The sequence below is a fragment of the Triticum aestivum genome, chromosome 2A (genome assembly GCF_018294505.1).
Source record: "Triticum aestivum cultivar Chinese Spring chromosome 2A, IWGSC CS RefSeq v2.1, whole genome shotgun sequence".
NCBI classification, from domain to species: domain Eukaryota; kingdom Viridiplantae; phylum Streptophyta; class Magnoliopsida; order Poales; family Poaceae; genus Triticum; species Triticum aestivum.
Window position 1 is genome coordinate 749,004,064 of NC_057797.1, and position 68,752 is coordinate 749,072,815.

General features: G+C 45.7%; 7 protein-coding genes across 9 annotated transcripts; 3 read left to right on the forward strand and 4 right to left on the reverse strand.

Annotated features, from left to right (window-relative positions):
- Positions 1-7,009: 7,009 nt before the first annotated feature.
- LOC123190837 (programmed cell death protein 2-like) lies at positions 7,010-9,869 on the reverse strand. The gene is made up of 7 exons (XM_044603567.1): positions 9,601-9,869; positions 9,276-9,359; positions 8,950-9,041; positions 8,518-8,837; positions 8,209-8,437; positions 7,893-8,097; positions 7,010-7,296 (listed from the first exon to the last, which is right to left on the reverse strand). The coding sequence occupies exons 1-7, from the start codon at positions 9,694-9,696 to the stop codon at positions 7,195-7,197; spliced, it is 1,128 nt and encodes a 375-aa protein (XP_044459502.1). The 5' UTR covers positions 9,697-9,869; the 3' UTR covers positions 7,010-7,194.
- An 8,515-nt stretch (positions 9,870-18,384) lies between these two features.
- Positions 18,385-24,739, forward strand: LOC123190838 (beta-D-xylosidase 4). Its single transcript, XM_044603568.1, has 7 exons — positions 18,385-18,983; positions 20,279-20,572; positions 21,865-22,034; positions 22,156-22,253; positions 22,871-23,218; positions 23,314-23,730; positions 23,845-24,739. The coding sequence occupies exons 1-7, from the start codon at positions 18,555-18,557 to the stop codon at positions 24,417-24,419; spliced, it is 2,331 nt and encodes a 776-aa protein (XP_044459503.1). The 5' UTR covers positions 18,385-18,554; the 3' UTR covers positions 24,420-24,739.
- Positions 24,740-29,478: 4,739 nt separating this feature from the next.
- On the forward strand, positions 29,479-32,914 carry LOC123190842 (shikimate kinase 3, chloroplastic). The gene is made up of 10 exons (XM_044603573.1): positions 29,479-29,709; positions 30,982-31,028; positions 31,144-31,198; positions 31,290-31,362; positions 31,478-31,565; positions 31,808-31,890; positions 31,966-32,095; positions 32,183-32,261; positions 32,427-32,491; positions 32,571-32,914. Exons 1-10 carry the CDS (start codon positions 29,517-29,519, stop codon positions 32,622-32,624), a joined length of 867 nt encoding a protein of 288 aa, XP_044459508.1. The 5' UTR covers positions 29,479-29,516; the 3' UTR covers positions 32,625-32,914.
- On the reverse strand, positions 29,707-41,506 carry LOC123190839 (uncharacterized aarF domain-containing protein kinase At1g71810, chloroplastic). Of its 3 annotated transcripts, none has more exons than XM_044603571.1 (22): positions 41,056-41,506; positions 40,884-40,928; positions 40,755-40,793; positions 40,354-40,524; positions 39,713-39,865; positions 39,492-39,527; positions 38,976-39,019; positions 38,132-38,222; positions 37,996-38,037; positions 37,788-37,896; positions 37,527-37,641; positions 37,337-37,386; positions 37,155-37,233; positions 37,019-37,069; positions 36,691-36,832; positions 36,481-36,525; positions 34,756-34,863; positions 34,635-34,676; positions 34,026-34,205; positions 33,429-33,548; positions 33,196-33,315; positions 29,707-30,004 (listed from the first exon to the last, which is right to left on the reverse strand). In XM_044603571.1, the coding sequence occupies exons 1-21, from the start codon at positions 41,395-41,397 to the stop codon at positions 33,211-33,213; spliced, it is 2,109 nt and encodes a 702-aa protein (XP_044459506.1). In that variant the 5' UTR covers positions 41,398-41,506; the 3' UTR covers positions 29,707-30,004; positions 33,196-33,210. The 3 variants fall into 3 exon arrangements, with proteins under 3 accessions (XP_044459506.1, XP_044459505.1, XP_044459504.1); XM_044603570.1 differs by having other exon boundaries at positions 33,190-33,315; XM_044603569.1 differs by lacking the exon at positions 29,707-30,004 and having other exon boundaries at positions 32,921-33,315; positions 41,056-41,505.
- A 109-nt stretch (positions 41,507-41,615) lies between these two features.
- LOC123190841 (uncharacterized) lies at positions 41,616-44,375 on the forward strand. The gene is made up of 10 exons (XM_044603572.1): positions 41,616-41,891; positions 41,989-42,084; positions 42,225-42,299; positions 42,405-42,473; positions 42,614-42,690; positions 42,797-42,885; positions 42,970-43,099; positions 43,663-43,753; positions 43,872-43,937; positions 44,054-44,375. The coding sequence occupies exons 1-10, from the start codon at positions 41,742-41,744 to the stop codon at positions 44,171-44,173; spliced, it is 963 nt and encodes a 320-aa protein (XP_044459507.1). The 5' UTR covers positions 41,616-41,741; the 3' UTR covers positions 44,174-44,375.
- Positions 44,376-44,550: 175 nt separating this feature from the next.
- LOC123190843 (stress enhanced protein 2, chloroplastic) lies at positions 44,551-45,726 on the reverse strand. The gene is made up of 2 exons (XM_044603574.1): positions 45,303-45,726; positions 44,551-45,226 (listed from the first exon to the last, which is right to left on the reverse strand). Exons 1-2 carry the CDS (start codon positions 45,609-45,611, stop codon positions 44,957-44,959), a joined length of 579 nt encoding a protein of 192 aa, XP_044459509.1. The 5' UTR covers positions 45,612-45,726; the 3' UTR covers positions 44,551-44,956.
- A 2,216-nt stretch (positions 45,727-47,942) lies between these two features.
- On the reverse strand, positions 47,943-49,199 carry LOC123186400 (MADS-box transcription factor 57). The gene is made up of 2 exons (XM_044598174.1): positions 48,420-49,199; positions 47,943-48,332 (listed from the first exon to the last, which is right to left on the reverse strand). Exons 1-2 carry the CDS (start codon positions 49,197-49,199, stop codon positions 47,943-47,945), a joined length of 1,170 nt encoding a protein of 389 aa, XP_044454109.1.
- Positions 49,200-68,752: the final 19,553 nt, after the last annotated feature.

Below are 68,752 nucleotides of genomic sequence, written 5' to 3' on the forward strand. Positions count from 1 at the left end.
CCGATTTCATCACATTCTAATATTCCCTCCAAAGAAAATTTCCAAATCGCAGTACAACTAAAGAAGAAGCCGGTGACCAAGTCGGACTCAAACCAAATCGTGGTGATATATAATGCAACGTATCGTGGTGAGCAACCGGGAGAAAGAGAGAAGTAACAAGGGAAAATAGATTGCACCCATGGCCATGGACGGCGCGGGGCGCTTGGAGTTGCCCACGGACGTTCTGGTCGAGATCCTCCTGCGGCTGCCGCCGAGCTCCCGCCGCCGGGTCCGCCTCGTCTGCAGGCTCTGGTGCAGCATCATCGACGAGCACACCACGGAGATGCAGAGCCGCGCCACGGCCCTCCTCTGGCATACCTGGTATGGCATCGCCTACGTCGTCGACGACCTGTCCAAGTCTTCGACGGGGCGCTACACACAGCTGTGGCCTCGGGACACAGCGGGACCGTACTTCCTCGACCGCGGTAGCCTGCAGCTGATCGGCACGTGCAATGGTCTTCTCTGCCTGTGCGACAACGAGGAGGCACCCGGCGGCGCCGTCACCCTGGTCAACCCGGCCACCGACGAGGAGCTGCCCGTCCCGCCGCTGCCTTGCGCATGCCCGTTTGTCCCGTCTTTGGAGAGATGCACCTACTGGGAGAACTGGCACAAGGCGTACCACCCTACGTCCGGGCAGTACAAGGTGGTGCACATCCCATGTAGCATCAGCGAGGAATACAAGTTCGACGCCTGCACGTGCTCACGCTAGGGGAGGCGTCGTGGCGGGAGGTTCCGGCCGGCCCTGCGGAGGGAGTGAGGTGTAACCTCGGCGCCGGCATAGTCAGCGTCGACGGCACGACTTATTGGGTCGTAGAGAATGCCGGAGCGAGCTGGGTCGTGTCATTTGACCTCGACAACGAGGCGGTCGCCCGTGTCAAGGGGCTGCCCGGGCATCCCGCTGGGCCTGAAAACTACCACCTGACGGAGGTGCACGGGAGGCTGGGCATTGTTGTCCATGGCCTTTCGAGAATGACAGAAGTGTGGGTTCTGGACAAGGGGCAGCGAAAGTGGAGCTGTCGGTACAACCTTACGCGGCATGAGGTCACGCGGCCATACTTCGTGTATGGCGAGTGCATCTTGACATTGGAGGAGAGCTTGATACGTGGGCACTACAGACATAAAGGCATGTGGGCATCCAACAAGGCGGTGCCTGTGCGGGTCAGTCACCGGGCTCATGGGACGCGGCTCGCGGTGATAGATGACGAATGGTGCCAGACATTGCCCTACGTCAAGACGATGGAGCCACTTAGCATTTATATGCTGCCAATTGATAACGCCTAATGAGGATGTTCTGTCTTTCCTTGACAAATTAGTTCTTCTAAGACGGAGGAGAGGAGCCGCCCCTTGCCGTGTTGTTTTCTTTTTAGAATTTGCTATCTTTAGGAGAATGATTTTCATTTTGGCTTCCATCATTTTTTTTTGACTCTTCTATTTTTCTTCTCTATTGTCCATGTTTGTTGTTAGGTTTCTACTTATTTTTATATTCTGGTCAACGGAAATCCTAGATTTACGGGCAGGTTCTACTCAGCTGCTTTGGTTAAGTCTATTTGGTCCATAGAGAATCAAATTGATTTACCAATAAGTGTCAAATGCTATGGTTCTTCCATATGACTTCTGAATTCATTCAGAAGTAATTCGTCGAGATCGTGCACTCTTTTCTTATTTATCTAAAGGACAGTGCTAAATTCCACACGTACTGAAATTAAGCAACAGATCCGCACGATTCCTCCCTAGCTTGCATGCATGCATTAGCTTCATCTTATTTTCTTTCTTTTTTCTGTGCATGTCCACTATCCATTAGCAGTTAATTAGCAACTACTAATCATATACATGCAGGAAAAACGAAATTGATGATGTCATCAAAGATTTTTTTCCAATGCAAAAATTTAAAATATTTTGTAGCTCAAACCGTTGGTCTGATTAAAAAATTGTTTTCCCATAAAAGATTCGTCTCGACGAGACCTTCGAAACTAGATCCCATGTTGGTATATTTCGATGATATTTTTTTCGGGTCAAAAGTTATCACGCGTGTGCTACACAAGTTATCATGCGGCTGTATATAAGTTATCATGTTATTTATACGATAGTTCTTGTATTTTTCTCTTCACATGCACATGGATGCATGCATTAGAAGGGGGAAAATGGATGCATCCTTGATTCTACATATTTCAAAACTTTAAAAATGTGATATAGATCAAAGCGTCGGTCTGATCAAAAAAATGTTTTCACATAAAAAATCAGTTGCGACGAGACTTACCAAACTAGATCCCATGTTGATATGTCCTGGCGATTTTTTTTCCGTGCAAATAGTTACCAAGCCTGGGCTAAGTAAGTTATCAGCTTAGATGTGTGTCTACTATCATGTTATTTACACATGAGTTACAGTGGTACATTTTCAACAACTATTTTTTTCAGGACAAATTTACCGCGGTGTTTGTGCGCGAGGTACCGTGTCTGTGGTTCATATATTACCATGCTATTTATGCATAAGTTATCGAGGTTATGTTTTCAAACAACTTCCTCCCCCAAGGTCAAAGTTATCATGGTGTTTGTACATGAGTTATCAAGTCTATGGTACGTATATTATCTTGACATTTGTACGGAAGTTATCGGGAGGGGTATGTTTTCAAAATACTTTCTCCCCTCCCACCACCCCGGAATCAAAGTTGCAGTGGTATTTATGCACAAGTTATCACGTATAAGGTGCGTACAGTACCAAGCTATTTACACCAAAGTTCCCAGGTGTTTTTAAACACCTTCCCACATCCCACACCCGTCACCAAAGTTACTAAGATTAGGGTACAAAAGTTGTCAGATTTGTGGTGTGTGAGTTACCGGGGGGTATATTTCATCAACCCCTCCCCCCACCCCCCACCCCCCCACCCCCGATCGCCAAAGTTATCAGGACTGGGTTACATAAGTTATCATATCTGCAACGTGTGAGTTACCGTGGGTATATTTCATCACCCCCTTCCTCCCCCACCCCCTAAAGCTACCAGGACCGAGGCACATAAGTTATATCATGCTATTCACACAAAAGTTACCAGGAGGGTATATTTCATCAACCCACTCCCCCTCCCCTGGTCGCCAAAGTTACCAGGACTGGGGTCATAAGTTATCATGTCTGCGACGTGTGAGTGCACATAAGTTATCATGTCTGCCACGTGTAAGTTATCATGCTATTCACACAAAAGTTGTTGTGGGGATATTTAATCAACCCCCACTCCCCATGCCAAAGTTATCAGGACCGCGATACATAAGTTATTAGGTTTGTGATGTGTGAGTCACCAACTTAACATGCTATTCACATAAAAGTTACCACGGTGATCAGCCCCCCCCCCCCGGTGCCAAAGTTACCAGGACTGGGGTATATAAGTTATTAGGTATGCAATGTGTGAGTTACCATAATGTTCACACAAAAGTTATCGGGGCGTGAAAATTTCCACGATGTGATCAACTCGATACGAGTTGGTAAAACAATCCAAGAAAAGAACTATATTTTTTGCATTTTTTTCTCATATTGCAGGAAAAAGGTTCAAATACCTTGTTACCATTTTTTTAGATAAGTAACAGTTGGTTAGATGGCAAGAGTGATGTGTATAAGCACAACACGTGCTAGGTTCGATTCCCACACCCACCAGTTATATTTTTCGCATGCAGATTTTTTGAGCGAGAGAGAAAAGAAGGGGACGCTGGGCCTGGCGTGCGATTTCATCGGGAGAGCGGCGGTTAAGTCAGGAAAGTGCAACGCAAAATCATCGCAAGATCGCCAGCCCTGTCCGATCGAGAAATGGACGAGATCCACATCATTCGGATCTGTTGCGAGTTTTTAATAGGTCAAATTTTAGCTTTGTCGTATCAAAATACGAGCGATGTGGTCTAGAAAGATAACAACAACGAAAAAAATGTGATACAGAAAAATGAATAAAATTCCGAAGAGAATGAATTGGGCAACGCTGATGAGAAAAACACTAAGAGGCAATCCTAGTAAAAAATATTTTTACACTAATACAAATGGTTTGAATGGTAAAAAAGTCAAATAGCTTACTAGTCTTCATTTTGTTTACAGTAACTACAGTTTGAATCTCGATATGGGAATAAAATATTTTTCTCCCTCCCGCAAGTACTTGAATTCGAGTGTTACAGTTTATTTTTTCAGAAAAAAAACTCGAGTTTTACCAATTTTTTCTTGAGAAAAATTGCGAGTGATATCTGCACCAGAGTAATGGACTACTTGAATGAATACAGAACACCTAGCGTAGTTAAAACACAAAGGGCAGTGCAGTTGGTCAGTGGGGATGGCACATTCGTCAATGTAGACGTTCAGGTTTTGATTTCGAGCGCTTTTGTTGCCTTTTTTTTTATAAACAGAAACTAAAGTATGGAGATAGACATCGTACGTGCCTATTGCTAATGTCCAGTCGGCAGGGACTTAACTTTCCCGTTATCTAAAAAGAAATATAAAGTGCAACTTGATAGATCCAATCTATTCTTGGAATAGACAACTGACACACACTCCCTTAAGAAACAAAAATCGAGACACCAACCACCACAGTTAGTTTTTTTTTAAGATTTGTAAACCGATTTATTGGATTTGTTGGTAAAAATATTGGTATTAAACCCGAAACTGTCAGCGGATGGCCAGTGAGCTAAAACATGAAAATGGACTGTTTTTTTTCTTCTCTGTTGCACATGTTAGTTGTTAGGTTTCTACTTATTACTAAACAGTATAACTCAACCACCTATGAGCCACCACAGCGTTTTGGCGTCGTCAGCCGTCAGATCAACCTACAGTAACGAATCAGATCGAGTCGTCGTCCCACCCAGCGCAACAGGTCATTTTCACCATGTCGCAATCCATTCAGCACACATGTAGTCGGGCTGCTGCTCCACAGGCCGAGGTAGGGATCACCTCGTTTGATGGGCCGATCAGCGGCCAAAAGCCCATGTAGCCAGTTACGGGATTCTTCCATGTGTTTGGTGCGTACTCCACCATCGAAAGAAAACCCTCAAAAGAAAAAAGATGGCACAATTCAGCTCAGCACCGGCGGCGGATGCTATCTCCGCTCCTCCCGGCCGCATCGTTGGTCCATCATCCACCGGTAGATCTCTTATGCCCTACAAGTTGATCCCTTCTTTCCCTCAAAAAAAAAAACAAGTTGATCCCTTCATCTTGCCGAAAAAAGATTGATCACTTCCTCCACCGGTTGTTGTGTCTCTTAGACGACATTATGATCCTGAGACAAGTTTTTGTAAACCTGCGTTTTGATTGCCCCTTTTACTACTTCCAGTTCGTGTGTACAAATATCTTCTATTGATATTCCTTCCGCTTATGTCAGCCGGGCTAATATGGGATTCTCGGCACAGCTGGCAGTCCGTTCTTGAGCCTCTCGCTTCCAGATTTTCCCATTGCTCTTGTTAGATAGGGTTTGGATAAATCCCAGTTTCAGAATGTCTATACTTGTGGTTCAAATTATGTTAGCAAAGCCGTGTGATATTGGCGTAGAATGTGCCGATAAATACTTCACTGAACCATTCCACATGAAGTACAAACAATGGCTCATTGACAAGTATTTCTAATTTGTTAGGGTCTAAGCCCTCTCGTTGCACTGTTCATGCTGCCAAACATTCAAACCTACCATAGGTTTCTCTTTTTTGATAAACGTACCATCGGCCCCTACAACGACGTGTTCTATTAGGAAATGAGATAAAAAAGGTTGGTTACATCACTACTTGTGTCATATGAAATCTTCATTTACCTCTCTAAGACTGAATCTATTGCCAAGAAATTGTTCAAACAAGTTCTGTTGTGCTTCTTCTACCTATAGTAGCGTACATCAATCCATAAACTTAAACACATCTGCTAATGGCTCTTGATTTTTGTATTCCCAGGTACATCAACCGTTTCTCCATGTTTCTAGCATATCTTTGCTTCAATAATAGAGAAGTGCATTTGCTTCTTATCATGAATAATAGTGCAGAAAACAAACATAACCATGCATATATTGTTTTGTTCACACCACCTCAAGTTATTAGTTCAACTTAATCAGTTTAATTCCATAAATTGGGTGAGTGTAAGAACTTTTAATTATGTGCATTTTAGGGGCTCAATTATTGACTATGTGTATGCATTCTAAGTGTACTGGTTGCACTATCTTTCAGGCTGCATGCACGGCAATGTGTGTTGTGTTCTATACCCTAAATTCATTCTCTTTCACTACCAATATTTTTCCTCATGACTACAATCTAACCTTCAAGATAGGCGGGCGTGGCAACGCGCGCCTTCATGTTCTAGTTTTTATACTAGTATAAACATGCCCGTGCGTTGCAACGGGAGATAAAAAGACACAAAACGAGATAACAAAAAAACAAAGTCTGTAGCCTTCCTTCCCGACCGCGCCCATGATGGCTGCGGTTGCTGCGGGTCCAGCTGATCACAAAGCATTCTTACATGGACAATCCCAAGACGATGGGCTCTAACACCACACGCCCTGCTAATCCTGCTCCTCTCCTTTATGTTGACGTCTTGAGCCCGGCGCAATCGAGCCGGCTAGATTCCGAAGCATATCAACTCTTGGAGAGACTTAGAGGGATGCACTGTTTATACCATGCGCCAACATAGAGCAGAAACAAACAGGTGCATTCAAACAGTCTCACATACCCAAATTCCTTTCCCTTTCTATAGAAGCTCATTGTGCTCTAATTATACATGAAACCAATGGCAAGCAAATAAAATACTTACATGATTTAGAATTACAGGACAAACTCATCATATATAGAATTAAAGAGGAGGACAAAGGCCTGCTCAATGATATGATGGAAGCAAGAGGAGGACAATGACATGCCTTTTGCACCTGTGAACAAGTTGAAAGCGCTGGTGTTTCGCTTAATGTATAGCTCAATGGTATATGGTTGTTTCACAGTCTCCTGGATGTGCCACTTGTGTATTATTTTAAAAAAAAACTCAACATTTAGAATTTAACTTCCAATAATGTTCACATAATCATTCCATTCTGATAGTTACACCACGAGAAATTCAAGACGAATTATTATTAACAAGTTTGGTACTTCGGTGGAGTCCTACAAAACTGACTTGTCAAATTGACAGAGTACAAGAACAATGAAAACACACAAGATTACAGATAGCTTAACACATCACGCGTTACATGCTTCATCCTCCTGCATCATTATCTCCTCCTCCACTACTCCCCAGCAGCAATTGCCCTGTTTCCCACAACAAGACGAAGGACAGCAACTCTGCGAGCGGTAGGTTATTGTTAGGAATATGATATACTCAACAAAACACAGCAAGATAAGCTGACTACAAACAAATAAAGACAGCGCACAACTTTCATTTCTCAGCCTTCTTTTCTTTTGGGCGTGCCTGTGCTGCTTCCGTCCCAGCACCTTTCGTTGGTTGTTCAGTGATGGTTGCTTTGTAATACAAAGCGGGGGGAAACCCTATTTCCGCAATAATAAACGGGGAAAACTGCTAATAGGCAACTTCTCATTATGCATGTGGAGTTTAATTAGTCTACTATCCATTCCATTCATCTGGATCGTGCTAAATAAAAAACCACTCCATAAGAGTTTGGTGTGGAGAGTGTATATTTTAGGCTGATGTATTTCCAGGAAATCTTTTACATGCCATGTATTTACTCTTATCTCTTCATTTTAGCAATGAAAAAGGAGCATCAATCTGGACATATTTATTATCCAAAAGCAGATGTACAATGGATATATTTATCAAGTTTTGAAGCGATATGACTGCTGCTAAGTATTGCACAAGCCTTGACAGATCCTTGAACTTCATCATTTAGTTAATATCAATAAATTGAAAATTAAGATCAGACCTTGGAGCAAGTGTAGATAACAAGAGTCAGCCAAGTCCAGGCATTAGGTGCACAATTTGAGGAACCATCACCAGCTTGGTCGAGAAAATATGATAATGGGGACATCAGTTGAAGTTCATATTGACGTTGTGAACCACAAAGCTTACATGTGCCAACATCCTGTGAGTTAGTTGTAGGCAACAGTGGACTACCACCACATGAATACCTGCAGGTAATTAGACACCAAAAATCGAATCAGGTTCTGAAACTAAAATAGGTGTATACTTAGAGAAAAGCATGATATAACAAATAATAACAAGGACATGATGAGTTCTACCTAAAGCATTGTTGAGGATATGCATCCAACCGTTTCTTAAATTTTAAGAAAGTTCTGTCGGCCCCAGGAGCACTATCATATTCATACTTTTCTCCTTCCCATTTTTCTTCTTCATCATTACCCATGTCCATTACCTCTTCTGCCAAAAGTTTTTCATAGCTACTAGAACCTACACTGGTTTTCCCCCTCGACTGTTCCTTGTCGTAATAGATATAGAAACAAGGAAGAACTGCAGAAAGAAAATCTCATGAGACAAAAACACTCGGACTTTACACTTATGGTAATGAGTTCTGCAGAGATTTCCCTCACCTGGTATACTCAGGTCATTTACTTTCTCCTTCACTACAGCGCATTTTCTAGGGACATTATTAGCACGCTTTGATTTACTTTTCTTCTTTGTGTTGGATGCCACCGTTGCAGCCTGCTCGAGTGCTGCAGCCAAGGCATCTAAATCAAAATCATCATCATTGGTGTTGGAACTCTTGTTTTCTTCTTCATTATTTTTCCCCACAGAACAGGAAGGAGTTGGCTCATTTGAGCAAACCTTTTCTTTACTTTGGACTGACCCGTCCCCATTATCATTTGATTGCATACCAGTATGGCACTTCTGAACCCTTAGGACCTTCCAACTTTAAGAAGCAAATAAAATTAGAAGTCAGACAAACTAACCTCAAATCAAACTGAAGATCAGAATAACATGTAATTGTACCAAACTACCAATGGTAAGTGACACATGCTTGCCTTTGGGTGTTAGGGCTGCATTTTGGCGCCGGGCAAACGAGCACATACAGTGTCCTCTCTTCAATGTTAAGCTTCGCAAGAGGAGCATAAACCTGAAGTTACTACACACATATAAGAAAAACATGGCAAAACTACTAGTGCTGAGATATAGGTGCTGGCTACCATCATAGAAACAAGCTAGTATGCGACAAGAATTTAGGGTGCTGTTAAGTCTGTAGGTCCAAAGATGATAAATTCACAGTACTCTATTCCCTTATATGGACGTCCATCAGAAGATGCTTCAGCTCTTAACATTCTTAGCTAATTCAGTAAAGTAAAAAACTCGCCTGAGCAACAAGGCAGAGCCTGGTTCCACACAATTTGCATTGGAGTGATTCAGCTTCAGTCCCCACATCCTCGGCTGGCCAATCCTACAGAAAAAGATTCAGAAAATTACTTAAACATGAGCTAGCAATAGCCTCCCCTTGGGAAAATCGTTCCACCTTTGGATAGTAGCAGAAGATAAAATTGGTACTAGAACACATTGGAGCATGTAGCATAACAGGAGGGCTTATTTCCAACTTCCCAAGAGAAGGGGCAGCATAGCTTCATCTCTGGTAACGAAATTGAAGAAGAGATGGAGAAGAAAACAACAAGTTAGCGATGGCATACAGGGACCCCGCCGATCTTGGTGGTGTAGTGGTCGGCCTTCTCCCGGTAGTCCTCCGCCCACGGCCCCGGCAGGCCCAGATGCACCTCCTCCGCCATACCTGCCGCCTATCTACTATCCCTCGAAAGATGCGAGCTTCGCGGAGCTAGCAGACGGCCGCGGGAGGCAAGGACCGCGGACTCGACGGCGGCCGGCGGCGGCTGGAGAGAGGGGTTAAGCGGTTACTCCGTGTGGTCTCTCCCTGGGGGAAAGCTATTCAGGCCTGGTTCTGCGAAAGGGCCTGGACCGCCATGGGCGGGGACGAGGCCCTGCAGTGTAAAGAAGGCCTCATGGCCCACCCTGACGGGCTGAATCAGGTAGTGCAGTGTAAACATTGTTCGCTTTCAAAATCCCGTTCACTGAAATTTTGCCAAATTCATGAATTCATAAAATATAATAATAATTTTCACCGAATTATTTTCGAATATCATTAAATAAATAAATTTTTAATTTACAAAGAATAAATCAAAAATCATTTCACTGAATAATTTTTAAATTCGCGAAGAATTTTCACAGAACAATTTTTGGAACAATTTGAATTTTTTTCAAAAGCGAAAACCGTTTTAAATTTCGGTTTTTAAAATATTTTGACCACTTTTTCAACGTGAACACTTTTGAATTTCTGAAGATTTTTGGAAAACATGAAGAAAAAAGCGTGAAAACATTTTTTGAAATCCCCATTATTATTGTAAATAGCGACATTTTAAAATTTTCTAACTTTTTTTAACATTGAGTGAAATTTATGAATATATAAACGAAATAAAAGAATAAAAAGAGAAACAAAAAAATAAATAAATAAAACAAAGAAAAAATAAAAAGAAGAGAAAATTTCGAAAAGGAAAACTTTGAACCTTCTAGAAGGTTTCCAAAACTGCTATTTCTTGTTCAATCACTTCGCGTGGGAAGGACTCCTAATGGGTCGGCCATGTACTTACGCACGTGAGCAGTCGCAGCACTAACGATTGCAAGACCTCCTCCCAGCGCCTTAAGCGCCAGGAAGGGTAACCAGTGCTCACAAGCCCCCCTCGTGAGCGTTCGATCCGGACCTCCGGTTTTCCCGGTTCTCTGATCGAGGTTGATTGGTCGCTGTTGGATCGGTCCACTGCTGATCGGTTGACCATTGACTTTTAGAAAATATTCACAAAGAACCATGAAAACAAAAAATGAAAAAATGTCATGAATTTGAAAGAAAAAATCATGACTTCAAAACAATGTTCATGAATTTCAGAAAGTTGTGAAATTTGGGAGATTTGTTTACAAATTTGAGTAAATTCACCTAGGTCGGATAAGAAGTTCATTTTTTTGGAAAAAAGGTTCATGGAATTTGAGAAAAAAAATAAGTTCACAAATTTAAGAAAAATCCTGATTTTGGAAAAAAAATCAAGACTTGTAAAATTCCGCAATTTCAAAGAAATTCGCAAAAATTAAAAAGATGCTGGGGTAACCATACATTGATGGGCTATGCAAGTGGTGCTATACGAGGCCGTGAACAACTCTAAAAGTGGCCTAACGAGGCGTATGTTATTTTCGAACCGGATTTTCCTCCTTTTCCCATTACTTTTGACATAACCCTAAACCCTATGTCCGTGGACCACCAGGGCCGGCCCTGGGTAGGGGCAAGAAGGGCAACGCCCTAGGGCCCAGCCCAATGGGGGGCCCAACCCTGTGCACATATGCTACACAACCGAACAAAATGGGCCTTAAAGCATGTAGCCCAATCAGCTAGGTTACGTTCTGCTAGAAAAAACTAGTAGGTTACGTGAATTCTGAAAGACACCGTCCCAGTTTTGATTCAATCGACCCATCTCGTAACACCAGCCACCGTCGTTTCTTCTTCCTGTCTCCTCGTTCCCCGTTCCGCTCCTACTCCCAAAGCATGCAGTATGCCTAGCAAATTAATGGATACTGCCGCTAAAGTTGATTTCTTTGATACACTTTCAGTTTGTCCATCTCACTCCCCTATGGATTTGCATATAAGTATTCTCATCTAGCGGACGGCCACAGGCAGAGCCCAACACTTCATAAGCTCATTCACTTTGCAAGTTGCAACAGGACAGTTTCTCGGGTCAAAGACCTACAAAGATCTTGTAATTGCATAGTCCTTTTCCGCTTGATCTTTGTACTGTTTTTCTTTGTTTTCTAGCGATTCCCAGACTGATCTTCTATTTATGTACATGTTGCTCATTTGAGGATATGTGGACCCTAGGAAGATCCGATATGCTTGGGATTGGATAGCTGGATTTCTTTTATTTTTTCACCGACAAATTCAGGTATTTCAACTCCTTTCTTATAAAATGTTGGCTAAAAACATGATTTTGAGAAAGAAGAAAGAAAGTGATAGCAGATAAGTTAGATCCGATATATATATATTTTTAGTAATAATAAAAAGGGAGTTCTTTAGGGCATAAAAATGTTATGCTTTGTATCTTCTTTTTTGGCGCCGATTGTGGTTTATATCAATGTAATTTATATTTTTCACTACATTAGACCCACTTTTTAAGTTCGCCCCGGGCCTCCGAAAAGTCAGGACCGGCCCTGTGGACCACTTAGATATGAGTAAAACAGAGACGCGAAAACTTTTTATCTATTCATCAAACACCATGAGAATACAAAGAACACAATAAGCTAAACAAACTACACCCATGTTCATAGACCATATAGCGACGATTACAAGCACTGGAGAGGGGCGCGGACACCTGATAGCGTTAAGAAACCCATATGCTTGTTCGAGTATTTGAAAAGAAAAATGTTGGACGGCCGCGTCCGGCAAACTAACCGAACCCGATGCGTTCATGTTTCGGTTGATTTCTTGCTGAGAGGATACTTGGACTGATTGAGAGAGCATAACTAACGCACCACTCATAGTATATCGTAGTACCTGGCACGCAGATCGCTACAAGAAGTGGAGTTCGGATGCACAAATTTCCTTTAAAAACTGCGGGTGTGGGTGTGCTGTCCATGGCAAAGCTAGGGAACGGACCAACAACCGCCGCCACCACTACACCCTAGTCCCTAGATGACACGAGTGCAGCCACCACTGCGAACACAGAAACCATTAGCCGTTGTTAATCTCTGTCGTCGCCTTCTCCCGGTGGCCGGGAGCTGAAGCCTTCATTGACATGAGCTCCGGTGATGCTGCGTGACTGAATGCAGCCTCGGGGGGCATCTTTCTTTCATAAAATCATGGGCGTGCGGTGCCACCTCATATCTATCACACGACAGATGCAGGGGCGGCGACAAGTGCCTGATCTGTTGGAATGCGTACGTGTGAGTGTGTGACAGTCTGACGGAACATGTATGAATTGCTTCCCGTCCGTGACATTGACATGAGCACGTACATACATAATCCTACGGTCCTACCACTACCTAGGACGCGATGGAGCGAGTCACGGGATCTCGACGAGCAACCGCGCGCGCTCAGTTCCGGCTTGCTTCCAGGACGACGCCGTGGGGCATGTGGGCATGCGCCGGCTTGGCCGCTTGCCGGGCAGCCCTGATCGTGCATGCATGGATGCACAATTGCACATGCACTCCTCTGCTTTTCTGCTGGCAGCGGTGGTGAGTGAATTCCACTTTTTATCCCATATTTATACATTTGTGACACTAATTACCCCTTCGAGTGAAAATTCGTCTAGAATACCCCTTTTAAAATCTTTGGACCCTCGTTTTTTTATGCGTGTCCATCAGGTAAGGTGTGAGGTGACGCCCTGTATCCAAAAACATGTGGACGGCCACAAGAAGTGGAACAGATAGACAAGAAAAGCTTGGACAAGATCGCCAATGATCCCCTCCAATCCTTACAGTTTTTTTTACGAATCAATGACGCAACATGCCGATCCTATCGACCATAAACAAACAAAATGTAAAACTGAGGTAAAACCGTGTTAAAAGTCTCCAAAATCTGACATTTCGATAAAAGTTCCACTAAATAGGGTAATATGTGTCACAAATGTACAACTACAGGGTAAAAAATGGAATTCACTCGCGGTGGTGGTTCCGAGAAATGGCGGTGCCTAGCTAGAACTGGAACCGCGTGTTCTGGGCGTGTCCCTCCCGTCCATCCTGCCGTCCTGGTAGTATCACGTGCGTGCACCCATTGCTGGGCGGGCGCGCGCGCTCTCTTGTCGCGGTGCATCTTTTCTGTATCGGCAGCGTGCCGCCACGATCGGGTCGGGATCCGGATCACCAGATCCAGCGCAATTCAAAACGTTTGTATCGACGCGTCCACACCACTTTTTGCCGTCCAACAAGGTGCCCCGTATGTTCATGGACGCGTTTGTACGATTGAATTCTCACAATTTGGATGCAAAGCTGGAGAAGGTTTGTGGGTGTTCACGGATCTCCGTCACATAGGGCTACGACAACTCCGGCCCATTTTCACCGCCCTCTATCCCGATCTCATCATTTTCACCGCATGGACCCATTTAGACGGTCGTCGTAGCTAGAGGAGGAGGATTCAGAGGTGGTGGCCACTCGTAAGATCAACTCGTCGACCCACAACCGTGCCACCGAGTCCAAATGACCAGGGAGTAAGCAGCTTATCTGGTCGCGGACGTCGGGCGTGGATCACTGCAGCTTATCCGGTCGTGGAAGTCGGGCGTGGATCAACTGGGGTACCCGCTCTCTGTTTACTCATATGTCTCAACAGGGCGCAACGCCGACTGATCACGGGCAGATCGCTAGACATCATCCACGACAGAGGTGGCTTCGAGGACGGATAAGTTGATGACTCCTGGTCAAACTATACGCGGAGCAACCGAGCATGTACACCTAACATCTGGACTCGTCCACATAGCAACCAGACTAGTATATCGAGCATACGGGCCTTGATTCGAACGTTCGGTCGATCGGTCAACCCATGGAATAATGGTAGGGAAGAAAGTTTCAATTTGAGAAAGGACAAATTGTTGTGTGATACTTGGTTCGCCACTGTTGTTGATCCTTTTCAAGGCATGGAGCAAAAGGGCTCAACCTTTTGCCTCAAATGTTCACGCTTGGTTCCATGAGCTCAAGAACTTCGATCCCTACCGAATGAAAGCAATTCAAGATCATACGCCAGAGTCGCTCACCCCTCAATGGTAAACCACCCAATAATCTGTCAAAAAGTATTGCAACCATCTCAATTGTCGGTACTAAAAACGGCGGATCTCGGGTAGGAGGTCCCGAGCTGTTTACCCAGGTTTGGGCCCTCTCGAAGAGATAAAACCCCCACGTCCTGCTTTTGGTTGTATTGATGATGGTGTATCGAGTACAAGCTTGATCTACCTCGAGATTCTATGTTATGTTCTAACTGTAAGGTGTGTAATGAATCAATCTGTCTCTACAGACTAAACCCCTCAGCTTATATAGGGCGCTGAAGGTATCTAGGGTTACACATGGTCGGTTGCCAGTTGTCGAAGCAGACGCCAACAGCCAAAGCAATCCTTGGGGTACACGCCAAGTCTTCGGCAGAGCCCATCTTCACTACGCCAAGATTCAAGGCTTCCGGTGTCCTTCCTTATGAGATCGGTGGGCCATAAGCTCGGCCCGGGGACTGTGGGCCAACTAGGTTGGTACCCCCTAGTCTAGGACACTGTCTGTAGCCCCTGATCTGGTTTTCGAAGCCGGAGTCCACAAATTTCCTCGGTCATCATGTCTTCGGCTTGACATGCAAGTTCTTTCCCCGATGATCAATTTACACAATTTTGTTGTCTTCTGTTGTCCTCTAGCTAGCATATGCTCCAAAAAACGATGGCCCCAGGAGGAGAAAACGACATTGCGCGCTGCCATCGTCTGATCCAGGAGAGACAAATCTAGGGTTTCCCCTGGAGCATCGTGGGTGGGGAGACGAGAGTTGCAACAATGATGCCTCCAACAAGGAAACGACGCAATGCGCTACCATCGATGGCAAAGTCCAAAGTCGGCGCGGTTTTCATCGGCGGCCACGCCTTTCCGAACCCACAGCTGGCTTTAGATCCGCAAACCCCGAAGGACTGTGAATTTCCCGCATCAAGTGTCTTCGACGCCGGAGAAAGTTCCGACCGCCACGTGCCTCCAGCGACGAACTCGGGTACATGATCCCTTGATCCGCGCCCCCAGGCACCACCACATAAGCCACCTCCTAGCTCGTCATTCCCGATGGAGGGGACGCTCCCGACGCCGTGTCTGGAGCCGCTGCTTCGGGGCCTTGCATTGTAGATCTCTGTCGAGTCCGTCGTCTCCACATTGTCACCGGAGTGACGCCACGGGGCCTGGAGGAGTAGCCGTTGTAGGAAGATCTCGCGCCGCGGTGCACCGCCCCTCCAGGCAGTAGTGCCATGACTGTGGGACGCGAGATCCCTGCTGTCCTCTTCGCCGGCGGCGCACAGGCTTCCCTGGTGGCTACCTCTTGGGACGGTGAGGGGAGAGGGGAGAGAAGGGGGGTGACGGTGGGGGCTAAGGTTAGTGCCCTCGGTCGCCTTGGAGGAGGCGACATGAGGGACACAACTAGTTCCTTAGTGGACACGGCCACGGGACGCGAGGGACAATCTGTCCGATCTACGACACGGCGTTGGAGATATCTTATATTTGCATATTTTTCCTATATGGACATTCGCTACATGCATGGCAGGGTCACACGCTCGTACCTTTTCAAAAGATGCACAAAGTTCTTGAGTCCTTGAAGCCACTTTCCGTGGACATTTTTTTCTGTTTCTCCCCTGGGCCGGTTGTAAACGAATTAACGAAAGAGGCTACCAGTGCATGAAAAGCATGCATGAATTTCCAGCATACTTTCCGTTGACATTTTCCCCGACAACCCCAACGATCCCATCAGCCCCGCCGCACCTGCACCGCAACTGCAAGGCTGCACAGTGCACACTGACGACGCCTTTGGATCAACCCCGGCATGTCGGCGTCGTACCCACGCAATCTTCCCAACCCGCAGGCCGCAGCTCCGTTACGCATTCCCGCTATTGGAAAGCCACTACTAGAGCACACCCTCCGTGCTCCCGACGCAAGAGATCGTCGACCGATCGGCGTCCAAACCGAGCGTGCAGTGCAGGTAAAACCAACCAGAAGACCCCTAAATTGAAAGGCCACCAAACGTACGTAGCACCACCGTACCGGCATCGCATATCGCATATTGACCGGCGACGGCGAGATCGACGACGACGGGACCGATCGAGTTGCCGGGGAAAGCAAGGCAGGCATCGCCCCCTGGTTCGGCATTCCTCCGTAGGGAAACCACCGCCCGCTGCACGTAATTTCGCCCGGCGTCGTGGACGAAAAGAAATCTCTTTGATGAGCATGCGGGTTCATGGTTGGTTGGCTGGTTGGTCGCCGGGTAACCTCAGCGTGCGGGACCGTTTGCCCGGAGCTAATCCCGAGAGTTAATTAGCACATGTGATTCCGACGTGTGTTGCTGTCGAGGTATATGAACACGTATCAATCACGAGATATGCCGATGGATAAAGGACGGGATTTGGCTCGATGAGGACATGTACGTACGCCAGAGGTTCAGAAGAAACACATGCGTGTACATGCTAATCCCAAGAGTTAGCACACGTTCTGAAGCTCGGTCTGCATTTGTTTCTTGTGAATTTTGGAGAAACGAGTGCTGTGTGTTGGTGGCGGCGATTCGCGTGATCTCAAGGATAACATGATCTAAATCTCGTGGACGGACGCCAAAGAGAAAAGCATCATTGATTGAAGCGCGTGTATATCCGTTTGATTTTGTATGAACACGTACGTACGGCCTGCGGGTGGCCGACCAAGACGAAAACGGTATGCGTAACCACCGATGGTCCAGGTGATGAGGCGCCCATCACGCGTGAGGCGACCCGAGCATTGGAACGTAGTTGGCCCCCAGAGACCAGACCCCCCACCTAACGGTAACGCAACACAATCGATCCGCGGCTGCCTGCCTGACTGACTGCCTCTCATTGCATGTGTGATGGTCTGAAACTCTCTCATCGGATTAGGGCCATGATATGATTCATCGGCTCGGATCAGATCAGATCCGTCGAACCCAGCTGAGGTGGTGACCCAACCACCGGACGTTCGTAGGTTACGCACAATGCTCATTCATTCCTCATCATACATCTTGGTGCCGATCGGTCATCGATTATTCGTCGTTTCGCCTCCATTACAGGCGGGCAAGCACCGTCCACCGCACTGTTTCGCCCGAGGCCGATCAATCGAATCTCCGTCCCCAACCCGTGCCGTCACACTATCCCATTTTAGTTCTTGATTGAAGTATACCTTGCTTTCACAGTGGTAATTACCAACCCCGGCTGGAAGTAATAAACCAGATCGCATCTGCGTACGTTCACGGCAAAAGCAGCTTTCCAACCCCTGCTTTCTTTCGTTAACCACCGGCACCCATCAACCGCCATCCACCACGTTGAGATTCTCAAAGTGCCACCTTTACGCCCTGCCGCTTTGCCACGAGCCGCATTGTCAAGTCTAAAGCGTCCCACGGCCACATCTGAATCAGCGCACCGCCGTTCAAACTCGCTCTAGAAACCAAAAAATTCAAGTCACAGGTCAGAAAACGCGCGGACTTTGCTCGCTTGACATCACACGCGAGGACACGTACATGTTTGTTGTCACGAAGAAACGGCACCGACTTCTGGACTTCTGGTTGTTGTTGCAACGTACTCCGGCAGAGGGGGAAGAAGTTTGTGAGGCGCGTTGAAACGAATGCATGGACGGATGGCTCCAAGAATGGCATCGCTCACGGGCTGGGTAGAGTACAAACCACAAATTGCGACAAGAGTGGAGGCGGGACGGGGAAAACAAAGCCTCGCCCGCCACCGCCGTCCCCCTCACGGGCCGCTCCAGCTCACGCCCACGCCCACGCCACGCTCTCGGCTCGCAACCACCAGACCACTCTATATATCGCCAGTGCCAGTGCTTGGCAGAGGACGGAGAGGAGGCCTAGCTAGCACTGGGAGCAATGGCCATGGCGGGGCGTCCTCCGTTCCTGGCCGTGGCGCTGCTGCTGGTGGCCACGGTGATGCTGAGCTGGGGCGGCAATGTGGAGGTGGCGGAGGCGCAGACGCCGGTGTTCGCGTGCGACGCGTCGAACGCGACGCTGGCGTCCTACGGGTTCTGCAACCGGAAGGCGTCGGCGTCGGCGCGCGCCAAGGACCTGGTGTCGCGGCTGACGCTGGCGGAGAAGGTGGGGTTCCTGGTGAACAAGCAGCCGGCGCTGGGGCGGCTGGGCATCCCGGCCTACGAGTGGTGGTCCGAGGCGCTGCACGGGGTGTCCTACGTGGGGCCCGGCACCCGGTTCTCGCCGCTGGTGCCCGGCGCCACCAGCTTCCCGCAGCCCATCCTCACCGCCGCCTCCTTCAACGCCTCCCTCTTCCGCGCCATCGGCGAGGTCAGTCTTTCAGTCACCGACCTCGCGCCCCCTGTTTCGTTTCGTTTAGTTTTGGTTCGATCACCGTTACTTGCACCGGCGGCGAAAAGGAAGCATGCGAATCTGTCCTTCGCCGCCGCCGTCCGCATTGCGGTTGCTTGCCCCGGCGAGCTTTGTGGACTGTGGGTGCGGGTTGGTGGTGGTGGATTGGGGTTGGGGAGCGGAGATTCGATGGGTGCAAGTGTGGATCAGGCGTCAGGGAATGCTGTTCCTTGCTTTTGCGTCTTTCCGTTAGCTCGTGCGATGCCGTTTGGTACTGCATTGGGTACGGGCTCTGGATTACATTATTCCGTCCGGCCGGCCGGCCGGCGACTTTGGCTGCCATTGGCGAGCGACGCGCGGCATGCATTTAACATTTAACGCTGCTGCTGCAGCTGCAGCTGCTAAACCTAGCGTGCTGTGAAAAGCAGCGCCGGCGCCGCAGCATGCGATGCGTTTTTGTTACCGGAAGCAATACTTTTGCTCAGTCTAAATCTAAAGCTAGCGTAGAGAGGGAGGAGTATGCATGCGTTTTCGCTTCTTCCTTGCCATGCCATGGCATGGAGAGAGGCTGGTGTATACGCGCTGAAGGAATCATAATTAGGTCCAGTGTATCACGGAGCAGTAATAATACGCGCTCAAGGAATCATAATTAGGTCCAGTGTATCACGGAGGACTGGCCACACTGCACAGTGCTCCTCCACGACTCTCCATGTGCAGGGACATGGAGGAGTTTTATCTCCACCCCACCCTAGATGATACTGTCTTTCCGTCCGTGGATTTGCATTGATTGGACGCTAGCGGTGAGCACGTAGTCCATGGCAGCCTGTCAGCAAGGAAAATGCCTTTCTCTTGAGATTTTTCTCCGTTCCTGGTTGAGGCGTCGCTGTCTGGGTGGGGATTAGTAATTCAGGAACGAGTGCCCCCAATCATAATACCTGGTAGCAGTACCGGGGGTATCAATTTGAGGTCCCATATGAAGCAGCTTTTTTTTCCAAGTGCAAATCGTCGTAGACTCCACCACCGTCACCAGCTAGCTCTTGTCCTCGTCGAGTTTGGGAAAAGTGCCGTTTCAGCATGCTTGTAGGCAGCAGATGCCTGGATTTTGATGCCATTTTGGAGATTAACAAGTCGATTAATTTAAGCTTAGCTACTACCACTTGAGTGCACCGTGCCGACCCGTGCGTGCATGGGTCGTCGTCGACATTGTTGTCTGAATCATTTCTGAATTCTGACGGTTTTTTCTTCCTCGTGTGGTTTGCCAATGGCGCGTGCAGGTGGTGTCGACGGAGGCGCGGGCGATGCACAACGTGGGGCTGGCGGGGCTCACCTTCTGGAGCCCCAACATCAACATCTTCCGGGACCCGCGGTGGGGCCGCGGCCAGGAGACGCCCGGCGAGGACCCGCTGCTCGCCAGCAAGTACGCCGTCGGATACGTCACCGGCCTCCAGGACGCCGGCGCGGCGGGCGTCGTCGACGGCGCGCTCAAGGTCGCCGCCTGCTGCAAGCACTACACCGCCTACGACGTCGACAACTGGAAGGGCGTCGAGCGCTACACCTTCGACGCCAAGGTACTACCATTGCATTGCGATTGACTCACCAAGAATAATCTTGCTCGCTTCACTTCGTGTAGCTAGGTGAAGTAGCTTATTTTGGGTTACTTTGCCTGGCTGGCTGCCATGATTGGCTTGATGGCCATGAACGCTTACCGTTCTGCGTCTCTGACGTGCGAGTAAATGAGTGTGCTAGCTTGCTGTACCCAGTAGCAGTACACTACTGACTGACAAAAGCGCGTCGGCAAGGCCTACTTCCCTTTGGTTAATTTACTACTTCCTCTGTTCACTTTTATAAGACCTTGAGGACATTTCAGACAATGTGCAAAACAGCCTATTTTAAATTGTCTGAAACGACTTACAAAAGTGAACGGAGGGAGTAGTACTAATCGACCCATCGCCATTCCTTATTGGTAGCTAGCTAGATATAGCTCGAATCAGTGCACTGGCACTCAGAGCTGTGCTACTAAATTGGATCCGTTTCTCGCATGGTTACGATGCTGAGCGACACCGACAAACAGCATCGTTAGTTTCTCTATTCGCCCCGCTCAAGTAAAATTACCGCCTTCTTGGTTGACAGCAACATGCTGGTTTCTACTGCTAGTTGCAACAGTTTGCACCCTCGTCCACCCCACTGCAAATTTAGTAAATTATGCAAGACACTTCTAGCTTAATCATTGTACACTTAACTAAGGAATGAGGGAATGTCTGGACACGTGTAGGTGCATACAGAAAAGCAAGTTGCGAGTTGTTAACACCTCAGATCCTGGTAAAATGGCAGATCCGGGCACTGAAAAATGGCAGATCCGGGCAGACAAACACCCATCGCCCAAAACCTTGTCTAAAACAACGCTGCATTTGCACCTCTCTGGCAGCGTCTCGGAGCCCTTGTCCCAGAATCTAATTCAGTTTCCTATGCATCAAGGGTACGGTAGTGCGTGTTCTATAATTCTCAAAGGACAGAAACAGGAGCAGAGTCATTTGTGTTTTTGTGTGTATTTTAGTAGTATGTGAGCACTAGCAGATAAAGTTATATAATGGCGCGCGCCTAATCATGGGTGTCGTATTAGATAGATACCGTGCATGTGAGCCTGCTGCAATCACTGCTCAAAAGTATTCAAAGCATAGTCACTCACCACTCACTGTACGTGCAACTCCACTCCATCAGATTTTGAGAGAAGCAACATGCCAAGCTTTCTGAAAATCCACACTAGAAGCTGTAAACTAACAAGTAGAAAGAAAAACAGAAAGTAATGGCAGAAAACTGCAATCCTGTAACAGTTTTCCCTTGTGTGTTTTGTGAAATTCAGGTGTCGCAGCAGGACCTGGACGACACGTTCCAGCCGCCGTTCAAGAGCTGCGTGCTGGACGGCAATGTGGCCAGCGTCATGTGCTCCTACAACAAGGTGAACGGGAAGCCCACCTGCGCCGACAAAGACCTCCTCTCCGGAGTCATCAGAGGGGACTGGAAGCTCAACGGGTACCTCATCTTGCCCTACTCATGTCGCAAGATGGTGTACGCTAGCAGTTAGTTTCAGAGAAGACCATGTACATTCTGAATTTCTGATGGCATATGCATCTCTGTTTGGTTCTGGCTGCAGATACATCGTGTCCGACTGCGACTCCGTCGACGTGCTCTACACCCAGCAGCACTACACCAAGACGCCCGAGGAGGCCGCCGCCATCACCATCAAATCAGGTCCGTCCATTCGTCACAATACACATCATCCAACTATACATATCCAGTGCAAATGTAGTACAGACAATGCAGATGTTTGGATGATGATCTATTACTGTTAGTGCGACCCCTAGCAGCAGTTATGCAATCAGTACGAGTCGAGATTAGCGGTAGCCATCGAGTTGTTAGGGCGTCCGGTCCGGTGTAATTGATGGGCTCTTGGCAACAACTTTTTAAAGCTTAAGGGACCTTGACAACTTGCATCCTGACCGACCTCAAGAAATTATCCCCGGTTGTGTCCACGCAATTATACATGCTACTGTTCTTGCAGATCCAGCTTGCAATTAAATCATCCATGGTCCCTAAACATAAGTGCGATCCAGACATGTTCAAGTGTGTACTATGTAGTACTAGTAGCTTTTATTGTTTCTCTGTTTCATGTCTGTCATTTTGCTTCAATTTTCCAAACAACATATAGATGAAGCAGAAACAGAAAGAAAATAGAAATTCTTCTACCTGAGGACGAGACATGTCAAATAATTTGAACATTTCCTCGTGAAACTTCAAAAGTTTTGTGTTGAGCAAATTCGGAATTCTGAAATTTTTGATATCTGACATTGCCTAATTGGGTGCGGCAGGGCTGGACCTCAACTGCGGCAACTTCCTGGCAGAGCACACGGTGGCGGCGGTGCAGGCCGGCGAGCTGTCGGAGGAGGACGTCGACCGGGCCATCACCAACAACTTCATCATGCTCATGCGCCTGGGCTTCTTCGACGGCGACCCCAGGGAGCTTGCCTTCGGCAGCCTCGGCCCCAAAGACGTGTGCACGTCTTCCAACCGGGAGCTGGCGCGCGAGACCGCGCGCCAGGGCATCGTGCTGCTCAAGAACAACGGCGCGCTGCCGCTCTCGGCCAAGTCCATCAAGTCCATGGCCGTCATTGGGCCCAACGCCAATGCCAGCTTCACCATGATCGGCAACTACGAAGGTATCAATCAAATTTCTCACTGCTGTTCACAACTTGATACTATGATCAGCTTCACCAGGTGGACTAAAGTGTTTGTGTACTGACAATGCCACCAGGCACGCCGTGCAAGTACACGACGCCGCTCCAGGGCCTGGGCGCCAACGTCAACACCGTGTACCAGCCGGGGTGCACCAACGTCGGCTGCAGCGGGAACAGCCTCCAGCTCAGCACCGCCGTGGCGGCCGCGGCCAGTGCCGACGTGACCGTGCTCGTCGTCGGCGCCGACCAGTCCATTGAGCGCGAGAGCCTGGACAGGACGAGCCTCCTCTTGCCGGGCCAGCAGACGCAGCTCGTGTCGGCCGTCGCCAACGCCTCCAGGGGCCCTGTCATCCTCGTCGTCATGTCCGGCGGGCCGTTCGACATCTCGTTCGCCAAGGCCAGCGACAAGATCTCCGCCATTCTTTGGGTCGGCTACCCCGGCGAAGCCGGCGGCGCCGCCATTGCCGACATCCTGTTCGGCAGCCACAACCCAAGTAAGTGCCGTTCCGTCTCTGCATCATTTTCTCTCAGGTGCTCGTCAGTGGTCACCACATTATGCCGAGCATTCTCTGACGACCGAGCACTCTGTTTTGGTCATGGACGCGCAGGTGGGAGGCTGCCGGTGACGTGGTACCCGGCGTCGTACGCCGACACGGTCAAGATGACGGACATGCGGATGCGGCCGGACACGTCGACGGGCTACCCGGGGCGGACGTACCGGTTCTACACGGGAGACACGGTGTTCGCCTTCGGTGACGGGCTGAGCTACACGAAGATGTCCCACAGCCTCGTGGCCGCGCCGCCGTCGTACGTGTCCATGCAGCTGGCCGAGGACCACCCGTGCCGCGCCGAGGAGTGCGCGTCGGTGGAGGCCGCGGGCGACCACTGCGAGGACCTGGCCTTCGACGTGAAGCTCCGGGTGCAGAACGCCGGCGAGGTGGCCGGCGCGCACTCGGTGCTGCTGTTCTCGTCGCCGCCGTCGGCGCACAACGCGCCGGCGAAGCACCTGCTCGGGTTCGAGAAGGTGTCGCTGGCGCCCGGGGAGGCCGGCACGGTGGCGTTCAGAGTGGACGTGTGCAGGGACCTGAGCGTGGCGGACGAGCTGGGCGGCCGCAAGGTGGCGCTCGGCGGCCACACGCTGCACGTCGGCGACCTCAAGCACACCGTGGAGCTACGGGTCTGATGGCCGAGGGTGATCAAAGAAAATTCCACGTAGGGAGGATCGGTTTCATTTGATAGGGGAAAAAAATGATGGATTTGGATGGACCGACGGGGGGAATGGGCCGTAGGAATTGATTTAAGGGAGGTGAAATAACCAATGGGCCTCTTGTTGATACAAGAAAGAATTGGATCCACGGGGGGCTTTGGGAGTTGTTTTGTTGCGGTTGTTAAATTCGATTTGATTCGTTTGGAATTGGAGGGACGATTTGCAACTGTAATCTTTGATGGCGTCTCTCAACTGTAATTTATTGGAAGGGGAAATACCTCATTTCATCCACTCAATTCCGTTCGATTCACTTTACAAAAAAAAAACAATTCAACTCACATTTGTTTCATGTGCTAATCTCGGTGTTTTTTATGGGTGCTTGCATCACTGGATGCAGAGGCCAGGATCTTTTCCTCTTTTCGAAAAAAACCACTGCATCGTTATCTCTCCCTTGGTAGGTTGACGTTTGGCTTTCGGGTGCATATATGTAATTATAAAAATATTCAAAAATGCCAAAACTTTTTGGCAACAAACATTATCAAGTGGTATACGTGTATAAAAAGTTCTATACCTGTCAGGATATACTGGAGAAAAAAAAACAAAGTCAACACTACAGAAGTTATTGTTCACACTTTTTATCCTTGGAATTTCTTTTTGCGAAGAATTCAACAGGAGTGTTTTTTGGTCAAATTTTTATATGGGTACAACAAAAGGTCAAGTTTGTCCTAAAAAAGATTGATTTGTTGACCTTTTTGTAATTAATAAAAAAAATCCCTAAGAGCCAAGGGATTTTCCCCCTCTCCCGTACCTCTTTGTGCTCACACCTTCTCCAATAGGACCAACCGGCGCTCACGCGTTGCCCCGCGTGGGCTGGCCACCCAACACTAGGGACGTCAACTGGGTCCCGTTTAATCCCGTTTAAAGTTCACTTATGATATGATAGTTCAAAAAGGTTTTTTGTTTGTTTGAGAAAAATGAACTATCAAGCTAGCAAAAACTAACTAAATAGGATTACGGACGCCATTTATTTGCCACTTACATCCCTACCCAACACGAGCTGGTGGCTTGCTCGGGTCGCGTTGATTAACTTCACCAGATGTCTTGACCTTTAACCTGACACGGTCACTTGACGTTGATCATTGACTTTTTTTAAAAGTTCACGTGTTTTGTAAAGTTCATATACCCCTTGTACTTCGTGTTGTGTTACTTTGTGTGTGTGGGTGAATCTTGTTGTACTGTATGGCTCTGGTGGTTTGCTTTATCTATAAAGCGGGGCGAAAGCCTTTTTTGGTAAAAAAAGTTCCCATTTTTGAAAAATCATGGGTTCCAAGAATTTAAGAAAATTCATTAATTTGAGGGGAAAACTTCAAAAATTTGAGGAAAAAAGTTCAGAAAATTACACGAATTTGAAAAAAATATGTGCTCTGGCTGACGCATGACAACCAACGCTACAACCTCTCCCTCCTCGCGCTACATCAACTGGCAAAGGGGAAAATCTACGACGAGTTGACGAGTGAGGATCCTATGGTGCCCATGGTCATGGAGGTGGGCACTCTACAAGGCCGCACGCAGCGCTCATGCAAGCTGCAATGCGATCACGATGGAGGCGGATGTAGAGGTGGCGCAAGCGACCGCAGACGAGAATATGGGCAGCTCCCCATCATTTGCATCGGCCACGACGACCACGAGGCTGGTCATGCATCCACGTCGATCGTGGACCTCACCTCGACCAGCAACGTCTACAGAGCAGACTTCAGCGAGGAAGAGTAGGAGGTGGGACATAAATATGGCACATCTCTTGTTCCATGTGGGCCATGTTCGTGTCTCATGTCCTACTCTTCCCCTCGCCGTCGACGCACAACTTCACTTCCTAGAGCTCATGGCCATTGAGCACTTCAGACATAGGGAAGACGTGGAACACAGGCGTCGCCACAGCCGACGAAAATGTAGACTAGGTTTTGCTATGTTAAAAAATGTCACGTCTGCTTTTGTTTAATGAAACGTGTCAAAAATGTCATGAATTTAGTCTGGTTTAAATGAAAATCATTTGGTTTGCATAAAATTTGTCTGGTTTGTTCGAATTCCCGTTTGAAATGTGTCCGGGCTTTTGATGGATAGGGTTGGATCGCTGGCTCCCGTATCACTGTACACTTTCACGGAAAATACTATGTCCTTTTTAGGGGATAGTTTTGGAGATGCACTTAATTAATAGAGCTAGTAGTTTTAGGTTGATGTGTAAAGTCTTAATAGAGCATGTTGCTGGGGTTCGCTTTCATGTTTGAATTCTGTACAAACGTCGGTGGTTTTCTAACAGAAATCGACGAGGGGCCCGTTGTTTTTTTTAAACCATTACAGGAGTACAATTTCTTGTATCACACATTACAAAAAATACATTTTTCCAAGAAGTTTGCCATGCTTGCCTATTGTTTTGCCACTACGGAGCATTATTGAGCGCTTTTAAGGTTTTTATATACCTATAGGTCAATGACAGGGATCCGGCTTGCCTGCTCCCTCCTATGCTTCCATTCGTGCTCCCACTTCATCCTACGGCTGTTTTTTTACTAATCTAATCATCTCTCCCATTGATTTTAAGGGGGTGGGATTGGACCTTATTTTTGTTCCAATCAAATCATGCCACGTATGCGGGAGCACGGATGGGCGCACGCGGGGGAGCAGGCAAGTCTCATCCCAATGACAGAGGTGATCCTCTCCCGAAAACACGGTGATACGGCCAGCACGTTGCATTATTCAAGTTTCATCTCATGCAATCATCCAGATATATACTACATCTAGATACATCTATTTTTACGACAAGTAATTCCGAACAAAGGGAGTAGCCGTGACTCGAGATGGATAAGCTTGACCCATGCTACGTGCATACAACCAAAACTGTACGTTCATGTGCGACACCCACCTCCCGGTCGGTCCACGTCTCCTCGAGGAAAGCGTGAGCTATTTGTAAATCAGAATGTATTTGTTTTTCTGCATGCAGATATTTCCCTGTTTTTTTCGGGGAAAATAAATATTTCCCTGTTAATGCAAGGTTACAGAAAGCTGTCACAGTTGCATTTAGCACGCGGAAGTAAAGAATGTTGTATGTCCCTTGAAACCCTTACACTGCGTACGATATATGCTCTTTCTTTCCGGAAAATGAACGTTGGAGACTTATATCACACAAGAAAATCACTGACCAATGTTGTTGAACGCAATATTTTGTAGAAATCTCGTACTCAATGAGTAGGAGTACTACTCAAATTATCCCTTTCATACGCGTGGCACATGTGGTCTAATGTTTAACTTTAACCACTCCATCCGTCCCAAAATAAATGTCCTAAGTTCTTTGCTCATATTCACATACGGTGATATTTTAGTGTCTTGGTTGGGGGTTTGGGGCTTGGATCTGGTCGACCCTCGTATCCATTTGTGTGTCTACACTTCTTACCATCGGTGACGGTTGTTGTTTCGACACGCTTTTTTTGAGGTCTATCTACTACAATAAGGTTTGTTTGACCTCAATGAGGGAGGGGCGACGGCGTCGCGTCTTCGACTCGTTTAAGTGATTGTATATGTAGTCATCGCTAAGTGGTCCACATACCATACCTGATTGTAAATTCTGTTATTTCTGATCACATTTGTATTGCCACTGCATATTACGAACAGGTCGAACGATTATCCTAATTAAAAACCTTTTTCTTGTGGCGCACAACACAATAATTTACATCCTAGTCTCCCGGAAGCATCTGAAAAACCAGTCGAGACGTAACAGAAAACGCAGGGAAAACCGACACATAGACTTCTCCCTGCCAAAAAGGCTCATGGATGAAGCTGGAACCAGCGCAGCGAGGCCGTCACGCTCACCCCACGGCACCTAGTCCGGATCCGATCGAGCCTCCAACACCAAGAGAGGACGACATGACGAGGAGATGGTACAAGCTAGCAAGCCGGAGCACGAAAGCTTTTGGGCGGACGTCTCACCTCCCGCGCGCTGACTCTCGGACACGCGCGCGCGCGTCGCCGTCGGCCACCAACCCTTCTACTCGCCCGGTCGCCCCCACCTCTGTCCCTTCCGACGTGGCGTCGCCGTGCCGCGGCGGTGGTGGTTGGATCCACCCGGCGCGGGGCTGCCCTACTCAACTAACCCGTTTTCCGGCCCACCGGATACGGCCCGTGGTTTTTCCCCGGAGGTGAAACGCCCTCCCCGTGTCGCCAACGGACGCGCGTACGCCGGCCCGGTGGAGGCTGACCTCGGCAGATCATTTTCTTGCGAGAAAGAAAGAGCGCCTTTCGACGCAACGCAAGTTTCACTCATCTATCGGTCGAGAAGTGGCCCGGGAACCAAGCGTCAATTAGTGCGTCTCGTGAGTAAAATTGTCTCTTGGGTCTTGCTTGCCATCGAGTCCCGTCTACGTCTGGGCGTGCAGCTCAATCCAAGTTCAAAGTCCCGCCCGCGGTGGAAGACCTCAGGTTTCAGAGAACTGGCAAGTTCTAGACACACACACATTATGTCATCCATCAGGAATTCTAACCAAATGCAGGATAAATTTTTAAATTGTTCGAAACTTCACATGAGGTGCACAGTGTCTAATTCCTCATATACTACAATAATTGGAAATATCATTCTTCGTGAAACAAAATGCCGCTTGAATAAAAATAGCATGCATCTTTCATATATGTTGCGTCAAATTTATAATCTTTTTTTTTGTTTTGTTTTGAAACTAGAATGCTGCATCTTGATATGTGCAGGAACCAGGAAACCTTTCCATTTCTTGGGATGGGATTTTGTAGCCGATCCTTGAACCGAAAGTCCCGGGCTTCTCGACAAGCAACCAAACCACCCACTCTGCCTCGTGGCATATATATAAAGGCCTCCGCAACGCAACGACAAACCACCGATCTCTTCTGTCTCTTCTTCCCTCCGCCGCGGCGCCGCCCGCCACGCCACCCGCGTATCCATCCACCACCGTTCCCGCGATGGCCGCCGGCATACTCAACACCCAGCCCCGCCTCTGCTAATCACGGATGATTTTCTGTTAACTTCCTGCCACTCGCCTCGTCTGGCCGGAGGGAGAGGAGATGGACGCCGGCGTGGGTCTCCGGCCGAGGCCCCGTGCAGCATGGGCCGGACGACGGAAGCCGCAGGGATTCCCTCCGGCGACAGTGCCGGCGGCGAGGCTTGATCAGAATCCGGCGCGGCGGCCGCTGGTCCTGCGCCCCGATGCCATCCGTGGCGCCAGCCTCAAGGGCCTGTGCTGCCACAAATCGGCAGGTAACCAACCAACCAACTGGTCGTGCTCCTTCTGTTGCATGTCAACTAGCAGTACAATTTCTGCCGCCAACTGGGTGCAACAAAGATTAATTAGTACCGCCACTACACCGGATAAGATGATCTTGCCATGTCAATGACGACTCATTGCAACGCTTTGTTAAACATTCAAGTGGACCATGGTGATCTCATTTGCGTGTCCCGCTCCTGTGATCTTCACATGTCAGCTATCATTTTCTGTTTCTTCTTCAATCAAGTTGCCAACAAAATATGGTTCCATGTTCGAAAGAGCATATGCCTTGAAAATTGCGAGTACAACAAAAAAAATCATCAAACTTTCTTCTGATCTAGTACAAAAAACAGAGTAATAGACTTTTCACAATGTTTTTTATAGCATACTTCATCCATATATATGAATCCATTAACATGCTTTTGATGGCATATAACACATGTTTGATTAATCATCAAAATCAACGACCTGGAAACACACGCACACCATATGCACCCCTCCGATCCGGAGGGAGTGGCATTTTGTTTGCTATTTCTTTAATCAAGTTGCCGACAAATATAGTACCGTGTTCGAAAGAGCATATGGCTTGAAAAAAAATGAGAGGTCAGCTTTAATGGCAAAATGCATCCAACTTTATTCTGGAACTAAACAAACAGAGTAATACACTTGCAAGGTGTTCCTGGCTTCTAGTTGGTAAATTAAGCACGCCAGCCTGAGATTGTACGTACCTTTTTTCTGCTTCAGGAAACACCCGAGTAACTAACGTTTGGTACGGCTGTAATTTTTTCCAGTTTTGGTCTTAAGGGTGAGTTGTGTGGGAAGATAATGTACAAATAATGGCCTTTGTTGCATGGCACGCTTCAGACATGAGAATCGTCGAAGGAGCAGACAGAAAGTTAGGACGATTCCGTGCGGATTTCCTAGAGGATCCGCTATAGTGGTACAATCAGCAATATTAGTTGGGGACCTCGGAAGCTTTTCGTTCCGCATCAGTCACCAGCTGCAAGTAGCCATTGAAATGGACATAAACCTAATCACAGTCACATCAAACAGCCATGAGCTATTTAGATTTTAGTGCCTACATATTTCTGAAAAATTAAGGGATGTATCATGACACTCCAAAGGAATATCATGGATCGCAAATAAGTCCGCAAGATTGAGTAATCTCTGCAGTATGCTACCCAGGACAAACCATAGAAGTCAAAGAGAGTGCTATCGAGGATGCTATCGAATGATTGTGATCTGACGTGCACGTACGATTGCAGGTACTGAGAAAGTCCACTATTCTGCTGATGATGCTCTCCTACTAAAGGTTAGTAGATAACGCAATGGTGTTGGCCTTTGCAAGTTTACATGGAGAAATTCACAGAGTTCATCAACGAACTGCATATTTGTGTTGATATGACTGACCTCTATGTTAACTGCAGCAAAAAGCAGAGGACGTGCTCCCTTACCTGAATGACCGATGTGTTTATCTAGTTGGTTAGTTCTTACCCCCACATCAGCTCTATAATTTGAATGGATCCCTTCATTATGTATTGCCTATCTAATATGTGTATGCATCTATATGTAGGAATGATGGGTTCCGGCAAAACTACAGTTGGGAAGATAATAGCTGAAGTACTAGGCTATTCATTCTTTGACAGGTTTGAATTTCCCTCTGATAACTACATCAACTGATAAAAGCCAACCAAGATGTTGTTTCAACTAACTTTTGAGTGATCACGGTTTAATAACTTTACCGGTGTTCTCCCTTCACAGTGATAAGCTGGTTGAGCAGTCTGTTGGCATACCGTCGGTCGCTGAGATTTTTCAGGTCCACAGTGAAGCATTCTTCAGAGATAACGAGGTGTGCGCTTATTTTTCTTAGTGATAATAGGATATAACTCTATTTCTTTCTATCGAGGATTGGAAAATTACTCAAAAATCCTACAGGCAGTTTTTTTATTTCTCTTGTGCATGATGTAGTTTGCCATCGTCCACCTTAAATATTCATGCTGTGATATAGTAGTGGTCTACAATACTAATCTCGTCTACAACTACCTTTAATCAAGCTTTCTGATATTCTCTTATTTCATTCGACTTCTCAAGAGTGAGGTACTAAGGGATTTGTCGTCAATGCACCGATTAATTGTTGCAACAGGAGGTGGTGCGGTGATACGACCAATCAATTGGTACTGGAAGTGATAAACTAGCTCGAGTTGCTCTTCAAGGCAAAGCTTGCTAAGTTTTTGGCGTGAAATTTGCAGGAGTTATATGAAGAAAGGACTCACTATTTGGTTGGATGTTCCATTGGATGCCCTTGCAAGAAGGATTGCTGCGGTGGGTACTGCATCACGACCCCTCCTGCATCAGGAATCTGGTGATCCTTATGCAAAGGTTGTTTGCTACTGATGCTCTTATTTATTTCTTCAATTTGAGTTTGGCATGCAGACAGAGCTAATGATTTTTTGTTTTCCCACGCAGGCCTATGCCAAACTTACAGCACTTTTTGAACAAAGAATGGACTCATATGCTAATGCTGATGCTCGAGTTTCCCTTGAGAGTATGTTTCCTAACGAGTTAGATAACACCATTATACGCAGTTCTTGTTTCATTCTAGTACTCTGTACTACTACAAAGGTCTACATGGTCCACCAATATGATGCATTTTGCTCGCGTTCAGTTTTTACACCATTGCTAACTGTAAATACAATTATCCATAATGCAGATATTGCATTCAAACAAGGACATAATGATGTGAATGTACTTACACCAAGTGCCATCGCTATTGAGGTATTTGAGCATTTCTAACTTGGTTAAGATGATCTTTTGAACCGTGCCTGACTGGGATTTCTACCTTCCGTTCTTCCAGGCATTGCTAAAGATGGAGAGCTTTCTTACTGAGAAGGCCATGGTCAGAAACTGACCAAATCTCGGTGGTTACAAAGAAAGATGACAACCAATGGTTCTTGGTTGCCGTGATGTACATACCTTTGCATAAGACATTCTTCTGATATAGCCAGAGCTATGACAGAGGATAACTTGGGTTTTTACTTGAGTGAACTATATGTGAATAGCTCTAAATTAAGACAATGTTTGTCTTGTCTTTATCTTGCTGCGATTTGATATATGGGATTTGGGAGTAAATAGCTATATCAATCCCTTGTACATTTTGAAACAACCAGAATTTACATCAATATATTACTTTGAGGCAAAGTGCAGTTCTCGAAAATTTTATAATAGCATAGATCTTAACACAAGTATGTTCGTTACAGCATGATAAGGGTGCCTCTTTTTCTTTCGAGATATGTACATGTTCTCTCAACAAAGATGTACAGGGAAAGTATTATATCCAAAATAATCATGGCTAAGCCAATAGTTGGATCTGACCTATTTGATAATGCTACTGTACGGGAAACAAATCTCCCTATACATCTAGCGTATAGCTAAACAGTTAAAGGAAAACATTGCAGGAAGCTGAGATTGAAAACCTGTACATGTAGGCTTTAACTTCATATGAACATTCTTCTGATGGTTCTTGCAACAGCACGAGATAAAACAAGATTAGTTAAATCCGCAGGCAGGAGGAGAAGCTGCTGTTGGGACTCTGGTGAAAGCTGCATTGGAGAAGAGTATGTGCAAAAATGAGTTCGTGGAGCTCTGGATTTATAAATACACGCCACATGAATTTTTATACATAATCTCATTCAACACGTATGTTCCTTCTTACCTCAGGAATGACGGAAAGAACTGGCAGAAACTCTGGAAAAGACCTCATCTCATTTAACACAAGAGACATATCATCTGCGCCATCATCTCCTTTCTCCCCAGTGCTTTCATGTCCAGGAGCCTGCAAAACTTGAATGATAAATGCAGGCTACACACACGTGTTGCATCTTGCAATGTCAATAGATCAGCTGGATTTACACGAGATGAAGTGCTTTAGCCCATTTTAATATAAAAACCAATGTGTAATCTGAGTATTATTTTCACACCTTGTAGTTAGTTTCGGCTCAAAGAGAACAATTTCACATATAAATCATTGCGCACATCACTTAATGTGATTACCGAATCTAATTAGCACGTCGCAAATATAAGCTCCAGACTTTATCTTTTCAGTTAAGTCTAGAATTCATTTCTTTCTGAAAAGGTTCTTTTATCCTCAGCCGCCTGCTTAGTTATGTAATATACTCTGCTATAAGCTGGAAGCATTTTGTGCATTCCATTGATACATAGTGAGAAGTCACGACATTCGAGAAGGCGTCCAAGACTACTCTACATAGATCATCACGCTCAGTCGCTCATGAATGTTGAAAGTTTTACTTACCCGTGATGAGTTTTCCTTCTGAGGAGTCTTAGCTACAAGTAGGAGAAGGCGGTAGAGGTTTCTCAAGTTAGTGGCCTCCTCGTTGTTCAGTGATGGCGATGGGGATGGTGCAAATGGCAATCTTGAGGCTGCAGCAGACGTTACAGAACTTAATGTGGCCACTCCAAGTGCATCTAGTCCCTGCAAACATTATCATTACAGAACTTAATGTGGCTACTCCAAGTGCATCTAGTCCCTTTACCTTTGAATAAAAGGTGTCACTTCGTTTCCAGCATTTCTCAAAAGAGAAATATCATTTCAAGCAAAAATGCATGACAGCAGAGAGAATTCCTTATCTACTAAGGGCAACCCTAAATAAAACAAAATTAAACATGGAATCACTGGAAGATGACCCACATGAAGTACATCAGAATTTTATATTATATGGAGCCAAATTGCATTTATGCCTTCATTGCAAAGCTACATGACAATTTGCGGAATTTCTTCGCACAAAAATTCAAATTCAAAAGCAAAAAATATATTGTCTGATAGCTATTTCATCAGTTGACACATAAACTCACATGAAGCCAACAGGGCAATGGAAAGTGCACATCTAACAAGCTAACTGACCTTAGCAATCTCCTGAAGAAGTAAATCCTTCACAAAGGCACCCTGGAAAGAGTTCAGACATGGCTAATTATCTGACTGAGTTCGATACTATCAAATAACTACCAATCTATCTCAGTTTTACCTGTTCAGTGAGTGTAAATGACAGCACTTGTTTAATTGCAAATCTTGAACTATCACTTTCATCTTGTTGAGTTCTGACCAAGGTCTGCTCTGTTCTGGCCCGGAGCGACTGTAAGAAGAAAACAAAAACAGTGATGTACCAAGAAGGTAAGAATAAAGTACATAAAATCAGAAAAGACATACTTCCCACGACCCAACAGTTTGACAAAACTGGCGGATTCTACCACTTTACAGAATTTAACAGAAGCAATCATCTAGAATCGTATCAGGTATGGAGTGGTAGATGTTAAGACAAGAGCCTCAAGTATGGAGTGGTAGATGTCAAGAGGCGTGGGGACCAGATTATCCTGGTCAAGCTGGTAGCTGGGGACTTAGTTCTCAATGTTATCAGCGTGTATACCCCGCAAGTAGGCCAGAATGAGAACACCAATAGGGGGTTCTGGGAAGGCCTGAAGGACATGGTTAGGAGTGTGCTTATTGTCGAAAAGCTCTTCATAGGAGGAGAACTCAATGGCCACGTGGGTACATCTAACACAGGTTTTGAAGGGGTGCATGGGGGCTTTGGCTATGGCATCAGGAATCAAGGAGAAGATGTCTTCAGCTTTGCTCTAGCCTACAACATGATCGTAGCTAACACCCTCTTTAAAAACAGAGAATCGCATCTAGTGACTTTTAGTAGAGGTCAACACTCTAGCCAGATCAGACAGCAGAGCTACGGAGACAAACCTTGGAATCGAAAGGTTTTAGGCTTAGTAGAACTAATACCGAGTACATGAGGTGCGGTTCAGTACTACTAGGGATGAGGGGGAGGAGGTTACCCTTGATGGGCAGGTGGTACCTCAGAAGGACGCCTTTCAATATTTGGGGTCAATGCTGCAGAAGGATGGTGATGTCGATGAAGATGTGAGAAAGCCGGATGGATGAAGTGGCGCCAAGCTTCTGGCGTTCTTTGTGACAAGAGTGCCACAAAAGCTAAAAGGCAGGTTCTTTACGACTGCGATTGACCCACAATGTTGTATGACGCTGAGTGTTGGCTGACTAAAAGGTGACATGTGCAACAGTTAGGTGTTGCAGAGGTGCGCATGTTGAGATAGATGTGTGGCCGCACAAGGAAGGATCTGGTCCGGAATGATGATATACGAGATAGAATTGGGGTAGCACCGGTTGAACAGAACCTTGTCCAACATCGTCTCCAGAAGCTCCAATGCATAGCGGACGGCTAAAATGTGCTTGTATAATGTCTAGAGAGGTCGGGGTAGACCAAACTTGACATGGGAGGAGTCCGTAAAGAGAGATCTGAAGGACTGGAATATCACCAAAGAATTAGCCATGGACAAGGGTGCGTGGAAACTAGCTATCCATGTGTCAGGACCATGAGTTGGTTGCGAGACCTTATGAGTTTCAGCTCTAGCCTACCCCAACTTGTTTGGGACTAAAGGCTTTGTTGTTGTTGTAGTCATCTAGAATCGGTGACAAGTCGGCGCGAGTGTATGCTAAATGGTTAACAACTCAATGAAAAGAATTTTGAAATTTAATAAACCACCATTTGACCATAAGCCGGCAAGAACCAACTGGCTGGTTCCCAATATGAATATGCTAGAAAGTTTTGTTGCTTTCACATGTCTCAAAGAGGCCTTACATCAGATTTCAAATAATGAACCGTTATTCATGTGAGGGCAAATAAAACCATCAGCATATGCATATATCTGTGAGGAAATAAACCAACCTCGGTTAACAAAGACTCCAAACGGTCAATCTGGAAAGTGCCATCCTGCAATACATTTTGGTTAAAGAAGACATAAGATGTTCGCTATAACTGGCAGAAGTTGCAGTAGACAAAGAATGAACCTGCAACAAAATGACTTGCTAGCACGATGACACGATCTCATCGCAATTCAAAATGTCTGAAGAGTGAAGACAACAAGGAAAAGCAGACCTTATAAAGTAGCGTGTACAATGTTGACCGAAGATTAGGTGAGTTGTCAGTGAGAACTTTTCTTGCAATCCATGGGTATGAACTGCTCAAGACTTTGTAGTTGGGATTGAAGCTGATTGCAATGCCTTCCAAGACAGCAAGACTGAAAAATCACATGGAAAGCCTCTCAAATGTAACACACGGATCATTTATAAACCAATTAGTGTAAATATATATTAAAAACTGCATTCTGCCTTTTTGGAAGCAGTTTGGCAGTTTCTTGTCCATTATAAAATGTATTGACTAATAGCACTATCGAAGTTACGAGAAAAATTTAATTCATTAGTACCTTCGGATTACAAGAGAGAAGTATGAAGGAATCTGGAACTTGAATTTATACCTGAAACAAGGTTAGCTCTAGTAAATGAAATTAATATATCGAGGGCTTGCACTACATTCCTTTTTGCATAAACTAAGATCAGTACATTGTTTGCCCAAGATTCCCTGACAGATCTCCAAAGCTTATATTTTGAACTCCTTTGTTAACTGCACTTTCAAATACACCTGAAATGGCAAACACAGAATAAAGAGTGATATGCAAGATGGACATGTCTTAAAATTAATTACATTTCTTAATATTAGTGACATTCGTCTGAAGCTGGAGTACCTGTCAATGCCGTTGTCACTTCATCTTTCTGAGCAGTTGCAGGAAGCAAACTACAAGAGATTTAAAGGCAGGTCAGATCTACTTAGTTATGGTGATATCCAGCAGGAAAAAAGGAAGTTATTTCTGATAACTGGCATCCATCTGCATGCACAAAATTTCGTAAGCTTAGTGATATCAGTGTTTTTCTTACCCAAGAGTAACAAAATCTTTTGCTAAACCATCAAAATCCCGATTAACAAGATGTAGACAAGCTTCAATAAATCCATCACGGAGTTCTTGTCGGAATTCTCCCATCATTCCAAAATCTGCATAATGAATAGAGTATTTGAATTAGCTAGACATAGGGCTTCATGTAATTGATTGTGAAGCAAGGAAGCAAATTAGGGACCCAATGGTAACTAAGATTTTAAAGTGGGTAAGCTATGTAGGAATAGTACAGTAAAACAATTACCTAAGTATGCTAGCTTCCCATCAATTGTACGTAGAAGATTTCCAGGATGTGGGTCTGCATGATAAAATCCATATTCCAAAAGCTGGGAAAGTGAACAGTATACTCCAACCTACAATGTAGCAAATCCCAGCAGATCTAACTCGTAAGAGTGTTTACTGAGATCCAATATTTACTTGATTTACTCGAGTCCTGATTTGCGCTGCTTTACCTCAACCAGATATAGATCTCTAACTTCGGACAACCTTACCCCCTACAAGGTCACACTAAGTAAGTCAATAAGTAGTTATTTATGCAATATTGTGCATGTTTGGTTGCTAACAAGTGAATAAAATCATAGACTGCACCTCAACCCATTCCATGATAAGGACTCGTCTTCTCGTCTGTTCCAGATACATTTCTGGAACCATCACATCTCTAAGTTTCCCATATAATTCCCTGATACAGAAAGGAAAGTACAGGGTTGATATTGATGCTATAATACAAATATCAAGCTTGTATATTGTTCTTGCCATAAAAACAAAGAATTTGCAAAACTTCTGAAATATGATAATAGAATCCTCAGTTCTTAATTATCCACCTTCAATACATCTCCATACTCTTAAACATAGTTTCCATGTGCTAAGTTGCAAAAGTAATTCTAAGATCAGTTGTCCTTCACAAATTTGGGTATAACAGAGTACACACATTTATTTTTTATATTTTTTAGTGGAATGGTCAGATTATTTGAACAAAATCCTAGTTAGTGGTGTTTCTGGAGACAACTAGTCGGTTTGGTGATTGCAAGGGCTTAGCTAACAGATGACCATATGTCCGTAAACTAATAAAATGGTTCGAACTGCAACTCCATCCAAATTACTTATGCTCGATTATCTATGTTGATTGTGATAATATTAGATGGAGTCTATGTTTTTAAGGTGTCTGCAAGGCGGCGCCTAGGCGTCGAGGCGCCCCCCCAGCGCTTTGCAAATATGTCCGCTTTAGGCGCCTAGGCGTCCGCTTTAGGCGCCTACGCGTCGAGGCGCCCCCCAGCGCCTTAAAGCGAAGCGTCGCCTTAAAAACATAGGATGGAGTAATTAAACAAGATTTTGGCTTGTAAATGAACAAGTAACTGAAAACATTAACTGAAATAGTGATCATATTGGATGAAGTAATTGAACAAGATTTTGGCCTGTAAATGAAGAATGCAACCTGAACTTAAGTCCATTTCTTGCTTCTTCTCTATAATCCATCTCCTGCATCAAATGTGATTTACCTGTATTCAATGTGAAGCTCTAAGAATATGCTCATAACTTTCTAAAGAAATATCAAGATTTGCTAATATACTTTTGCAAGTGACAGAAGCAGACTTGCTAATATAACTGTCCGGAATGCTTGGAGCTTTAGCTTAAATGTTTTGCTTGCTTCCTCTCTGAAGCCTGATCCACAACCTAATTTGGATGATGCTTCTATAATAATTTTCTAGCTAGCTTTTACCTTCTATAAATAGTCCACTGAAAAAATTCTTAAAAGAATACTTCTGAATGACTCTAACTGACGGTTACTTTCCTACCTCTACCTGACCTAATCTTATGCCAACACCTTCATACACATTATCGCCAAATTGAGTACTTCATATATGACATGAGTAGAAGTAACCAAGTAAAAGAACAAGTACATACATAAATTTACCAAAAGATACTATATGAGCATGCATAGAAAAGTTACCCGAAATAGACTTGACGCCCATTCATCAAGGACAGCCTGCACGTGAGGTAGCAAATATATACGATCACAAATTAAGTAAATATAAATATGACAAAAAAAGCAAGAAAATAGGACAGTAGAAAATTCATTTAAAGAGGAGAATTCTCTCTTCCTTTTCCATTTGATTTGCTTTGTGTCTTTAAAAGAGGAAAACTGGAAAGCATATAGGAGTCTGGCCTTACCTGAAGGTCTGTGTTGAACTTGCCAACCTTCCTGGCAACACCAGCGAGGAACCTCAAGATATAGATATCCAAGGAAATTACGGCTTGGACTCCAGGCCTTTGTACTTTGACGGCAACTAACTTCCCATTGGAACGTAACCTAGCCTGGTAAACCTGCAACAGTAAGAATATAACATGTCATATCATCCAAAATGAGAGCAACTGACAGATGGCCATACACTGAAGGAAGTAGGAAGTGTTGTTTCACCAATAGTTAACAATATCATGGTTAATTAGTACGGATCTGAAACATCGTGAAGTTCTGAGATTCTCATGGTCCCCATCCTACTAGTTTGTTCATTTTCCTATTAGCTGCTTCCAACATGCTAATCTATGAAAGTAGATCCTTGTAATTACTTTAGGGAGGTGTATAGGCATACAGAGCACTAAGTTGCATATCAGATTTCGTGCTTGAAATTTCAAAAATAAACAAGGGGGACAGGTATCGTACAGCTGAACTTAACTATCTAAGCAAAACCGACTGGAAACAGTCACGGGACATTGCTCTGATTCTGTAGCTAAAATGATGAAGGTCTGGTTATTAAATCCTGGGAGAAGGCAATTGAATCCTTGATTCATTACAAAAATGATAGAAAACAGACCTGCCCAAGAGATGCAGCAGCAACAGGCCGTGGTGACATTTCAGAGAAAATCATGTCGAGTGGCATCTGAAGCTCCTTTTCTATGATATCAAAAGCAAGCTCGGTGGAAAATGGTGCTATGCGGTCTTGAAGTAGTGAAAGTTCATCAAGGTATGCAGGAGGAATCACATCCTGCAGCAAATGAAACAAAGGTGGTCACATCCATGTCCCGTCAGCCAACAATGATTTGAAAGGAATAAACTAAGCGCCTTCTCTACGGTTTAAATCAGTGCTGCAGTCTGAAAATGGTGTACAGATAGTCATCATTTCACAGTTCACGATATGCCATTCACCAAACAAGTAAAATTTGTGGTCCACACAACTGATGAAGATGCAACGACTAGTTGGCTGGCGAAGCTCACCGGCCGTGAGGAAACTGCTTGTGCGATCTTCACAAATGCCTGTCATCAAAAGAGCAGCAAGGCGTTAATCGCCATCACCTACACATGGACGAGGGCACGCACAAGCACGCGTTGGAAGAGGAAGCATACCGGGCCAAGTTCCAGTAGAATCCTCCTTAGCTGAGCAGCCCTGACCTGCATTGACACCATCAAAATCATCCCGTGACCCAAACACAACGGGTGGGAATTTAATCAAACAGTAGCCGCGCGTGCTGCGGCGTGCGCGAGACGAATGGCGGCCGTGACGCGAGGCGGGGCGTACCTCGAACATGTCGTCGGCGCGGTCGTTGAGGCTGTCGAGGTAGCGCAGCGCGAACCAGCGGCCGAAGGAGGTCCCGATCTGCAGCGAGCGGCGGAGCACGAGGAGCGGGCGGCGGCCGTACACTCTGGCGATGCCGGGGATGTCGTACGCGGTGGGGAGGTCCCCCTCCGTCGCCAGCCCCTCCTCGAACAGGTACCCCGAGCACCTGGTGAAGGCGTCCTCCTCCGAGACACCACCGGCGCCGTAGCCCGAGGCGGCCCGAGGACGCGGCCCCCGGGCGGCGGGCCTGACCCGCAGCGCCGGGGCAGGGAGCGGGAGCGGGAGCGGGCGGAGGAGAAGCATCTCGGCGCGTCGAACGCTCGCCGGGGATTGCCGAATGCCGAGCCGGATGGGGCAGAGGAAGACGGAGTGGGCCGTGGGGATTGGGCGCCAAGAGGAGCGAGGGGAGTGGTTTGCAACGGCGTGATTTATTGCGGCCCGGGATTTTCGCCGGGCGAGCGAGAGACGGCATTTTCGGACGTGGGTCTCGGATCTTCCGCGGAGGAGATCGGGCGGCGCGGAGCGCGACACCGTGTCGGATCAAACTGAAGCTCGGCAACGTGTCGCGTGCCGGGCTCTGGGATTCTGAAAGCTGTGTTATCCCCTTCGCTTGGCGGTCGGCAGCGGCAGCAGAAGAAAGAAAAGGCATGGCGATCGTGGCGGGTCTCGTCGCGCCGGCCGCGAAACCTCTCGGGCTCTCCGGCGCGCGGCGGCGGCAGCACCGGGGCCGATGGAGAGTTGCGGCGGCGGCGGCGGCCGGGGTGGACCTCAAGGCGCTCGGGTCCGCCATCGACAAGGTGAAACACCGCAGCTACGTTCTCTCCTGCTCGCTTCTGAACGTATAGAAAAGCAAGCTGGGCGGAACTAAGCTGAGGATGAGTTGGCGTGGTACAGAAGGACAGCCAGGAGGCCAGGCAGGCGCTGGACGAACTCAAGGAGCTGGGCTGGGCCAAGCGGTGGAGCTCGCAGCCCTACATGTCGCGCCGCACGGTCAGTCACCGCTACTACTAGTATGCCCTGCATCAAACATTTGGAATTTGCAGTTTTCGAGTGTGGCATAGTGTTCGATCAATGTGGTGTGCTGCTCCAACTGATGAACCTTGCTTGTTTTCTCAACTGCGTTTGAGCAGACGTCTCTGAGGGAGCTCACCAACCTCGGGATCAAGAACGCCGAGAACCTCGCCATCCCGAGCGTCAGGAACGATGTAAGGCATGCCGTGCTATACGAATCGTAGTAGTGTCAGAGCTAGATTATCTTGCATTGTTCATACTCTAATTCTGCATTTCATTTGGTCTGATCATGCATGCAGGCGGCGTTTCTGTTCACGGTCGTCGGCACCACCGGATTCCTGGCCGTCCTTGCAGGCCAGCTCCCCGGGGTACTACTCCCTTTCCATAAGTGCTGAAACAGTCCACTGAACCGTCGAGTGACTTGCAAAACTTTGTCATGTTCCATTTGAGCTTAATAGACTGCAATGCAATAGATCGTCTGAACTTCAGAAAATTGTATATTTCTCAGGATTGGGGCTTCTTCGTTCCCTACTTGACCGGAAGCATTTCCTTGCTAGTACTAGCCATCGGAAGCATATCTCCAGGGTATGTTTGAATGTTTCATCAGAGTACTAATTTGCATACTCAGAGAGAAAAACAAATGTTGCACACTAACAAAAAAACAGCGCTAATGTTGCATCTATCACCGCAGTCTTCTGCAGGTTGCAATTGGTTCTTTTTCTGCAGTTTTCCCTGACTACCAAGAGAGAATTGCTAGGCATGAAGCTGCTCATTTTCTGGGTAGGTGCTCTCTCTCTTTCGCTGCAGCAAGAGTATATCTGCAGCTAGGAACTTACTGACTGTAATGCTCTCCTTGTGAATTAGTTGCCTATTTGACTGGCCTACCTATCCTGGGATATTCTTTGGACATTGGAAAGGAGCATGTTAACCTCGTTGATGACCAGCTACAGAAGCTGCTATACAGCGGTCAGCTCGACCAAAAGGAAGTGGACAGGTGATTCTTGAGTTAAACCTGTCAGTAGCATCCATGTCCAATTTTTGTGTATTTGTATTTATTCTGCATTTGGTTCAGTTGATGCATCCAAGACTTATAACTTCAGAAATTACGCCGTATCCGCGCTTCAGAAATTAGGCCGTATCCGCGCTGCAGTATAACTTGATCGATACACTTACCTGCGCCTAAAAGAACATGAAAGCAAGGGTTTTTGAAAATGCTGAGATGACGCCAAGAGCCTTGGTGAATCTCATTCAAGAAGATTTCAAGATGCTCAACGAGGCCTTCCGTCCTTCCATTCAGGTGGCTGGGTAGGAACAGGGTGTAGGATGGTGTCTTCTTTTTTTATCTCTGTAGCTCTCTGTTTCAAGAGCTAGTTTTGTCTTCGGTTCGTGGGGCACTTTTGCCGCCTCTACCAGTACCATGTAACTTTATATCTCCTACCATCTATAATGCAAAGGCAGAGCTCCTGCTGTTCTCGTCAAAAAAAAAAAAGAACATGAAAGCTATGATCAGAAATATGAGGAGCTACTGAATGAATGAAATATGTAATGTGTCACCAGGTTGGCTGTGATCTCCATGGCCGGACTGGCTGCTGAAGGCCTGGAATACGACAAGGTCGTCGGCCAATCAGCCGACCTATTCACCCTTCAGGTGATCTACTGCTAATCCATCACCTCCTTTCAGCATCAGCATTTCCACTGTTCTTTTCCGATGTCTCCTGAAAATTTCACCTGAAGAATTCATCCCCGCCTGCCTGTCTGCATTGCAGAGGTTCCTGAACCGAACTAAGCCGCCGCTAGGCAAAGCACAGCAGCAGAACCTTACGAGATGGGCGGTGAGTTGTGATACCTATCGTCTCATTCTGAAGCGAAGTAGCAGCAGAAGAGAAAACCTGTTGCATACATGCTAGTGTTGGGCTGATGCAACGGATTGCTTTTGGCTTTTTTGCAGGTCCTGATTGCAGCCTCGCTTCTGAAGAACAACAAGGCGGCGCATGATGCCCTGGTGTCCGCCATGTCGCAGAAGGCCACCGTGCTCGGGTGCATCGAGGCAATAGAGAACGCCTCCTGATTACGGTGTAATTTAACTTGAGTGTCCTAACATGGTTGAGATAGCTATATTGTTGAGAAAAAGATATACAGGAGTATTACTGAAAGGAACGGTGTTCTTTTCTCTCTCTCTCTGTCTCGGTGCCAAACTATTCATCACTAGTTGGTTGAGGCGTCCCTCGACAGTCAACATTTTGACTGCTGAACGCTGACTCAAGTTTGTACATATCTGAAAGACAACAACCAAATGCATGCATGCAGTGGAAGTCGAGGGCACAATTTCGTCTGCACCCTCGCAACATTCAGTTACTTTTCCTAGACACAGATGCTGCACCCCAATGGTTTCGAAAAACAGATGCTGCTGCTGCTCAAATAAAATGACAATGATGACACATCGCATAATAATACTAGTAGATGATTTCTTATACATTTAACATGCTCCCAAGAAGGCAGAGAGAGTACATGATTCTAGTTTTACAGTATCAGTAGCTCTAGGTACTAGGGTAGAGTTAAAACTTAAGGTAGTAGTACTCCATCATACTATGCAGATTACAACGCTGCAATCACAGAAAACCCTCAAAGGCAAAAAGAGACTCCGGATGAACAGAGATCTGTAGTCTGTACCATAGCCATGGCATCCATCTCTGAAGAGACAAGGAACCACTTGCAGTTGCAGCAGCGATGCAACTTGGAAATGCTCTAGTATTAGTTCTATACTATCATCATGCGCACGTAGCGTCTGCGTCTAGTAGCCGTATCGTATCGTATCTACAAGTGTACGTGGTGCATCTGCGTCTGTGCGTGCTCAGACGTCGTCGGACCAGTCCTGCATCTGGTCGTCGGAGAAGAGCACGTCCACGACGTTGTCGATGAGCCCGTCCACGAAGGAGTTGCAGCCGAGGGTGAGCATCTGCCCGATCCGGCCGCGCGCGCTGGACACCCACGCGAACGTGGCCGCCGAGGCCACCACGGCCAGGCACAGCCCCGTCGCCTCCTCGATCTGCACCGTGTCCAGCTTCTTGAACAGCGAGTCCCCCGTCGTCGCCTCCACCGCCACCGCCGCCGCGAACGCCACCTGCACGCGTCGTTTAGTCACCTGTGGTGTCCAAACAGAGCTCGGTCACAGAGCAGAGAGACTGAGAGAGGTATACCATGGCGAGGCGGCCGGAGATGGTCTCGAAGTCCTGGCTCTTGCGGGAGCTCTCGATGTAGTCGGCGAGCGACGCGAAGAACGGCGGCGCGCCCCCGACGCCGCCCTCCTCCAGGGCCTCCCCGGGCAGCCGCTTCCGCGTCACCGCGCCGCTGCCGTCGGCGCCGTACGACCGGAGCGTGGACAGGCGGGGCTGGAGCAGGATCTTGTCCCGCCTCGTCTGCTTCTGCTGCTGCTGCTGCTGCTGCGACGGGGGCGCCACCCTCTGCGGCGCCGCCTCGCACACGATCGCTGTCGCCACGGCCGCCATGCTGGACTCGAACTCGACGGATCGATGGATGTCACCGGAGACTTTGCTTTGACGAGCCGCTGGGTTCTTGGAGTAAACAAACGGGCCGGTGAACGATAATGCGCTGCTCCTCTCCCCTCGTCGTCCTTTTGAAAAGCCCGGCAGCGACAGCGAGGGGTTGGACGACGTGGCCGTTCACCGTCCCGGTGAATCTGTGATGAAGGACACGGTAAAGGATGAGATTCACGGGGGAACGTCGGGTGGCGCATGTGGACGTGGTGGAGCCCCGGCCGAGGTCCCGGGCTCTTCTGCCGTCGACTTCGCGCGCGGCCGTGAATTGTGTCGCCTTCCGGCGAGTTCCGGGAATCCACGTAACCGCGTGCTTACCCGACACGCAAGCTCCGGCGGCCGTGGGCCAACGGATCGAAACGGACGTGGCGGGGTTCCCGGACACAGGTGTCGCTCTCCCGCTATAGGATCACGGGGGGCGCCTGGTCCCTACGATCCTCATCGAACGGCACACAGTTTACTGGTTGTATAATCATTTACAAACTGTAATACTTCTACTTGTTATTGATGAAGTCTGCAGAGTAAACGAATAGAAGAAATGCCTATGTTTTCTCAGAAAAAATGGCATTTACAACCCGATAGCCGTTTTTTTAGGAACCTGGTAGCCGGTTTGATTTTCCGGGAGCCGTTTTGTGAAGAAAGGTTAAAGACTGCAAATTTCATCAATAACAAGTAGAAGTATTACAGTTTGTAATTGTCATTCTTTTTCTAAGAAATCATAGGTATTTTTTGAGAAACTTTCAGTCTATTCATTTTCAATCATGACAGTACAAAAAACAACAGTGGTAATAAAAATTGCAACCATGTCTATCAACCACCTAGCGACAACTACGAGCATTGGACCGAGCCGAAGGCGCGCTGCCGTCATCGCCGATCATCGAAACCGGGCAAACCTTGTTGTAGTGGACAGTCGAAAAGTTGTTGTGCTAAGGTCCCATAGGACCAATGCACCAGAGTGGCAACCATCGCCGATGAAGAAAGTCGTAGATTAAAAGGATCAAGCCTATAAACACCCGGACAAAGACGAACGAAGACCGGATACAAACAGATCCACTGAAGATCAACACCGACCGAATCCTGCGAGATCCGACGAAGACACACCTCCACTGAAGACCAGCATCGAGTTCTTATATATATGCTGTTTGGATTTTTGGTATCTTCATAGCCCCTTTACAAAATTTTCTGTTTTTTGTGTGAGTGGTAATCGGTAAAAAATGTGAGGCCGCAAGAGCTGTCGTTTCTTGGTGATGGATTGGGCCGTGCCTCTTCTCCAGGAGTGGCTGATCGGACATCCCCATGCCCTGGTTGTCCTCTGATGTTGCGTTTCATGGGCATGGGCAGGGGCAAGCTTTGTCATCAACCTGCGAAAATGCAGCACACAATCCTGAACCGTATGTTTGCGAGGTGATGTCTCATTTTCGAGAAGTTCTTGCGAGGTCGACGGCTCCTGGCTCCCCCATACGGGTGGTAATCTACAACTGTTGGCTAGGAAGGAGAGTTCGTACTGCTACTGCTGGGCTATCACCATCTCTCGAAGCGAACGAAAGAACAAACAGTGCAAGGCTGTCGCTGTTTATCTTACGTATGATCAGATCGCAGCCTCTCGGCAGATCAATTCGATCCAATCGTCTATTGTTCTCTAACTTTCTTTCTCAATGTTAGAGGATCCGGTTCCCTATTCACACCGCTTCACTGAGCACACAATTTGATACGTACTGGAGAGCATTTTGGAGCAGACGATGATCGGAGAACACACGCAGCAGAACAAGGTCATCAAGTTACTCTGCTATATTAGCCTTACAGCATGCAAGCAACGACAGAACAGAGCAAACGAGCTCGATCAGAAATTAATAATTTTACGTGCCTAGGCCTATTCATGCTTGGTCAAGTAAGCAGGGGTGTGCCCGGTATATCTCATGTCCTTATCTGAATTAATAATGTTTGGATTGTGCTACTTAAGTTTAACATAACTGTAAAATTCATGCATATTCCTCCTGTTCATCAATAGAGAAAGCAAAAAAAAAAGACATGTTTATTATTCAACAAAAAAGATTAACTACTTAATAATCTTAATAAAGAACGCCAAGCATTACGAAGATTTAGTCGCACAGAAACAAACTTCATGACACAAAGAACTGAACATGAAATGTTTATTGCTGCCTCGAAGAAGCTTAACAAAAAAAGTACAATCGACAATGGCACCTAATGGAAATAGAATATCTTATTCGCTTAATGTAGCATTCCTATGGAAGCACTAACTAGCATCTAAAGACGTCCTTCAAATCATGCATCAATATCACCATCATTCCCACCAGAAGACTCTGGTGGTGCATTGACCCACTCGTCACGTCCCATGTTATATTGGCCTACATCACTACCATTATACCCCATGTAAGAATCCATCCCTAGGATTTCATTGTAGTGCACCTGGTCCGAAGGAGCATCAGCCGAGTTATCATAGCCAAGTGATGCGCGGACGGCGATATCATTGCCACCGAAGTTAGGGATTGTCTTGTTCTGTGATGACTCTGTCGTCTTGTACGGACTTGCATATTCTTCAAGTTGTGGCTGAGGTTTTGGAGGTAAACCATGTGCCTGGTCAAGATCTGGTTGTAGGAGGGATGCCAAGTGGGGAGTCGAAGGTGGTGGTGTGGACTGAAACATTTGTGGTACCTGCACAGAAAAAAGGTGGTTCCATTTTGTGGTAAGGACTTGCATAATTCTAAAGGCGTGGAAAAGTGGTGGAGAAAAATCTTATACCTGATGAGGAATTGGTTTCATAAGGGACCTCAACTGGAGTGCCAAAGGTGATGGTGGGGACTGGAGTATCTGTGGTACCTGCATATGAAAAGATGGTTCCATAGTGTGTTGTAGTGTTGGTGGTAGTGAAACTGGAGGCAACACTTGAGGTGGAACATGGTGAGATGACGTTGATTGTAGTGATGCCCGATGAGTCTTCGAGTGATCCTGTGATGGACCTCTTGGCAACAACTGGTTTTGTTGCACATTTGGACCACCAGTCCTTGGTGCATGGCCATGATGTAGTGGAGGCATGCGGTGTCTAATATGCTCGTTGACTCGCAAGAGGTCATTGAAGAGCCTCTTGAGATCTTCTAGACATATATCCTTTTCCCTGGAGAAGATATTATTTGCCGCCATCCCTGGGTTTTCAGCTTGCATCTTCTTGATATGCTTGAGGGAGAGGTTTGCTCTCTTCTCTAGCATTGCATTCTCCATGTCCAACCTAGCCACCTTGCTTTGCAGCGATGCAATCCTAGCTTTTCCCGCCTTGTTGGCGAGTGGATCGAGAAGTGGATCTCTTGACAAGAAAGCATCAATAATAGGTTCCACCGATGGCGTCCCAAAGGCATGCATCTTTCCTGATTCACTCTCCAGGACAACAGCAACCTTCACGCCAGTGAGGGCGGAGAGGTTACTGGCACTTTTAAACAAACCAGCACGTCGTTTGGAGAAGGTGACGCTACGCTGTTTGTCGTCATCGATGTGACAAACTCCCACACGGATCTCCCTCCTCGGCATACTCAAAAGGATAACTGGAGGACTTATTACTACAGATGGCAAGCTACAAGGATCTAACAAAAGATAGATGTATATTTACTATTGTTGTTGGCTAACTTTAGGTTAGTGGGAGATAAGTGAGGATGAGCTCCCCTTATATAGAAGGAAAGGCTTGCAAGCATAAACCTCATCTTGAGAAAACATGAAGCTTCTCTATGTTCTATGCAAGTCGTTGATTACATCCCTATCCATACATTCAAATTAACTAGGATCCAAAGTTACATCCCTTTCTGTTGAGTAGACTCAAAATTGGCAAGTCATTAATTAGCACTAAATGTGCATTAACAAATGCCAAACTTATGGCCGCCATTAATTGTTGCTCAAATATATCTTATGTGATTACATTAATTTACTTCCTTATCTAGTGTCAGTATTAATTGTTATGTGAGTTCATCCACATCCAATAAACTTTTTTTAAATGCATGCCATAGTGTCTATCCAATTCTTTTGGTTATTAATTATGACTACATCCATAGTACGAGTTAGGGATTTGGTGTAGGCAATCGTAGCCATCTAATCTAATATGGCGGTTTGAGAATTGGGTTAATATCTTAAAATTATGTCTTAATAGGCACAAATACATTTAGTCTCACAAACATATCAAGCAATTACTAGTTAGGACATGTCTTTCTAGTATGCATAATTACAAAACAATACCTATAATCTTGTGGGAGGCGGTCTTGTTTGTCTGTATCTATATGAAATATTAATATAGAAATTTTGATTTCAACATTTTACCTGTTGTGTCAATTGCATGATAGTTGGTAAAACAAAAATCTTATGTGTGTTTTGACAACCTTAAGAGTATATGTTGTTTTCTTCTAAACAAGATAATGGCTTCTAAATACCATGGGGTCTAAGAGAGGGTGTGCATTCCAGAAATCGAACGACCCAGTGCAACTGGGACAAACTCCACATCCTATACATGTCAGAATATTAACTATGATACATAGTGTAGCATCTTAATTATGTGCACTAGGTGCATTCTAATGCCATCCATCCTCTCCTAGCGAGACCCATATCCCCATTGAAACAACCAAATGAAATGTTGGTATTGGCCATAGGAGCCACTTCACCATGGTCCAGAAAGTTGTCTCTCAACAATAAATTGTGATAAATAGATATTTCATTTTGATTATTAACAAACATAGGATAATAAAGTTTACACTAACAATTTCATTTTTACAATTATTAACAATGTGCTATGTTTGAAGTACAAAATAAAAGGGACTTTGCGATTTGTGATATCTTATTTTAGGAAACACGACGAGTGTACATATAGAGAAGATGAGCACTTCACATGTAGTCATTCCTTAAAAGAGAGTACACAACCTACCGAAGCTTTTTCTTAGGGTTTGGCAAAATAGGAGGTGACCAACACTTCCCCTCTACCAGCTGATACATTTTCAATGTATCTATAATTTTTTATTGTTCCATTCTATTATATTATCAATCTTGGATGATTTATATGCATTTTTATACTATTTTATATCATTTTTGGGAACTAACCTATTAACCCGGTGCCTAGTGCCCGTTGTTGTTTTCTGCTTGTTTTTTGTTTTCCCGAAATCGGTACCAAACGGAGTTCAAACGCTATGAAACTTTTTGACGATTTTTTTTCTGGACAAGAGAGACCCTAGAAGCTTCGGGAGGAGACTAGAGGACGAACAAGGAGACGGCAAGGCAACAAGGCGCGCCCTAGGGGGTGGCGTCCTATTGCCTTATGAGCCCCTTGAGGCTCCGTCTGACCTAATTCCGCTTCTATAAATTCTCAAATATTTAGAAATAAATAGAGAGCCACCCAAAACACTTTTCCGCTACCGCAAGCTCCTGTTCCTCCACGATCCCATCTAGAGGCCTTTTCCAATACTCTGCCGGAGGGGAAATCGATCACGGAGGCCTTCTACATCATCCTTGGTGCCTTCCGATGATGCGTGAGTAGTTGACCATAGACGTACGGTTCTATATATAGTAGCTATTGATATCTACTACGCAACTTTATTCTTGTAGACACGTGTTGGGCCTCCAAGCGCAGAGTTTTGTAGGACAATAGCAATTTTCCCTCAAGTGGATGACCTAAGGTTTATCAATTCGTGGGAGGCGTAGGATGAAGATGGTCTCTCTCAAACAACCCTACAACCAAATAATAAAAAGTCTTTTGTGTCCCTAACACACCTAATACAATGGCAAGTTGTATAGGTGCACTAGTTCGGCGAAGAGATGGTGATAAAAGTGTAATATGGATGGTAGAAATGTATTTTTATAATCTGAATAAATAAAAATAGCAAGGTAGCAAATAATAAACGAGTACAAAAACGGTATTGCAATGCTTGAAAATGAGGCCTAGGGTCCGTACTTTCGCTAGTGCAATCTCTCATCAGTGCTAATATAATTGGATCATATTAACTTCCCTCAACGTGCAACGAAGAATCACTCCAAACTTCCTATCTAGCGAAGAACATAAGACGGAATTGTTTGTAGGGTACGAAACCACCTCAAAGCTATTCTTTCCGATCAATCTATCCTAGAGTTCGTACTAAATTAACACGAAGTTATTCTTTCCGATCGATCTAACCAAGAGTTCGTAAGAAAATAACACCAAAGCAAATTTAGATTCATAATATTCAATCCAACACAAAGAACTTCAAATAGTGCCCCAAGATTTCTACCGGAGAACAAAGACAAGAACGTGCATCAACCGCTATGCATAGATTACCCCAATGTCATCTCAGGAATCCGTGAATTGAGTGCCAAAATATATATCAAGTGAATCAATATGATACCCCATTGTCACCACGAGTATTTGATGACCCACAAGTATAGGGGATCTATCGTAGTCCTTTCGATAAGTAAGAGTGTCGAACCCAACGAGGAGCAGAAGGAAATGATAAGAGGTTTTCAGTAAGGTATTCTCTGCAAGTACTGAAATAAGTGATAACATATAGTTTTGTGATGAGATAATTTGTAACGAGCAACAAGTAACAAAAGTAAATAAAGTGCAGCAAGGTGGCCCAATCCTTTTTGTAGCAAAGGACAAGCCTGGACAAACTCTTATATAAGGAAAAGCGCTCCCGAGGACACATGGGAATATCGTCAAGCTAGTTTTCATCACGTTCATATGATTCGCGTTCGGTACTTTGATAATTTGACATGTGGGTGGACCGGTGCTTGGGTGTTGTTTTTAATTGAACAAGCATCCCACTTATGATTAACCTCTATTGCAAGCATCCGCAACTACAACAAAAGTATTAAGGTAAACCTAACCATAGCATGAAACATATGGATCCAAATCAGCCCCTTACGAAGCACGCATAAACTAGGGTTGAAGCTTCTGTCACTCTAGCAACCCATCATCTACTTATTACTTCCCAATGCCTTCCTCTAGGCCCAAATAATGGTGAAGTGCTATGTAGTCGACGTTCACATAACACCACTAGAGGCTAGATAACATACATCTCATCGAAATATCGAACGAATACCAAATTCACATGACTACTAATAGCAAGACTTCTCCCTTGTCCTCAGGAACAAATGTAACTACTCACAAAGCATATTCATGTTCATAATCAAAGGGGTAGTAATATGCATAAAGGATCTGAACATATGATCTTCCACCAATTAAACCAGCTAGCATCAACTACAAGGAGTAATTAACACTACTAGCAACCTACTAGCACCAATCCCGGACTTGGAGACAATAATTGGATACAAGAAATGAACTAGGGTTTTGAGATGAGATGGTGCTGATGAAGATGTTGATGGAGATTGCCCTCTCCCGATGAGAGGAGCGTTGGTGATGACGATGGCGATGATTTCCCCCTCCGGGAGGGAAGTTTCCCCGGCAGAACAGCTCTGCCGGAGCCCTAGATTGGTTCCGCCAAGGTTCCGCCTCGTGGCGGCGGAGTTTCGTCCCGAAAGGTTGCTTCTCGTTTTTTTCTCGATGAAAGACTTCATATAGCAGAAGATGGTCATCGGAGAGCCACCAGGGGGCCCACGAGGTAGGGGGGCGCCCTAGGGGGGGGGTGCCCCACCCTCGTGGACAGGGTGTGGGCCCCCTGGTCTTCATCTTTGGCGAGGATTTTTCATTATTTATTATAAGGTATTCCGTGGAGTTTCATGACTTTTGGAGTTGTGCAGAATAGGTCTCTAATATTTGCTCCTTTTCCAGCCCAGAATTCGAGCTGTCGGCATTCTCCCTCCTTATGTAAACCTTATAAAATAAGAGAGAATAGCCATAAGTATTGTGACATAATGTGAAATAACAGCCCATAATGCAATAAATATCGATATAAAAGCATGATGCAAAATGGACATATCACTATTCAATTGCAAGACATATACCAAGTGATCTCAAATCCATAAAAGGTTTCAATCTGATAACAACGAAATCTCAAAGGGAAAAACTCAATTCATCACAAGAAGACAGAGAGGGGAAAACACCATATGATCCAACTATATTAACAAAGCCTGCGATACATCAAGATCGTGACATCTCAAGAACACGAGAGAGAGAGAGAGATTAAACACATAGCTACTAGTATAAACCCTCAGCCCGGAGGGTGGACTACTCCCTCCTCATCGTGGTGGCCGCCGGGATGATGAACATGGCCATCGGTGATGATTCCCCCCTCCGACAGGGTGCCGGAACGGGATCTAGATTAGTTTTTGGTGGCTACAGAGCCTTGCGGTGGCGGAACTTCTAATCTAGGTTAACCCCGAGGGTTTCTGAAATTTTTGGGAATTTATAGGTAAAGAGGGGGTGCGGGAGGCCATCGAGGTGGGCACAACCCACCTGGGCGCGCCTGGGCCCCTAGGCGCGCCCTGGTGGGTTGTTCCCCCCTCGGGGCACCACCCAGGTGCTGCTCTGGCCCATTGGTGGTCTTCTGGTCCATAAAAAATTCACAAAAAGTTTCGCGGTGTTCGGACTCCGTTTGATATTGATTTCTTGCGATGTAAGAAACAAGCAAAAAACAACAACTGACACTGAGCACTGAGTCAATAGGTTAGTCCCAAAAATGATATAAAGTTGCTATAAAATGATTGTAAAACATTCAAGAATGATAAATAACAGCATGGATACTTCATAAATTATAGATACGTTGGAGGCGTATCAGCTATATAGTAGCTAGATGACTTCTTCTCTTTCTTTTATCTTTAATACAATGTTCTCCTCGGTGTTCTTGAAGTTCCATTCGATGTAATCTTCTTTTGTGGTGTGTTTGTTGGGATTACATGAATTGTGGGTTTATAATATGAATATTCATGAGAAGTAATTAAGTTTTTTGAATTTTATTATGTGTTATTGTTATAGCTTTGTATTTCTCTCTGATCTATCCGTTTAGTTTGGCCAACTAGATTGATTTATCTTCAGTGGGAGAGGTGCTTTGTGATGGGTTCAATCTTACGGTGCTTTATATCCCAGTGATAGATAGGGACAAGACACATATTTATACTGTTGTCATTAAGGCTAAAACAATGGGGTTTATTCATATTGATTGAGTTTACTTTGTCTACATCATGTCATCTTGTTTAAGGTGTTACTCTATTTTTATGAACTTACTACCATATATGCATGCTGGATAGCGGTCGATTGGTGGCGTAATAGTAGTAAATGCAAGCAGGAGTCGGTTTACTTGTCTCGGACGTGATGCCTATATATATGATCATTGCCTTGAATATCGTCATAACTATGCGCTTTTCTATTAATTGACCAACAATAATTTGTTCACCCATCGTATGCTATGTGCTCGAGAGAGAAGCCTTTAGTGAAAACTATGACCCCCGGGTCTACTTATTTATATAAAAAATCCAAAATACCTTTGCTGTAATTTTATTTTATTTTATTTATTTTACAATTTATGTATCTACCACTCTGAGATTTGGTCCTTGCAATTAACGAATTCAAGGGGATTAACAACCCTCTTGCCCGCGTTGGGTGCAAGTATTTGCTTTTGTGTATGCATGTGTTGTTCGTGAGGCTTTACGTGATTCTCCTATTGGTTCGATAAACCTTAGTTCTCACTGAGAGAAATATTTATGTCTATAGTACTGCATCTCCTTTTCTTTTCGAGAAAAATCCCAACACAACTCATAAGTAGCTTGAAGAATCCCATCACCAGGTGACTGATGTCGGGCTAGGAGTGGAAGGAGGTACCTTCCACTCCTCCTACCGTGGCTGGGTGCTCGCGACGTGGATGGTTGGTGGTTTCTAGGGGCGTGGATGTCGGGGTTGCGGGCTCCAGCTTGGCTTTCAGGCAGGCTCCATGTGTGGTGGTGGCTCTACCTCTTGGTCGTGTGGGCGGCAAAGGGTGTACTGGCGGGAGGCTCTGCTATCCTTTGGCAGTGCCTAAGATCTGGTATGGATGGCTTAGCCCTCATTGCGGTGGTGATCGGGATTCCTCCTCGTAGTGTTGCTGAGTTTTCGAGCAAAAACTTTGTGCTATCCGGCGCCGACAGTGACGGCACCCATTGGTGCCGCTTGCTTTCTAAAGATGTTGTCTTGGGTCTCGTTTGTGTGTCGGGCTTCAGGTGAAAACCTCTGTCTGTTTGCTCGAGCTCGGCTCCGACGGCATCATGGAACTTAGGTGTTGTCGACGGATCTTGGCGGGGTGTTAAACTTGTTCTAGGCTCATGTTTTTATAGTTTGATCTGTTAAAAAACATTATCACCACATTAGTGTTGTTTGGTTGCTTTACATATAAAGCAGAGCAAAAAATCTATTTCGAGTAAAACTAGCGCTTAAGGCATCTACAGACGAACTTGTCGAATCCGTCCCCTTAAACGCCCGCTGACGCACTCGGGCGCGTCCGCGGGCAGTGACCGGGCATGCTTGAAATTTCAACAGTTGCATTTGGACATTTCATACTAGATTCTCAAATCCACACAAAGATATGCAAACTAAAATAAACCTATGTACTACGTCGATCACCTAGCTACTCGTCGTTGGAGATGTTGACGATCTCCGTGCCCGGCTCCGACAGGATGGGCGGCAGCTGTAGCTCCGGCTCCTCCGGCTGCTCCGCTCCGGCCTCCTCCACCTCTATCTCCGCGTCGAGTTCGGTGAAGAGCGTGCCGGACTACGCATGCCCCTGCCGGAGAACACCCGGTTGGCCTCCATATAGGCCTCATACTGGATGGACTCCAGGATGGCCTGCTGCTTCGCCATCTTGTCGGACTGGGCGACGGCGAACTCCACCTTCGCCTCCTTCGTTTCCGCGTGGACCCCGCCATCAGACCTACGTGGCGGGCATGCCCGCACGTCCTCATATCCGTCCTATATTTGGGCTGGATACGAGGGGTGCTGGTCAATCCAGACGTTTGAGACCCGTTTAAGATGCTCGTCTGAGTCGAAAAACATGACCGATTAGTAACCAGACGGACCGTTCGGATACGTATGATGCGGGTTTGAGACGCGCCGATGCAAATGCTCTAATAGCGGACAGTCGACCGGCAAGCGTTCAAGCCGAGGCGTGCAGGTGCAGAACACAACTGCTCAGATTGCCCTCTTGCGTTATCCGATCGAGAGCAAAACAGAATTTCTCGGGCGCCCTGGATGCGTGTCATAGGGTGGGTGAACGCCGCTCACATTCCCAATGGCATTCTTTAGTGGCAGATACCACTGCCAACCCCAAGAGCAGGCGATGCTACAATGGAGTCGATTATTCAACAACCAAATTTCAGTGTCAACTTGGACACTTGGTGCATATAAATTGTACCCGCGGTGACCTGTGCATGGCCGGAGCGTTGTCCTGAATGGTTGGGATCACACGAGCGATCTCGCCGCCTTTCAAATTGCGCCTTCATTCAACGTGACGTGCCCTGGATAAGCTCAGGCACCGGGTGCCAGGAGGCAGTAGCGTTGGCCATTCCAGCATGCGTGCCACGCTAGGCCAGGGTTGCAGTTGCAAAGGAGATGTATCTGGTCGGTGTGCGTGTGTGTACTGTTCGGTGGACCTGAGGAAGACGAGTCAGCTTCATAGTCATGCGGTCGCCGTGGAAGGATGCATGTGAATGTACTACAAGTTTGACCATTCTTCCTGCCCTCTGTCATCTCGATTACTCTGTTTTCTCCGCTCTTCTTATTCGAGTTATTCTTTTTTTCTTTTTGCGTCAAGTAAGCAAGTTTGTACTTCCTTCGTTTCTAAATATTTGTTTTTTTAAAGATTTCAACAAATGACTACTCCCTCCGTCCGAAAATACTTGTCATCAAAATGGATGTTCATCCATTTTGATGACAAGTATTTTCGGACGGAGGAAGTACACATGAAGCAAAATGAGTGAATCTACACTCTAAAATATGTCTATATACATCCGTACGTGGTAGTTCATTTAAATTCTCTAAAAAATAAATATTTAGCAACAAAGGGAATATGATTTTTGTCGTGGGTGTTGAACATGAGTGGCGGATGTGAGGTTACCGGGATGAGCAGTCATGTGAGCGGTGGCGCCCGAGTCCATGTACCAGTCACCGCCGCCACCGTAGGAGCTTGGTGACGGGGCGGAGTGCAGAGCAGCGAGAAGGGCCGGGTCCCACGACGGCGGCACCTGGGGAGGGAGAAACCCTCCGTAGGCCGGCGCGGGAGCGGCGCCGTAGGCGGGAGCGGGTGCGGGCACGGCGCAATAGCCGCTGTAGGGGGCGGCGTTCTGCGCGGTGAAGAGCGCCTGGTGGCTCGCCGGCCGAGGCCCAAGGATGCCCAGAGCGGGAGCCCGAGGAACCGGCATCGAGTACGCGTGTACGACGCCCGTCCATGGGTTGGTGCCGTAAGTCCAGAGCGGGGTGGCCTGCTGCTGCTGCTAACGAGGAGCCCCCCCCCCCCCCGTGCGCCTGTTTGTGACCGCCCCCGTGGCGGTTGCCGCGGCGCCCGCCACCTTGCTACGGCTGCTGGGGGGGGGGGGGCAGCGGGTGGGGCAGGGGGCACTGGCGGGAGGGGGTAAAACCTCGGAGGCGCTGGGGGCGCCGGCTGGTGACGGGGCGCAGGCATGGTACGGCTCCAACGTATCTATAATTTTTGATTGCTCCATCCTATATTATCTACTGTTTTGAATGTTTATGGGCTTTATTATATATTTTTATATCATTTTTTGAGATTAACCTATTAACCCAGAGCCCAGTGACAGTTTCTGTTTTTACCCTGTTTTAGAGTTTCAAAGAAAAGTAAAATCAAACGGAGTCCAATTGATCTGAAACTTCACGAAACTCATTTTTGGAAGGAAAAAAGCCCAGAAGACTTGGAGTGCACGTCGGGGGATCTGCGAGGAGGTCATGAGGCAGGGGGCGCGCCCACCCCCTGGGCGCGCCCTCCACCCTCGTGAGCCCCTCGTGGCCCCCCTGATGTACTTCTTCCACCTATATATATCTCCATATACCCTAAAAACATCCGAGATCATAATAGATCGGGAGTTCCGCCGCCAGAAGCCTCCGTAGCCACCGAAAGTCAATCTAGACCCGTTCCGGCACCCTACCGGAGGAGCAATCCTTCTCCGGTGGTCATCTTCATCATCCCGGTGCTCTCCATGACGAGGAAGTAGTTCTCCCTCAGGGCTGAGGGTATGTACCAGTAGCTATGTGTTTGATCTCTCTCTCTCTCTCTCTCTCTCTCTCTCTCTCTCTCGTGTTCTTGAGATGGTACGATCTTGATGTATCGCGAGCTTTACTATTATATTTGGATCCTATGATTTTTCTCCTCCCCCTCTACTCTCTTGTAATGAATTGAGTTTTCCCTTTGAAGTTATCTTATCGGATTGAGTCTTTAGAGATTTGAGAACACTTGATGTATGTCTTGCCGTGCGTATCTGTGGTGACAATGGGATACCACGTGATTCACTTGATGTATGTTTTGGTGATCAACTTGCGGGTTCCGCCCATGAACCTATACATAGGGGTTGGCACACGTTTTCGTCGTGATTCTCCGGTAGAACTTTGGGGCACTCTTTGAGGTCCTTTGTGTTGGTTGAATAGATGAATCTGAGATTGTGTGATGCATATCGTATAATCATATCCACGGATACTTGAGGTGACATTGGAGTATCTAGGTGACATTAGGGTTTTGGTTGATTTGTGTCTTAAGGTGTTATTCTAGTATGAACTCTAGGGCTGTTTGTGACACTTATTGGAATAGCACAACGGATTGATTGGAAAGAATAACTTTGAGGTGGTTTCGTACCCTACCATAATCTCTTCGTTTGTTCTCCGCTATTAGTAACTTTGGAGTGACTCTTTGTTGCATGTTGAGGGATAGTTATGTGATCCAATTATGTTATTATTGTTGAGAGGACTTGCACTAGCGAAAGTATGAACCCTAGGCCTTATTTCCACACATTGCAATATCGTTTACGCTCACTTTTATCACTTGCTACCTTGCTGTTTTTATAATTTCAGTTTACAAATACCTTTATCTACTATCCATATACCACTTGTTTCACCATGTCTTCGCCGAACTAGTGCACCTATACAATTTACCGTTGTATTGGGTGTGTTGGGGACACAAGAGACTCTTTGTTATTTGGTTGCAGGGTTGCTTGAGAAAGACCATCTTCATCCTACGCTTCCTACGGATTGATAAACCTTAGGTCATCCACTTGAGGGAAATTTGCTACTGTCCTACAAACCTCTGCACTTGGAGGCCCAACAATGTCTACAAGAAGAAGGTTGTGTAGTAGACATCAAGCTTTTTTCTGGCGCCATTGCCGGGGAGGTTAGCGCTTGAAGGTATAACTTTAGATCTTGCAATCGAGTCTTTTAGTTTCTTGTTTTATCACTAGTTTAGTTTATAAAAGAAAACTATAAAAAATGGAATTGAGTTTGTCTCATACGCTTCACCTTTTTAATATTTTTCGTGAGTATGATAGGAAGGATAATTGTGCTCAAGTGCTAGAAGAAGAAATCTATAAAATGTTTGGCACTAAATCTTTGAATGATGAGCATGATTGCAATGTTGTTAGTACAAATTCTTTGAATATCCATGATACTAATGATGATTGTACTAGTTATGATGAAAATGTCTCCTATAAACATGTCAATTTTTGTGGTGTGCATTGGGTTTGTAAGTATACACCAAATAGGGAAGATAGATATTGCATGAGGCATAAGTACTTAGAAACTAAATTGTTGCAAGAATGGCTAGATGATTGTGCTGAAACTTTAAATTTTCTTGGCCATACTTGTGAGCTTTGTATTGAACGTGGTCATTTAATTATCCGATGCAAATTGTTTCATGATCTAACCGTGTCCAAAAATTGTGATGACTTGATTTCCCTTGCACATTATAATGAACTTAGTTTGCTTATGGGCTACGAAGAAATGAAACGTATAACTAAGGATATTCCAAAATTTGCCCTTGATAGAGTTCTTCATTTTGACTTAGAGGAAATTTATATGTATTGTGCGGTGAATTGCATTGAAAATCCTTATATTGCCAATTACATAAAGAAAAGAAAATAAACAGAAGATGAAGAGAATACTAATGAATGGGAAGAGACCTCCCAATATTCTCCTATTATTTCTTATGATGAATCAGGTAACGAGGAGGAGCCTCCTATTCAACCAATCTCATTAATAAGGAGCTCCAAAAAGAGGATTGAACCCACACATGATGTGGTGAAGAAAAAGAAAATAAAAAGGAAGAGAGGTAAAAAGATATCACTCCCAAATAATGTTGCTCCTATTACTATTGTGCCTCATGAAAATATAGTTGTGGAAGATAATGATGCTTCTTATGATCTTGAAAATCTTTTTGGCACTTGCTTGGAAGAATATGATAATTGCTATACTATTGGTGCTATATATACTATTAATGATGAGAGTGATTATGCTTATGATATGAAAAGGCCCAAGCTTGGGGATGCTATGTTTGATGAATATGATGTTTTTGAGAATATATTTGCTGCAATTATGTCTGTCCCAAGCTTGGGGATGCTACGCTCAATGAAGATGATATTTTTTGTCCCCCAAGTTTTGATGAGCAAATTTATTATGATGAAAGCATGCCTCCTATCTATGATGATTATTGTGATGAAACGTATGCTTTAAAGAATAATAATAACAATGAACCTTGTCATCTTGATCTTAATTTTCAATCACATGATAGTTATTTTGTTGAGTTTGCTCCCACTATTATTCATGAGAAAATTTTTGCTTATGTGAAGAGTAGTAAATTTTCTACGCTTGTAGATCATGAAAACAATGCTTTAAGTGCTGGTTATATTGTTGAATTCATTCATGATGCTACTGAAAATTATTATGAGGGAGGAATATATGCTTGTAGGAATTGCAATAATATCAAGTTTCATCTCTATGTGCTTAAAATTTTGAAGTTATGCTTGTTTTACCTTCCTATGCAAGTTGATTATTGTTCCCATAAGTTGTTTGATCACAAAACCCCTATGCATAGGAAGTATGTTAGACTTAAATGTGCTAGTCATATTCTTCATGATTCTCTCTTTATGTTTCAATTCTTATCTTTTATGTGAGCATCGTTGAAATCATCATGCCTAGCTAAGGGCGTTAAACGATAGCGCTTGTTGGGAGGCAACCCAATTTTATTTTGGTCCCTTGATTTTTTATCCTGTTTAGTAATAAATAATTTATCTATCCTCTGTTATGATTGAGTTTTTATGTTTTAATTAGTGTTTGTGCCAAGTAGAACCGTTGGAAAGACTCGGGGAAAGTCTTGTTGATCATGCTGTCAAAAACAGAAACTTTAGCGCTCACGAGAATTGATGCCATTTTTATTTGGAGAGTGATATTTAGTTAATTCTTTTTGGAGATGATTAATAGATAAATTCCTCAGGTCCAGAAATTTATTTGAGAGTTTTATGATTTCCATAAGTATACATTTGATTCAGATTACTACAGACTGCTCTGTTTTTGACAGATTCTGTTTTTCGTGTGTTATTTGCTTATTTTGATGAATTTATGAGTAGTATCGGAGGGTATGAACCATAGATAAGTTGGAATACAGTAGGTTTAACACAAATATAAATTAAGAATGAGTTCATTACAGTACCTTGAAGTGGTGATTTATTTTCTTATACTAACGGAGCTTACGAGTTTTATGTTAAGTTTTGTGTTGTGAAGTTTTCAAGTTTTGGGTAAGGATTCGATGGACTATGGAATAAGGAGTGGCAAGAGTCTAAGATTGGGGATGCCCAAGGCACCCCAAGGTAATATTCAAGGATAGCCAAGAGCCTAAGCTTGGGGATGCCCCGGAAGGCATCCCCTCTTTCGTCTTCGTTCATCGGTAACTTTACTTGAAGCTATATTTTTATTCACCACATGATATGTGTTTTGCTTGAAGCGTCATTTTATTTTATTTTGTTTTGCTTGCTGTTTGAATAAAATATCAAGATCTGAAATTTTTAAATTTTAGAGAGTCTTCACATAGTTGCATAATTATTCGACTACTCACTGATCTTCACTTATATCTTTCGGAGTAGTTTGTCATTTGCTCTAGTGCTTCACTTATATCTTTTAGAGCATGGTGGTAGTTTTATTTTGAAGAAATAGATGAACTCTCATGCTTCACTTGGATTATTTTGAGAGTCTTAATAGCATGGTAATTTTCTTAAAATCCTAATATGCTAGGTATACAAGATTAGTAAAAACTTTCATATAGAGTATTGAATACTAAGAGAAGTTTGATGCTTGATGATTGTTTTGAGATATGGAGGTAATAATATCAAAGTCGTGCTAGTTGATTAGTTGTGAATTTGAGGAATAATTGTGTTGAAGTTTGCAAGTCCCGTAGCATGCACGTTTGATAAACGTTGTGTAACAAATTTGAAACATGAGGTGTTATTTGATTGTCTTCCTTATGACTGGCGGTCGGGGACGAGCGATGGTCTTTTCCTACCAATCTACCCCCCTAGGAGCATGCGCGTAGTGCCGAGGTTTTTGATGACTTGTAGATTTTTGCAATAAGTATGTGAGTTCTTTATGACTAATGTTGAGTCCATGGATTATACACACTCTCACCCTTCCATCCTTGCTAGCCTCTTTGGTACCGTGCATTGCCCTTTCTCACATTGAGAGTTGGTGCAAACTTCGCCGGTGCATCCAAACCCCGTGATATGATACGCTCTTTCGCACATAAACCTCCTTATATCTTTCTCAAAACAGCCACCACACCTACCTATTATGGCATTTCCATAGCCATTCCGAGATATATTGCCATGCAACTTTCCATCATTTCGTTCATCATGACACATTCATCATTGTCATATTGCTTAGTATGATCATGTAGTTGATATAGTATTTGTGGCAAAGCCACCGTTCATAATTCTTTCATACATGTCACTCTTGATTCATTGCATATCCCGATACACCGCCGGAGGCATTCATATAGAGTCATCTTTGTTCTAGTATCGAGTTGTAATCATTGAGTTGTAAATAAATAGAAGTGTGATGATCATCATTATTAGAGCATTGTCCCAAGTGAGGAATAAAAAAAGGCCATTAAAAAAAGATAAGGCCCCCCAAAAAAGAGAAAGGCCATAAAAAGGCCCAAAAAATGAGAGAAAAAGAGAGAAGGGACAATGTTACTATCCTTTTACCACACTTGTGCTTCAAAATAGCACCATGATCTTCATAGTAGAGAGTCTCTCATGTTATCACTTTTATATACTTGTGGGAATTTTTCATTATAGAACTTGGCTTGTATATTCCAACAATGGGCCTCCTCAAGTGCCCTAGGTCTTCGTGAGCAAGCAAGTTGGATGCGCACCCACTAGTTTCTTTTGTTGAGCTTTCATACATTTATAGCTCTAGTGCATCCGTTAAATGGTAATCCCTACTCCTTGCATTAACATCAATCGGTGGGCATCTCCATAGCCCATTGATTATCCTCGTTGATGTGAGACTTTCTCCTTTTTGTCTTCTCCAGATAACCCCCTCATTATTCTATTCCACCCATAGTGCTATATCCATGGCTCGCGCTCATGTATTGCGTGAAAGTGTATGAGTTTGAGATTACTAAAGTATGAAACAATTGCTTGGCTTGTCATCGGGGTTGTGCATGATGAGAGTATTCTTGTGTGACGAAAATAAACATGACTAAACTATATGATTTTGTAAGGATGAACTTTCTTCAGCCATGTTATTTTGAGAAGACATAATTGCTTAGTTAGTATGCTTGAAGTATTATCATTTTTATGTCAATATGAACTTTTGTCTTGAATCTTTCGGATCTGAATGTTCATACCACAATTAAGAAGAATTACATTGAAATTATGCCAAGTAGCACTCCGCATCAAAAATTCTGTTTTTATCATTTACCTACTCGAGGACGAGCATGAATTAAGCTTGGGGATGTTGATACGTCTCCAACGTATCTATAATTTTTGATTGCTCCATGCTATATTATCTACTGTTTTGAATGTTTATGGGCTTTATTATACACTTTTAGATTATTTTTTGGGACTAACCTATTAACCCAGAGCCCAGTGCCAGTTTCTGTTTTTACCCTGTTTTAGGGTTTCGAAGAAAAGGAAAATCAAATGGAGTCCAATTGACCTGAAACTTCAGGGAACTCATTTTTGGAAGGAAAGAAGCCCAAAAGACTTGGAGTGCACGTCGGGGGATCTGCGAGGAGGTCACGAGGCAGGGGGGGCGCCCACCCCCTGGGCGTGCCTTCCACCCTCGTGAGCCCCTCGTGGCCCCCTTGACGTATTTCTTCCGCCTATATATCTCCATATACCCTAAAAACATCCGAGATCATAATAGATCGGGAGTTCCGCCGCCAGAAGCCTCCGTAGCCACCGAAAGCCAATCTAGACCTGTTCCGGCACCCTGCCGGAGGGGCAATCCTTCTCCGATGGCCATCTTCATCATCCCGGTGCTCTCCATGACGAGGAGGGAGTAGTTCTCCCTCAGGGCTGAGGGTATGTACCAGTAGCTATGTGTTTGATCTCTCTCTCTCGTGTTCTTGAGGTGGTACGATCTTGATGTATCACGAGCTTTGCTATTATATTTCGATCCTATGATGTTTCTCCTCCCCCTCTACTCTCTTGTAATGAATTAAGTTTTCCCTTTGAAGTTATCTTATTGGATTGAGTCTTTAGAGATTTGAGAACACTTGATGTATGTCTTGCCGTGCGTATCTGTGGTGACAATGGGATACCACATGATTCACTTGATGTATGTTTTGGTGATCAACTTGCGGGTTCCGCCCATGAACCTATGCATAGGGGTTGACACACGTTTTCGTCGTGATTCTCCGGTAGAACTTTGGGCCACTCTTTGAGGTCCTTTGTGTTGGTTGAATAGATGAATCTGAGATTGTGTGATGCATATCGTATAATCATACCCACGGATACTTGAGGTGACATTGGAGTATCTAGGTGACATTAGGGTTTTGGTTGATTTGTGTCTTAAGGTGTTATTCTAGTACGAACTCTAGGGCTGTCTGTGACACTTATAGGAATAGCCCAACGGATTGATTGGAAAGAATAACTTTGAGGTGGTTTCGTACCCTACCATAATCTTTTTGTTTGTTCTCAGCTATTAGTGACTTTGGAGTGACTCTTTGTTGCATGTTGAGGGATAGTTATGTGATCCAATTATGTTATTATTGTTGAGATGACTTGCACTAGCGAAAGTATGAACCCTAGGTCTTATTTCCACACATTGCAATACCGTTTACGCTCACTTTTATCACTTTCTACCTGAAGGAAATATGCCCTAGAGGCAATAATAAAGTTATTATTTATTTCCTTATAATCATGATAAATGATTATTATTCGTGCTAGAATTGTATTAACCGGAAACATAATACATGTGTGAATACATAGACAAACAAAGTGTCACTAGTATGCCTCTACTTGACTAGCTCGTTAATCAAAGATGGTTATGTTTCCTAACCATAGACAAAGGAGTTGTTATTTGATTAACGGGATCACATCATTAGTTGAATGATCTGATTGACATGACCCATTCCATTAGCTTAGCACCTGATCGTTTAGTATGTTGCTATTGCTTTCTTCATGACTTATACATGTTCCTATGACTATGAGATTATGCAACTCCCGTTTGCCGGAGGAACACTTTGGGTGCTACCAAACGTCACAACGTAACTGGGTGATTATAAAGGAGCATTACAGGTGTCTCCAAAGGTAGATGTTGGGTTGGCGTATTTCGAGATTAGGATTTGTCGCTCCGATTGTCGGAGAGGTATCTCTGGGCCCTCTCGGTAATGCACATCACTTAAGCCTTGCAAGCATTGCAACTAAATGAGTTAGTTGCGGGATGATGCATTACAGAACGAGTAAAGAGACTTGCCGGTAACGAGATTGAACTAGGTATTGGAATACCGACGATCGAATCTCGGGCAAGTAACATACCGATGACAAAGGGAACGACGTATGTTGTTATGCGGTCTGACCGATAAAGATCTTCGTAGAATATGTAGGAGCCAATATGGGCATCCAGGTCCCGCTATTGGTTATTGACCGGAGACGTGTCTCGGTCATGTCTACATTGTTCTCGAACCCGTAGGGTCCGCACGCTTAAGGTTACGATGACAGTTATATTATGAGTTTATGCATTTTGATGTACCGAAGGTTGTTCGGAGTCCCGGATGTGATCACGGACATGACGAGGAGTCTCGAAATGGTCGAGACACAAAGATTGATATATTGGAAGCCTATGTTTGGATATCGGAAGTGTTCCGGGTGAAATCGGGATTTTACCGGAGTACCGGGAAGGTTACCGGAACCCCCCGGGAGCTAAATGGGACATGATGGGCCTTAGTGGAAAAGAGAAGAGGCAGCCCTACATGGGCTGCGCGCCTCCTCCTTCCCCTAGTCCTATTAGGACTAGGAGAGGTGGCCGGCCCCCTCTCTTTCTTTTCGCCCTCCGCGAATCCTATTCCAACTAGGATTGGGCGGGGGGGGGGGGGAATCCTACTCCCAGAGGGAGTAGGACTCTCCTGGCGCGCCACACCTTGGCCGGCCAGCCTCCCCCCCTCTAGTCCTTTATATACTGAGGTAGAGGCACCCTAGAACACAAAAGTTGATCCACGTGATCTATTCCTTAGCCGTGTGCGGTGCCCCCTGCCACCATAGTCCTCGATAATACTATAGCGGAGTTTAGGCGAAGCCCTGCTGCTGTAGTACATCAAGATCGTCACCACGCCGTCGTGCTGACGGAACTCTTCCCCGACACTTTGCTGGATCGGAGTCCGGGGATCGTCATCGAGCTGAACGTGTGCTCGAACTCGGAGGTGCCGTAGTTTCGGTGCTTGATCGGTTGGATCGTGAAGACGTACGACTACTTCCTCTACGTTGTGTTATCGCTTCCGCAGTCGGTCTGTTTGGGTACGTAGACATCACTCTCCCCTCTCGTTGCTATGCATCACATGATCTTGCGTGTGCGTAGGAATTTTTTTGAAATTACTACGAAACCCAACACTACCTTGCTGTTTTTATAATTTCAGTTTACAAATACCTTTATCTACTATCCATATACCACTTGTTTCACCATCTCTTCGCCGAACTAGTGCACCTATACAATTTACCGTTGTATTGGGTGTGTTGGGGACCAAGAGACTCTTTGTTATTTGGTTGCAGGGTTGCTTGAGAGAGACCATCTTCATCCTACGCCTCCTACGGATTGATAAACCTTAGGTCATCCACTTGAGGGAAATTTGCTACTTTTCTACAAACCTCTGCACTTGGAGGCCCAACAACGTCTACAAGAAGAAGGTTGTGTAGTAGACATCAAGGCACGGGCGGAGCGGCCAGTGCAGGGGCACCACGCGAGGTGCCGGCGGTGAGGGCGTGGTGCTGCACACGCTTCTTGACCCCCTTCATCCGGCGCTCCTCCAACCGCAAGTATGCCACAAACTTGGGGAAGGAGGGCTCCAGCATGAGGGAGAGGTTGGAGGCGGCGTTACCGAAGTCCTCGTTGAGGCCGGCCGTGAGCGTGCTGAGGAGGAGGTCGTCATCAACCTTGGCGCCAATGTCACAGAGCTCATCCATCAACGTCTTCAGACGGCGGTAGTAGTCATCGATTGACTGATCATCCTGATGACAGTCAAAAAATTCCTGCTGCAAAAACACACGACGCTGAAGCTTGTTGTCGGTGAAGAGGCCGTTGAGCTTGACCCACACAGCGCGGGCGTCATCACCATCGCTCACGACCGTGTGAAACAGGTCCTTCGAGATGGTGGTGAAGAACCACCGGATGAGCGTGGCGTCGATCGCGGTCCACTCGGAGTCGCCCACCATGGCGCGGGAGTCGACGGAGCCGTCAACGTGATCCACGAGGTTGTTCTCGCGGAAGAGCAGCGAGAAGTACGTCTTCCACGCGAAGTACGTGGCGTCGGTGGCATCAAGGACGACGGGGACGCGGTCGTGGATGTTGATGTCGCGGATGTCAGCGGGGTCTGGCTCGGCAAAGGGGTTGTAGGAGGAAGAGCCGGTGGAAGTCATAGTGATGCGGGGAAGGGAGCGGAGCGGCGGCTCGGGCGATCTACACGCGGGCAAGCAACGCCGTAGCGAGCGCTGCTGCGGGCGGCTGC

What these genes read in the sequence shown, in the direction of transcription:
- LOC123190837 (XM_044603567.1), bottom strand. Translation starts at nt 9,696, where the DNA reads ATGGCGGAGGAGGTGCATCTGGGCCTGCCGGGGCCGTGGGCGGAGGAC. An exon ending in AAATGACCTGAGTATACCAG is followed by an intron (nt 8,438 to 8,517) that starts GTGAGGGAAATC and finishes TTCTTTCTGCAG; the next exon opens with TTCTTCCTTGTTTCTATATC. An exon ending in TATCCTCAACAATGCTTTAG is followed by an intron (nt 8,098 to 8,208) that starts GTAGAACTCATC and finishes AATTACCTGCAG; the next exon opens with GTATTCATGTGGTGGTAGTC.
- LOC123190838 (XM_044603568.1), top strand. Translation starts at nt 18,555, where the DNA reads ATGGCCATGGCGGGGCGTCCTCCGTTCCTGGCCGTGGCGCTGCTGCTG. An exon ending in TCTTCCGCGCCATCGGCGAG is followed by an intron (nt 18,984 to 20,278) that starts GTCAGTCTTTCA and finishes TGGCGCGTGCAG; the next exon opens with GTGGTGTCGACGGAGGCGCG. An exon ending in CGCCATCACCATCAAATCAG is followed by an intron (nt 22,254 to 22,870) that starts GTCCGTCCATTC and finishes TGGGTGCGGCAG; the next exon opens with GGCTGGACCTCAACTGCGGC.
- LOC123190842 (XM_044603573.1), top strand. Translation starts at nt 29,517, where the DNA reads ATGGACGCCGGCGTGGGTCTCCGGCCGAGGCCCCGTGCAGCATGGGCC. An exon ending in GTGCTGCCACAAATCGGCAG is followed by an intron (nt 29,710 to 30,981) that starts GTAACCAACCAA and finishes GTACGATTGCAG; the next exon opens with GTACTGAGAAAGTCCACTAT. An exon ending in CAAGTGCCATCGCTATTGAG is followed by an intron (nt 32,492 to 32,570) that starts GTATTTGAGCAT and finishes CCGTTCTTCCAG; the next exon opens with GCATTGCTAAAGATGGAGAG.
- LOC123190839 (XM_044603571.1), bottom strand. Translation starts at nt 41,397, where the DNA reads ATGCTTCTCCTCCGCCCGCTCCCGCTCCCGCTCCCTGCCCCGGCGCTG. An exon ending in CTGCTGCATCTCTTGGGCAG is followed by an intron (nt 39,866 to 40,353) that starts GTCTGTTTTCTA and finishes TTACTGTTGCAG; the next exon opens with GTTTACCAGGCTAGGTTACG. An exon ending in TTCTTCAGGAGATTGCTAAG is followed by an intron (nt 34,206 to 34,634) that starts GTCAGTTAGCTT and finishes TAATGTTTGCAG; the next exon opens with GGACTAGATGCACTTGGAGT.
- LOC123190841 (XM_044603572.1), top strand. Translation starts at nt 41,742, where the DNA reads ATGGCGATCGTGGCGGGTCTCGTCGCGCCGGCCGCGAAACCTCTCGGG. An exon ending in CCTACATGTCGCGCCGCACG is followed by an intron (nt 42,085 to 42,224) that starts GTCAGTCACCGC and finishes GCGTTTGAGCAG; the next exon opens with ACGTCTCTGAGGGAGCTCAC. An exon ending in TGAAGCTGCTCATTTTCTGG is followed by an intron (nt 42,886 to 42,969) that starts GTAGGTGCTCTC and finishes CTTGTGAATTAG; the next exon opens with TTGCCTATTTGACTGGCCTA.
- LOC123190843 (XM_044603574.1), bottom strand. Translation starts at nt 45,611, where the DNA reads ATGGCGGCCGTGGCGACAGCGATCGTGTGCGAGGCGGCGCCGCAGAGG. An exon ending in TCTCCGGCCGCCTCGCCATG is followed by an intron (nt 45,227 to 45,302) that starts GTATACCTCTCT and finishes CGACGCGTGCAG; the next exon opens with GTGGCGTTCGCGGCGGCGGT.
- LOC123186400 (XM_044598174.1), bottom strand. Translation starts at nt 49,199, where the DNA reads ATGCCGAGGAGGGAGATCCGTGTGGGAGTTTGTCACATCGATGACGAC. An exon ending in TGAAACCAATTCCTCATCAG is followed by an intron (nt 48,333 to 48,419) that starts GTATAAGATTTT and finishes TTTTCTGTGCAG; the next exon opens with GTACCACAAATGTTTCAGTC.